This window comes from Chenopodium album, chromosome 13, assembly GCF_948465745.1.
Source record: "Chenopodium album chromosome 13, dcCheAlbu1.1, whole genome shotgun sequence".
NCBI lineage: Eukaryota > Viridiplantae > Streptophyta > Magnoliopsida > Caryophyllales > Amaranthaceae > Chenopodium > Chenopodium album.
This window is the reverse complement of record NC_137846.1, coordinates 54,835,198-54,907,286: the sequence shown is the minus strand read 5'-3', so window position 1 is coordinate 54,907,286 and position 72,089 is coordinate 54,835,198. Positions and strand designations below refer to the sequence as shown.

The 72,089-nt window shown below is 32.3% G+C and overlaps 1 protein-coding gene across 1 annotated transcript; it reads left to right on the top strand.

Moving 5' to 3' along the window:
• Window positions 1–42,082: 42,082 nt before the first annotated feature.
• Window positions 42,083–54,760, top strand: LOC145575817 (subtilisin-like protease SBT5.4). Its single transcript, XM_081633615.1, has 12 exons — window positions 42,083–42,610; window positions 42,898–43,004; window positions 43,394–43,654; window positions 43,747–43,770; window positions 44,143–44,257; window positions 44,587–44,773; window positions 45,051–45,594; window positions 51,381–51,479; window positions 52,830–53,073; window positions 53,379–53,485; window positions 53,873–54,133; window positions 54,640–54,760. The coding sequence occupies exons 1-12, from the start codon at window positions 42,083–42,085 to the stop codon at window positions 54,758–54,760; spliced, it is 2,598 nt and encodes an 865-aa protein (XP_081489741.1).
• Window positions 54,761–72,089: the final 17,329 nt, after the last annotated feature.

Here is a 72,089-nt window from a genome sequence, read left to right as displayed (position 1 = left end):
CCCCCAAATAGTCAAGAATTCAAATCCTAATACACCCTAACAAGTGTATAGTCTTAGGCTTTTAAAGGGTCATGGGCAGCATAAAGAAGAAGGATCCCTTATGATGGGCACACCCTCCTTACAGTGGCGACTCCACTGGGGACTTAGAAGTTACAAGATTAGTTCTTAGTTATGGTTCAAGGTTTCCAACACTAGGTTACCTATGGGTTGTAACGAGAACTAACTTGGATAATCTCTAGTTAGAGAGCGAGACTTGAACGCATAATATCTTCCTTTTCCACAAAAGTAAAAGACAAATAAGCAACAATGTATCATGCATAATCATAGCACATTTTAACCATTGGGGATTGGCTCATTGACTAGGGGTTGCCAACACTAGGCTTCAATCCCAAAATCAATAACAATTATCCCACCCATATCGCCAACAAAATGTTGGGAGGGTTATGTCATGGGTCAACACGTTGAGTGATTGATTCGTGCATCGTCCCTTAAGATATGGTACTTTTGGACACCCAAGCCTTGACCTTAGAATAGCATTGTATGCTTCGACAGTTCCTTTTATGTGCTTATGTGAAGAGGTGAAACAAACTCGGTTCAAAACCGAACCGAACCAAACACCTAACCGAATAACAAATGTGGTTCGGTTTTTTTTCGAAAGTGGTTCGATTTCGGTTTGTAAAATCAAGAAATCGAAATTATATGGTTTGGTTTCGGAAATTAAAAAACCGAAAAACCAAAATCGAACCAAAATTTCGGCCCAACCCCAAAAAACCCTAGTATATAAAGAAAAAAAAACCCTAATGTTTCTTCAGCCACTTTCTGCCCTTTCTCTCTCCTTTCCTTCTCTTCTTTGCTCTTTCTCTCTCTTCTTCGATCTCCTCTTCTCTCTATTCTTTGATCTCCTCTTTTTTTTTTCTTGTCTTTCTCCTCGCCTCTACTCCTCTTTGGCTATCAACATTAGCTCAACGTCACAAATTTCATTTGATTTCTCCATAACGAAGGTTTTCATATCAAAGCAAAGATTTTCATGGTCAAAACGAAGGTTTTCGTAACAAAATTCGCGAAATTTGGCCAAAACAAAGGTTTTAATGGTCAAATTCGATCATGAAAACTCTAGATCTAGAGTTTTCGTTGTCGAATTTGACCGTTTTAAACCAAATTTGAGATGAAAATCAAGGCCATTTTTGGTTTAAAAGGTATGTTTTCTTGTTTTTAATTTTCTTTCTTTTTTTTTTTTGAATTTTTAATATATCCATTAATATGATATGATTTCTGGTAATTTTTGTGCTTGTTTTGGTAAAAATCTGGTGGTGGTGGACTGGTGGTTTCGGTTTGATGTGGGTGGGGTTTTGTTAGGTTGGTGTCGGTTGTGGGTTGAGGTTATCGTTGGGGGTGGAATGTTGATTCATTGTAGGTTTGGTTTTGTTTGGTTCGGTTTTGATTGGTGTGGTTTGGTTCGGTTTTTTTGCAAAATATGATGTTTAGATGCTTGATAGAAAAATTCGGTGCGGTTTGGTTTTTTTTATGAAACCCAAAATTTAGGTGGTTTGGTTTGGTTCGGTTTCAAAGCTAAAGTGGTGCGGTGTGGTTTGCAAAATCAAGAAACCGAAATATGGTGGTTCGGTTTCGGTTTAGGCAAAAAACTAAACCGAAAACCAAACTTTCACACCCCTGCTTATGTAACTACATGAATATGTGCTTATTATGTGCTTCGTGTCTAATCTAATTAATTCCAACTTGTTACCTAGAGATATTAAAACAAAATTTACAAAAAAAAATGTGGTTAAAAAAAAAAAAATCGAACCTACCCGATGGTCCAGGAGTTGCGCGCGGCCCTTCCGCGCAACTTTGTGTCTTGCGCGCGCCCACTGTTCAACGTTAACTTTGACTCATTACGAGCAATGTTATATGAAGAAAATGAAATAGTAAAAACTAAGACATTATTGCCACCGTGAAAACGGTTAAGGCAACTATTAAAGACAAACTGCGGAAAACTACTTTTAAAACCTTCAAAACGACTCAACTTAAAAAGACAACCAACGAAAGTAAAGTCAAACCAATGTAAAACAAAGTCAACCTACAACTTGGAACCATTGTAGGTCCTTATCAAAACCGAACCAATTCAAAACCTTTGCGTTATTCTCACAAACATAATATAATAAAATAATGAAAGCAATAAACACATCATAGACTTATGGAAACTAGTATGATTCGCTCTTCACTCATGCCCATCATGAATATGCTTCATCACATGAAAAGCTTCTCTCTACTTGTTTCCACTACTCTCCATTAAAAATGGGTCATCATAGGGCCAAGGTAAAGACAAGGCCAAGTACAAACACACAAACACACAATCAGCAAAGCTGAGTACATAAACACGCTAACATGCTTTCACCTATCAACACACAACTTACCTCATTGCACCTGTTTACAAGCACACAACATACAACAAGACTTCTCAACTAAGTAACTAAATAATTTATTTAGTATTAATTACGCATCGAACGGGTTTCCCCCCTAACCTGCCCCAATAAAGGGGTACTAACACGGGAGTTAACCGTGCCAGTATAAAATAACCACTCGTAAGTGGCGGAATTCTTGCGCATAATAATAAAGGAAAATACAGTGTCCTGTACTCCCAGTAGAAGTTATGGTTAAATATAAAATCCCATAACTCCCCCCATATGTTCATACTCAAGGTGTATACGTTCTAAGAGTTTTGGTGTGTAATCTCTTTCATTTTACGTTATTTACATATTATTAAACTTGATGATGGCTCTCAAACCATGAAATAATCAAACATTATAATTATCCAAGACATTCCAATTTAATTCTTGAGTAATTAGTGACCACGTAATATTTAATGTTGAACCCTTTTTAAATCTACCTCAGTGTCAAAGACATCTTAAACGCATAATGCGCCAAAATTCCTATCCCTCGGTGTTAGAAACACCTTAAGTGCACTAAGGCACCAACATATAATTTATTCCTCGTGTACATAGACACTTACGTAGCTCCTTTCTCATGCTTATAGCATTAATAAAAATTATATGAACCATAATAAAATTCCTTTTTAATATTCCAAACCAAATTAAACAATTAGTTTAATTAAACATGCTCTCTATCATGCCAATAATAAAAGTGTGGTTCATATATAACATGCCCAAAATAATTATTTCCATTCAATAATCCATCACAAATAAATTATGCTTCATAATTCAATCACCAATATCAACCAATTCACAATTTCCAATCATAATCTAGCATGATACTACCTAGGATTAAATAATTAAGCCTAGCATGTTACTAAATCATCAAAAATATGCTAAGTACGTTAATGTACCTCGTATACGATCTTAAAATCGCCACAACTAATAGAAATCGCTTAGTTCAAAGTCTCCTACAAACCAAAATCATAATATGGCATTAAAATCTACTCCACACAAATTTCCAGCAATATATACTTTTATTAAATCACTCATAATTTAATTAAAACAAGCTGAAAATCAATTTAAAACCTCATACTTTAATCCCAATAATGGGTAGTCAAAATTCCTTCAAGAAACTTAATTTTTAGCTTACTAACAAAAATTCCAGCAATATTAATTCATGAAAACTTGTTGTAATTAAAGGTTTAAGCTACCCTAAATCATATTCCTTCAATAATCAATTATTGATAAATCTAGGGTTTTAAATTTAGGGCTTTTTAATTAAAATTAAGATCTGAAAATTAATTTGCACCATACTTAAAATTCAATCATCATAGAATCATCACAAAACTCATAATTTATAATTAGATTTAGGATTAAACAAAAGAAAAATAAATAAATAAATAAATAATTTTTTTTTTCGAAAGAGGGTGGCCAAACAGCAGCCACGGCACCACAGCCGGCTGCTAGTGGCGCCGCCGCTGTTGCTGGTGGTGGCTGGCGGTGGTGAGTGACGAAAAAAAGGGGAAGGGGAAAATAAAGAAAAAGAAAAAGAAATAGAGGAGAAGGGGGAGAAAGTTTACCTTGGGTATTCTCCACTCTAGGCAAAGTTTAATTTGCCCAAGTGTTGAATATTTAGACCCCTTTCTCTAGAAACCCTTATTATCTAAACTTTCCTTTTCTTAATCTTTCCTAATACCTTTCCTAATAAAACTTTACTAAAATAAAACTTTCCTAAATTAAATCCCAACTTAATAAAATAATTAATTAAATAAAACTTTCCTTTTATACATTATTTCCAAACTTATTTAAAATAAATAATTAAAATGCCATAAATAATTTATTTCAAATTATTTAAATACCTCACAAAATACTTATTTAAAATAAAATACGTATAAAAATACGGGATATTACAGACATGTTCATTTTTTTTTAATTTTGCTATTATCCAATTAAAAGATGACAAGTGTCACTTACAAAGCAAAATATGATTAGGAGAGAGAGTGGTGAGTAACCTTACCATTGTAGATTAAAAATAAGGTGACTCATAATAGTAATTTTAAGATAGTGAAAAGTGAGGTGGGAGATGATTTGGAAGAGAGAGAAATAAATAATATGACTTGTAATGATTGTGTTTTACCCACTATTGCTCATACTCTAAATTCTTTTGACATATTAAAAGGACGGCATGATTCACATGCTTTCAACAATATTGGGAAATATTGGATATGCTTGCGCATGGCATGGCGTGGCTTGTTAAGTTGCAGTGACAATCGTCATGTATGTATTATCTTGGCCGGGTTTACTTGTAATTTGCATAATATTACATTGTATAGACGTACGGTATACCTCATTTCATGTCCTTCAGATTTCTTTCCTTTATAACGTCCAATGCAAATCATTGGCCTTATATATACAGAATCTTTTTTTTTTTTTATCAACTGATCACAAACTAGTTTATATATACCACATATAGAATGTTGAGGAGAAAAATGTGGATAAAAATTGCAAATTTAGTTGAAAATATCTTTATAATATAATTTGTCAATATAATCACCCACTTGTAATAATTTGGAATAGCTAAGAATTTCTCCACCCATTCATTGCTAATTTCCATGCAATGTAATTAAGGTAGAATTAGTAAGCTATCTATAAATTAATATGCTCCTTACTATCTAAACAAAACTTTAAAGAGAAATTTAATTTAAACGAGGTACAAATATTAATAATCCTCATTTGTTTTAGATCGATTGAAAAAGAAAGGGAAAGAAGAGAAACAAGGATTTTGTTCAACAATGCAAATTCCAATGCTTTTACAACATTGTCTCTTATTATCGTCACTTCTTTTTTCATTACAACAATTACCTACCTATGCTGCCCCTAAGGTAAGTCATCAATTTGCCTTGATCAATCATCTTCATCTTCGATCTTTGACTAAGCATATCGATTAAATTCAAACTGAGACATGCGTAAAAGAAAAGTGTGACGATTAAAGAAAAATGTAAATTTAATTTTGATCATTATTATATTCTTTTTTCCATGTAGCACTATATAGTCTACTTGGGCTCTCACCACGCAGAACCTCGTTTATCAGCCAGTCCCGAGACTATTACAAAGTCCCATCATGACTTGATTTCTTCTGTATTAAGGAGGTATAATTTAAATGTGTCATATTTATTAGTTGTATCTTGCCTTAGATCTTTTATTTACTTGAAAAAATTGTTGAACTTCAATTAATTATCCTTTGGTTGATTATGTTTGCGTACATGGAACAGTGATTCTGAATCATCTTCAGAAAGGATAATTTATTCTTATAATAAGATATATAATGGCTTTGCTACAACATTACACGAAGAAGAGGCCAATGAACTCGCAAGTAAGGCATAGATGAATCTAAATGCATACAACATCCGTTTGTTTTTTTTTTTTTTTTAAAAAAATTTAATTTTTTTTTAATCATCCTACTTTTGCTTTAAATCTAATAGTTCTCTCTTTTCTCCTCACGCCTTACCCCCCTCGTTTCTATTGGTATATTAAAGCCCCATTTGGTTTGATGTAAAATATTTTCCTATTTTTTTCCATTTTCTTTTGTTTGGTTTGTGAAGGGGTGGAAAACAATTTTTTCAATGGTGAAAAATTGTATTCTTAATGATGGAAAATATTTTCCTTTACAAAACAAGGGAAGCCAGATTTTCCTCCCTTATCCCTCCTCTTTTTTATTTCCCTCTCATCTATCCTAAAATTCCTACTCCTATTTTTTTTTTCCTTGAACTTTTCTTGTATGCAACTAAATAAAGGAAATCTAATTTACAATTGTTTTTTTTCCTTAAAAATGTGTTTTCCATGAAAATTAATTTATCATTGAAAATGTTTTACATCAAATCAAACAGAACCTAGATAGTAAAATTAAAAAAAATGAAGAAATTATTTAATTTAAGCTCATTCTTAAAATATTTTTCATCTAATTTATTAATGCATGGTTTAACTTTCATGTAGAGCATCCAAGTGTTGTGTCAATATTTGAAAGTCGAATTCTTGAATCGACAACGACTCGATCAGCGGATTTCTTAGGATTACATTATCCACCTTCCAACCTTGAAGATTCGATATGGCATAAGGCAAACTTAGGAGATGATATCATTTTAGCAAACATAGATTCCGGTATGTTTTGTGTTGATCCAAAATATTTTTGTTTTGTTTTGAGAGCATATGAAAAAAAAGTTTCTAAAGACATAATTGATTGATATTACATGATTCGTTTTGTAATCATCGATTTTGGAAGTGCAACACAGTACAACTTTGTAAAATATGTAAATACAAGTCAAAAAAAAAAAAAAAAAAAACTGATAGCAATAATATTAGCGTAAAGTAAATACCATAACTATGTTGCATAATTAAATACAAGTATAAAGTAATAAATACCATAACTATTTTTGCAATAATAAATAAAATCATAGGCAAAATCTAATGAATGCACAAGGGCGTTAGATAAGATTACTAAAAGTAGAAATATTAACGTACGTGAATAAACATTAATTACAGCGATTGACGAGTGATTTTAATATATATTATTTTAAAATTAATACCATTTTAATTAGTAGGAAGTATATTAGAATGTTATTTAATGTCTTGAGAGCGCTTGTTAAGGATCATTTACCAAAATGGCTAATTTAACAAAAGTGTTCCCAAAACGGCTAATTATAGATTTTAATTCCAAAACTAGCTAAATTATTTACTTGGTAGGAAATTATCTATTTCTTATTTTCCTTTAACCAAAAAGGTTCAATTTTTTGGGGTTTTTTTTTTAAATTTTTTTTTTTGGATTTATTTTAAATTTGCTCTTTTTTTAGTTGGAAAATTTAAGGGCCAGTAATTTTGTACGTTACGTAGTATATGGGATCTTTAAATTCCGATTTGCCAACATTTCCCGTTTTTTGGATTTTAAAAAAAAAATTATTTTGATTTTTTTTGGGAAATTTAAAGTCATAGTTTAAAATATCCATTAATTTGGAAAATAACATAAACATAAAATATTTGCAACAATTCTCAATTTTTTTTTTAAAGTTACACAAAATAAAAAAAAAATGCCTCATAAAATAAATAAATCACTCGAAAAATTATTCCAAACTTCCAATTAAAAAAAATTAGCCGACATTAACAGAGGGCATACAATTAGCAAATACGAAAAAGATGAACAATACCTTAAAATCCCTTATTGTCGTATAAATTTGCAGTTGTGTTGATAGAACAATAGTATTTTAAATTTCCATTTTTTGTGATACAATCACGTCGGTCAAGACAAAAAATTGGTTTTTTAGTGATCTTGAAACTAGGGTTCCTATGACCAACTTTACTTATATATGTATATAGCTTTAAAATTTCAAACCTAAAAAACCCAAAAAAAAAAAAAATTAAAAAATACCCAAAAAAAAAAAAAAAAAAAAAGGTGAACCAAATTGGTTCAAAGGAAAATAAGAAATAAATAATTTTCCTCCATGTCAACATTTTAGCTAGTTTTGGAATTAAAATTTACAATTATCTGTTTTGGTAAATACTTTTGTAAAATTAGCCATTTTGGTAAAAGTTCCGCTTGTTAACAATATACATGACACTTTATTTTTACTTCTAGTAATTATGTACTATGTATTGAAATTTGAGATAGGTGTGTGGCCGGAAAGTCAAAGCTTTTCTGATGATGAAAGCTATGGCCCGATTCCCAAAAAGTTCAAAGGAGCCTGCGAAAATAAATATGATCCGACATTCAAGTGCAATAGGTTATTATATCATCAACTTCACTTTGTACTCCTTTCGTTTTTTAAATAATGTCTCATTTTGAATTTATATTTTTTAAAAAAATTTCATGTAAATCCAGGAAGCTTATAGGGGCTAGATATTTTTACAAAGCCATGGAGAAGAATAGTAATTTACAAGAAAATTGTACCTTCAATGAAAAGTTGAGCCCTAGAGATGACACAAATGGGCATGGTACCCACACCCTATCAACGGCGGGAGGGAGTATCGTCCCATTCGCAAGCTGGGGAGGACTCGCGAATGGGACAGCTAAAGGAATGGCACCAAAAGCTCGATTGGTGGCCTACAAAACGATGTGGAACGTTCAATGCCCTACATTTAAAACCACGGGAAGCAATGACATAGATATAATGGCTGCTTTCGAAGCTGCTATTGATGATGGCGTTGATGTTATTAGTTTTTCTCAAGCATCAAATAATAGTGCTTATCTTGATGATGGTACTGGAATTGCTACCTTCCATGCCATGAAGAATGGCATCCTCACTATTGCTGCTGTAGGAAATAGGGGGCCGAATGCCGGGACTGCTGTAAATAATTATCCATGGGTGCTATCTGTTGGTGCGTCTACTGTTGATCGTGTTTTTTCTGCTCACGTTCTACTCGGCAACCATAAAAAGATCAAGGTATGTATGTATATGCACATATATGTATATGCTATATATTGATTGATGTGATGGTTAAACTTGTCCATTGGAAAACATGATAAAAAAAAAACGTGTCAATTGAAAAAAAAAAAAAAGAAAAAAAAAAAAGAGAAATTATTACTTAAAAAGAAATTTTAAGCCACTTATTACCTAACTTGCTTTGACAATCATAGAATCATAGTATCAAGTGGTTAATATAATTATTCTAAACTCCTTTTCCCAAAATTTAGTATGGACTAATAAATTAATATTAAACTATTTACTGCAGGGTACACGGTTTTATGATTTTGTAGCAAAAGTCGACGATCCTAGTAAACTGCACCCACTAATTACTGGTGTAGATGCTCGCATATCTAGTGCTAATGTTAGCGATGCGTAAGTTTAATTAATCTTCTTATTTGTTTCTATAATTTTGAATAATTATGTTAAAACCACATCAAAAAGGAGGAAAAAAAAATTAAGTTGTTGGTTGAGTCCCTAACATACCAATTGCTTAACATTTCATTTTGAAAGGAGGTGGTGGATGAGATTCGAGTTTGTAACCTTCTTGTGACATTATTTTTGACACTTTGTTAAAGGATAATCTCAACCAAAAACTTAATCTGATGGTTGAGGCCTAGCATGTAATGGATTTTATACTGTATCACATTGTATAATTAATGGATTATTGTTAAGCTAGATTACAACTTATTAAAATTGCTAATACAAAGCATATGTTATTTCTTTTTATGATCGATATGATATTCATGCGACGTTGGATGTAGATCATTATGTCAAGAAGGAAGTATCGATGTTGCGAAGGTGACGGGAAAGATTTTAGTATGTCGCAACGCTGGAAGAACGGTTGGAAAAGATGAAACATTGGCTAGTGTTGTAGCTAAAGATGCTGGGGCTGTTGGGATGATCTTTGTATATGAAGAGAAGAGAGGAGATGGAGATGTCTTTCACCAATTTCATGCAGTCAACACTATAGTTCTTAGCTATAAAGACGGCGAAACTCTTTTTTTTTATATTAACTCTACAAAGTAAGATCAATTTATAACGCCTACCTCATTTCCTGTTTTTGTGCAAAGATATGGTGTTACAACTTAAGCTATATATGTTTATTTCACTTTAGATTTACATCAAATCGATCCATGAGGTAAGTTAGCTCTTGGATATGTATGTAATTGATGCTAGTACGGTGGAAGATCATGATATTTACTTCCACTGTTTTATTTTACCTTATTGTAAGACACTTTTAGGAGATGACTAATGAAGGTAAACAAATGATTTTAATCAAAATAATCATTTTAATAGGGAGAATAGAGAAGGGTTAGGTACCTTGTGTAAAAATTATATTGATTTAATTTGTTTGTTTACATTGTATAATTTTGGCCTAAAAATGCATGCAACAAGGCTATATTGCAAGTAAATAAAAATAAAGAATTAATAATTAAGAAGATGACGATTATATTTAGTTTTGTAAATATCATAAGAATATCTTAGAAATAAAGATTGCAATTTGTAATAGGACTCCAACCGCGTTAATCAGTGGCGTAACAAATACATTAGGAGTAAAGCCATCTCCAATCATGGGCTTTTTCTCATCGAGGGGTCCAAACCAGAATAACCTTGGTATTTTAAAGGTATGCATAGTCATTATTTTTTTTTTATCTAATTAATAGTTCTTTATCCTTATTTGTTTGTCTCTTCGAAATGTATTTTATTAAGGATTGAACCAAAATATAGGAAGTAGGTAAGAGTATCTTTGTCTTTTATACTTTTATTAATGTATACAAGTGGGGTTATTGGTGGAAACAGAGAAATCTTTAAAGGCCATCTTAGAAAGGAATACGGGGAAAACAAGTAGAGACAAAAGGATTCAATAATAAATTCAGTCATAAAATGGATTCCTTACCACGCACAATATAGTTAATTAAAGCAATTTTACTTTGTACTTATTCATCTATTATAGCCTGATGTTACAGCTCCTGGGGTAGATATTCTCGCTGCATGTCCCCCAAATATCTATAGAAATCCGTTTTGCATGTTGACCGGAACATCAATGGCAACTCCTCATGTTACTGGTATTGCGGCTCTTATTAAGAAGCTACATCCTGATTGGAGTACTGCAGCTATTAAATCCGCAATCATGACTACAGGTATGTTGTGTACACGAACCACATAGATATAAATATAAAATATATTTATAAGGTAGCAATTATGCTTTATGAATCTGGTTCGACAACGTCAGAACTGGTTTAAAGTTAAATCATGTTAAATCACTAGGTCAAAATTTGAATCCATAATATTTTAGTAGATCATGTTGAATTGGATTAAGTCGGGTAGGGTGATTTTTTGACACCTGGCCTTATACTTCGTATATTGTATGTGTAAGCAACCTAACATTCTATTGTGTACCATGTACTAATAATGCAGCAAGTCCACTTGATAATGAAGGGATGCCTATACGTGACAGTGACAAGATAAGTGACGCTACCCCATTTGCATACGGGTCGGGCCACGTTAAACCCAATGCAGCAATGGATCCTGGGTTGGTTTATGACATGAACCAATATGATTACCTAAATTTCCTATGTGCATATCCTCAAGATAGTACAACTCTTAAAGAATTTAGCCAACAACATTCTTACAAATGCCCGCGCTCCTTCAACATCTTGGATTTCAATTATCCTTCCATATCTATCGTGAATTTTACCGGCAATGCAATAGTTACTCGAAAGTTGAAGAATGTTGGACAACCAGGAACCTACGTTCCACGCATTGAGCCGCCGCCCGGAGTTTCAATTGTGGTGGAGCCTAAAACTTTGGTGTTCTCCCAAAAAGATCAAACCATTATGTTTAAACTTATCTTTACAGCGGATATCAATCATCTCTCCACCGATTACATTTTTGGAAGCTTGGTATGGTCCGATGCTAAACATGTTGTTAGAAGTCCTATTACGGTTAAGGCCAAAAAAAGGTAGATAGTTGTGTTTAGTAATTTTCATTTACACTGTTTACTAGTACCTGAACCAGAGCTAGTGCGCAAGAAATACTAGAACTAACTATACGCATGAAATTAATTTTATATACATTGTAGTATTAGTGTCAATTCAAAAATAAAGGAATAATGCACGAAAACAATAAGAACACACAAGTATGTAAAGATGAAGCCCTTGTATTAACCATTACACTTGTAGATTTTAGTTACAATAAAAGGGTATTATATATTTACGAGACATAAAAATTTCTTTGTAGCATCGCAACCTAAATGTTACACAGAGATAGTATATAATCACTTGTATGTTGTATTGTGTGTTGTCTATTGTCTAACCATCATAAATAAATACGAAGCTCCCTTTTATACTAGAGTGAAGATTCATATCATAGCATGTAAAGAGTAGAGTTTTACTTATATTTATAGGATATGTTTGACTCATGCATGGAGTAACATCATATCAAAGTATGTAGTTAATTAAAAATAGTACACATTAATGATTTGGAATATGATCCCTTCATTTAATGATTTGGACTAATAGACTTGTCAAAAAAACATTGCTCGTTGATAGAAGACTAATTTTTGAAAGAGGCCAACGAACATACATGTTGATGCGTCAATCAACACCATAAAAAATTTGAATGGTTCACATGAATGCGCGGAAGGTGTTTGAGATCCTCTAACTTTTGTTATAAATGGTCTAGTACTTAGTTTCCAATCTAACAAGTGGTACAAACAAGGTCATGGACTTAATAATAAAATTTGCAAATGTCCATATGTATGAATTAACAATAATGATCCTAAACATCACTTGGTGACCAAGTGTATCACGTCACAAAGAATATTTACCATCATTGTTTGATGATATCAGATTAGTGATATCATACTATGAGACTGAACAAATTCGCCATATCTTACAAACTTGCTAATAAGATATAAGATAAATTGTAAGGTATATTTGATTAAATTTTCATTCGCGATTTCATTCAATTTAACAACTGATTTTTTTTATTATTATTTTTTTAATTCCTATCTTATAAAAAGTACAAGATTACTCTTATAAGTAATGTGCTACCAATTATACCCTTCAAAATGCACATTTACATGTTTACTCTATGTAATATGTATAATTTTTTATTTTGGCTTCATTAATGTTAGTTGTCTTTTTCGATTTTATCCTTGGTTAATGTTAATTGCCTTTTTTTTTTAATTTTTTTAATTTTATTTTTATTTAGAATAGTACGTGGACATTTATACCCATAAAAATATATGTTTACATATTTTCCATCATTAATGTAAATAACAACGAATCGAAAAAGCTCCTTAAACATGGCTAGCTATTGTATAGATGTACGATATACCTCATTTCATGTCTTTCAAATTTCTCAGCATTGGCCTTATATATACAGAGTATTTTTAATCAATTGATCATCAAGGGCCATAAACTAGTTTATTCAAATAATTACACCAACCACATATATAATTTTGAGGAGTAAAATGTGGATAAAAAATTGCAAATTTAGTTGAAAATGTCTCTATAATTTAAATTGTCAATATAATTATCCACTTGTAATAATTGATCATCAAGGGCCATAAACTAGTTTACTTGTATTTTTTTTTCAGGGGTTACTTGTATGGATTACTTATTCAGGGGTTACTTGTATTTTTTTTTTCAAGAGTTACTTATATTTTTTTTTCAGGGGTTACTAGTATATTTTTTTTTTCAAGATTTACTTGTATTTTTTTTTCAGGGGTTACTTGTATTTTTTTTTAGGGGTTACTTGTATGGGTTAATTCAAGGGTTACTTGTATGAGTTACTTATTCAAGGGTTACTTGTATGAGTTACTTATTCAAGGGTTACTTATATGAGTTACTTCAAAGGTTACTTGTATGAATTACTTATTCAAGGGTTACTTGTTACTTATTCAAGGGTTGCTTGTAAGCCCCATACCAAACCAGTAACACCCTACAAGTAACCCTTGAGCAAAACTAGTAACACCCTACAAGTGATCCCTAACCAAACCAGTAACACCCTACAAGTAACCCTTGAGCAAAACTAGTAACACCCTACAAGTAACCCCTAACCAAACCAGTAACACCCTACAATTAACTCTTGACCAAAACCAGTAACACCCTACAAGTAATCCCTGACCAAACCAGTAACACCCTCACCAAACCAGTAACACCCTACATGTAACCCCTGACCAAACCAGTAACACCCTACAAGTACCCCGACCAAACTAGTAACACCCTACAATTTTTGACGTAGAATGTTCGATCTAAGATTCCACGAAGAAAACGAGCTCACATTTCTTTGGTTCTCATCGATTTCACTACTTCAAATGTTGTTGATGATCTTAAAGATAATTAATCACAATTTTTCACATCAATTTAACACCCAATTTCTACAATTTCGGGCTTTAATTGCATCAATTTGGCAAAGAGGAGAGAGAAAATGGGTAGAGTAGAGATATGGTTGTTGGTGATCTGTGGTTTGGCTTAAATAAAAAGCTAACAAAAGAGGAGAGAGAAAATGGGTGGAGTAGAGATATGGTTGTTGGTGATGTGTGGTTTGGCTTGGAGAAGAAGATAAGAACAGAAGAGAGAGAAGAGTTGTGGTATTTTTTAAAAAAAAAATAATAAAAATTGTGGCTGGCCACACCGTGTGGTCAGCCACATACAAAAATTTGTGTTTAAGAACATGCACTATGTAAGGTAAAATTAATTAGCAATAAATTAATCATGGTCCTTACTATCTAAACAAAACTTAAAGGAGAAATTTAAATTTAATGAGATCGATGGTTCTAGCATAGTCGTCGACTACGGACGACTATGGTCGACTACAGTAGGAGACTAAATCTGAACCCTCGATATTGTTTATTGCTTAATCTTAGCCTTCGAATATTACATTTTTAAAAAATTAAAAAATCTAAGTTACACATCATTTAAGTCATGACAAGTCAGCGACCAGTCAACAAAGTGTTGTTTGGTTCATTACTTTTAGAGGGTAATTTTTTTTCCAAGTTATAGTATTATAATTTATAAACAACCATTCAAGTATTCAATGTTATAAAATTGAAGTGAGTCTTCCAAAATAAATTAAAAAAAAAAACATTTGTACAAATTCATCCCCATTTTAAAAGCTTCATCCCCATTTTGATAACTTCATCCATTTTCAATGGCAGACTTCATCTTTAACCTATTTTAATGGGGCGATTCATCTTCAACCTTCATTATTCATCCAAAATATAACCATAAATCACCAAAGTACATATGAAATAAATGATAATGTATAATAATCGCATATGCTTCAATATTTTTTTTACTTGTATAAATTTATAGTTTGTAATCAATTTAATCTGTATAAAATAATCGTGAGTACGGATTTTATTTTAAAATTTCGAGATTAATTGTTAGAAGTGGTATGATTCATTTTGTGTTTTAATTTTTATTAGTCATATAAATTCGTGAGTGTCCGCCATCATTGAATGTTGAAGTTATGTGCATAATTTTAAGTTGCCAATGGATAAAGAAAATAAAATTTTCATCAATTTTTTTTTTTTAAGAAAATTAAAAACTGAAAGAGGATGTGGCCTGTGGGGCATTACAGATGGTGTGATTTTAGGTAATCTACTTTCTTTTTAAAAAAAAAAAAAAATTCTATTGAGCGTTATTTTGGGGATATTTTAACAAAAAATATCCTTAATTATCTCAACTATAAAAAAAAAAAAAAAAAAAACTAATTGGTTAATTTAAAATATACAATTATCTACCTGAAAAAAAATTAAAAATAAAGAACCGTAATTTTTTTTTTTTGGAAAGAAAAGAATCGTAGCAATAATTAAGCTTAGTTTTCCTTGAATCAAGGTGAATTTTTTACTAAGTCTATCTTTGATCATCTATTCATCTTTGCCAAAAAAATATATTAAAATATGAAAATGTTGCTAGAATTGCATTAAGTGTTGACTCTTACTCCTGACAAACCGTAGAATCTATATATATTAAAATATTAGAACCCGTGCAATTGCACAGTTTTATAACTTGAAAAAGGAATTGTAGGCACACACTAATTGCCAATACCTTATTGTTTGCAGATACAATTGGATTAATTTTGGACTATGCAGGATTTTGGATATACTGTTGCTCCTCTGTAAGTTCAACTTTATAACTAAAGTTAAGCTATACATAGGAGCAGTACTAGGAATACTAATAAGTAAACTAATAACCTATACAAGCATATTGACTATATTCTACAATATACAATAAAATAATATCCCTTAATTTAGGTGATTGATTTTGACTAATTTATATCTTCTACAATAATAACTCATAGACAGTGGCCATTACAGAGTAAACTAACTCAGAAGCACGTACCAATAAAGTGTTAACTAAAGGTAGGAGTTTGAATCTTACTAAGTGAGCTGAAGGTGTTTGGGGTCGGGTAGGGTGATCAACTCTTATCCTCCCCTTTACTCCCAACTCTTAAGCGCCTAATTTGCAAATACTGGACCAGTGGCGGATTCAGGATTTTCAATCAGGGGTAGCGCAATACGGAGTAACGCATAGTTATTTAAAACATTTAAAATTAAAATTAAAACTGAACTTTATTTTAGGGATTTTATATTGAAAAATCCTCCAAAAACAATTAGCAAAATAATAAACCAATTGATTTTTTTGATTCCATGCAATGTGTTAGCACATTGTTATGCTTCATATTAATTAAAAATCTGATTTTGAATAAGCATACATTTGACTGAGAACTTGTTCATAAAACAATTTATAAGATAGAAGTTAGGGTTCGAACCTTGGCCTTGCCACACATCCCAAACTTTAACTTCTTTTATTACCGTTGTAGCAAACGTTGGCAATATATATATGAATATGCAGTTTTTAAAATTTTATCCCATAATTTTGGGGGTAGCATGTGCTACCCCTTGTTATTATGTAGATCCGCCAATAAACTAGACCAAAAATAAAGGTTGGGGTCAGGTCAAGATAGCTCTTTCTTATCGTAAAATTAAAAGAAGAATAGTAGACATGTGATGACTTATTATATTAACTCAAGTTTTATGGTCAATAGATTTGATAATATATTAAAAAGGTTGATGATCCGTACTCGATTTTTTTTTTTTTTGTTTTTTTTTTTTTTTTTTGACAATATGATCCATACTCGATGCAGTAGCTTAAAAGAGTAAATTTAAGAATTTATATATAGCACCGTTTGAATAACATTGACACATTTTGTATACCTAAAGTTTATTATATATGCATCATTTATAATGCAAATTTAAAGACGTTGAGGCTTGATTTTTGCAAATTTAAGAATTTAACTTGTAACTTCATCGGATGAGAAGACACCCTTTTTAAATCTTTGTGGTAGGAATACCGAAGAAAGCAATCAATCAAGCAGTGGCTATGCAGAGGTGATTATATACTTCGTACTTTCTTCGTTCTTTTTTTTTATTTTTTTTTATTTTTTTTTAATTTGGACTCATCATATAACAAGATGATGAGAACCTTTTCTTTTTTTGAACTTCAAGTGGTGTTTTTTGCACTCGTTGAAGGTCTAATTGATGATAAACTCATTTCTGACAGTGAGCAACTGAAGAAGTTTTTAAAAGATCTTAGCGAAAAAAATGGTAGGAATTCAGATATCGAAAACACAAATTTTTTTAGCAAGTAGTGTTTTTGAGTAATAATTTATCAATGTATGAATTGAAGTGTTCTCACCCTCATTAATACTCGATTATACCATTTTTGTAGGGAATTTGGTCAAAGGTGCATGCTATATGTTCAAGTGTTGCCGAGAATTAACTTTGTTCTCATTAGGCAGTGTTATGCACAGCTTGAAGGTGGCTCGACGTACGTACATATGCAATAATCATATAAGATTAATTAGCAGATGATGTTAAAGGACCAGCTCAACTTAGCGTAACATAAAAGTTACGGGCTCAAATCTTATCTACTGCTCCTTTCAAATAGAATATTGAAACATGCATGGGGTATAGGGGGACCGAAACTTGATTTGTATAATTAATACTACGTATAAGAATATTTTTGAAACTACAAATTACTCATCATATATATATATACTCGATTGGTTAGCTACTAAAAGTAGTGCAACTTTTTATTTTTATTTTTTATTATTCTTGATTTTATTACCCAATTTCAAAGTTTAAAATATAATTGGACTAACTTTTACAAAAATATAAATATGATATACTCCCCAGTGCCATTAATTGCCTCAATAATTGATAATAGTGACAAAAGATATTAGTTGCGCTCGGTGCGGTTTGTCTTATACGAAAACGCGTCTTTAAAACTTCCATAACTTTTGATTGCAAAGTCGGATTAAGGCGTGTGAGATATCACTGGAAAGATCTGAATTTCTACTCTCTAATTCTGTTTTAATTAGGTTAAAATATATTATGGATCAAAAGATATGGTTGTTGGAGTGCAAGGGTATCGGTTTTAGGGCTCGGTTTAGTGTTTTGATCATAACTTCTTCGTTAAAGCTCTTTGAAAGGGCTATCCATCTGTATAGGTCTTTAATAGAAATTTGATGGTTGTTTTATCTGATTGGCTTGATTTTTAACAATGTAAGATCTATTGGATCCAATCATCGCATTTGACGCATCTGGGTCCGTTATTAATCAAGTTCAAACATGTATGAGCACGTTTTAGGCCTAATTAGTAATCGGAAAAGGATCTAAGATAACTTGATCTCAAATATAGGTTTTAACTTACTTTATAATGCATTTCGTAGTCCATAAACACATCAACTTTGATCTAGCATGAAGAACGAGTTTTTGTAACATCATCGCAATTCCTGTCGGGATAGGAGGCCAAAAGTAGGTGTCTATAGTTCCCGGATTGCATTTTCTCAAAATACTGCATCATTGCCTTTGCATCACCTCCAACCATCATCAATCTCTGTTCCTTGTAGACCTCGTGTCTTAAATCTTTGACAGTGAACGGCATGTTATCCATTCCATTTCAATCAGTCGCCATGCACCCATGTATTTGAGATATGGTTACCCCCTGCTCATAGTAATTCATCAACTTCTTCTTAATTTTATCGGTCATGTGCTTTATGCGGTACTCCTTGACAAGCTTGGATTGACTCTGGTCTATTAAATGATTATGCACTAAGTGCACGGTCTTCAACTCCCAAGCACCATCTTTATTGAGACTAGCATAAATCCGTGCTAGACATTCACAATTTTTGGAAGTCCTCTTCCCTCGGCTTAACTCATCCTCACATACAACACCATCAAATAATAGTGCTTATCTTGATGATGGTACTGGAATTGCTACCTTCCATGCCATGAAGAATGGCATCCTCACTATTGCTGCTGTAGGAAATAGTGGGCCGAATGCCGGGACTGCTGTAAATAATTATCCATGGGTGCTATCTGTTGGTGCGTCTACTGTTGATCGTGTTTTTTCTGCTCACGTTCAACTCGGCAACCATCAAAAGTCAAGGTATGTATATGCACATATATGTATATGCTATATATTGATTGATGTGATGGTTAAACTTGTCCATTGGAAAACATGATAAAAAAAAAACGTGTCAATTGAAAAAAAAAAAAAGAGAGAGAAATTATTACTTAAAAAGAAATTCTAAGCCTCTTATTACCTAACTTGCTTTGACAATCATAGAATCATAGTATCAAGTGGTTAATATAATTATTCTAAACTCCTTTTCCCAATATTTAATATGGAGTAATAAATTAAAATTAAATATTTACTACAGGGTACACGGTTTTATGATTTTGTAGCAAAAGTTGACGTTCCCAGTGAATTGTACCCACTAATCACTGGTGCAGATGCTCGCATATCTGGTGCTAATGTTAGCGATGCGTAAGTTTAATTAATCTTCTTCTTCTTAATTTTTTTTTTAATTTATAATTTTGAATAATTATATTAAAAACCACCTTTACAAAAAATTTAAGCTGTTGGTTGAGTCCCTAACATACCCATCGCTTAACATTTCATTTTGAAAGGAGGTGGTGGATGAGAGTCGAGCTCGTAACCTTCTTGTTACATTATCTTTGATACTCTGTTAAAGGATAGTCTCAACCAAAAACTTAATCCGATGGTTGAGGCCTAGTAATAGATTTTATACTGTATCACATTGTATAATTATTGGATTATTAAGCTAGATTACAACTTATTAATATTGCTAATACAAAGCATATGTTATTTCTTTTTATGATCGATATGATATGCATGTGACGTTGGATGTAGATCATTATGTCAAGAAGGAAGTATCGATGTTGCGAAGGTGACGGGAAAGATTTTGGTATGTCGCAACGCTGGAAGAATGGTTGGAAAAGATGAAACATTGGCTAGTGTTGTAGCTAAAGATGCTGGGGCTGTTGGGATGATCTTTGTATATGAAGAGAAGAGAGGAGATGGAGATGTCTTTCACCAATTTCATGTAGTCAACACTATAGTTCTTAGCTATAAAGACGGCGAAACTCTTTTTTCTTATATTAACTCTACAAGGTAAGATCAATTTATAACGCCTACCTCATTTCCTGTTTTTGTGCATAGATATGGTGTTACAACTTAAGCTATATATGTTTATTTCACTTCAGATTTACAAATCAAATCGAGCCATGGGGTAGGTTATTTCTTTGTATTTATCTAAGTTAGCTCTTGGATATGTATGTAATTGATGCTAGTACGGTGGAAGATCATGGTATATACTTCCACTGTTTTCTTTTACTTGCAACACAATTTATGGTCAGACACTTTTAGGAGGTGACTAATGAAGGTAAACAAACGATTTTAATCAAAATAATCATTTTAACAGCGAGAATAGAGAATGGTTAGGTACAATGTGTAAAAATTATATTGATTTAATTTGTTTGTTTACATTGTATAATTTTGGCCTCAAAATGCATGCAACAAGGTTATATTGCAAGTAAATAAAAATAAAAAATTAGATATATTTAGTTTTGTAAATAATATATGAATATCTAAGAAATAAAGATTGCAATTTGTAACAGGACTCCAACCGCGTCAATCAGTGGCGTAACCAATACATTGGGAGTAGAGCCATCTCCAATCATGGGCTTCTTCTCATCGAGGGGTCCAAACCAAAATAACCCTGGTATTTTAAAGGTATAGGTACTCATTATTTTTTTAAAACTAATTATTACTTCTTTCATTCCTATTTGTTTGTCTCGTCGAAATGTATTTTATTAAGGATTGAACCAAAATATAGGAAGTAGGTAAGAGTATCTTTGTCTTTTATACTTTTGTTAATGTATACATGTGGGGTTAATGGTGGAAACAAAGAAATCTTTTATACTTTTGTTAATGTATACATGTGCTTTATGCGGTACTCCTTGACAAGCTTGGATTGACTCTGGTCTATTAAGTGATTATGCACTAAGTGCACGGTCTTCAATTCCCAAGCACCATCTTTATTGAGACTAGCATAAATCCGTGCTAGACATTCACACTTTTTGGAAGTCCTCTTCCCTCGGCTTAACTCATCCTCACATACAACACCATCAAATAATCCACCCGAACCTCCAACACCCATTGCCTTTGCCCTTTTCTTCACTTCCCTCCTAGCTCTCATGTCGGGTTTTCCCCAACACTCACAATTCCATGTTGTTGAAATTCTCTTATTCTTGTCCTTCTTAGAATTGACACCCGAATAACGATTCCTCCCTTAAAGGAACTTTAATTTAGTACCCTCGCTCCCGAACTCATTTCTGGTACACGTAGACCAATTTGGGCCATGGGGTAAACTTATGATCCATGCTAAATATCCCTTGAACCCTACTTGGGAGAAAGGCATGAGCGAGGTTTATGAGTTTTCCTAAAACTCATTGGCGACTCCTTACTAGTTTCTTACAAAAAAGCATAATGATAGGATCAATTCTAATTCAAGTCCCCCAAACAGTCAGGAATTCAAATCCTAGTACACCCTAACAAGTGTAAAGTCTTAGGCTTTTAAAGGGTCATGGGCATAAAGGAGAATGATCCCCTACGATGGGCACCCCCTCCTTACAGTGGGGAGTCCACTGGGGACTTAGAGGTTACAAGATTAGTTCTTAGTTATGGTTAAAGGTTTCCAACACTAGGTTACCTATGGGTTGTAACGAGAACTAACTTGGATAATCTCTAGTTAGAAAGCGAGACTTGAACGCATAATATCTTCCTTTTTCACAAAAGTAAAGCCAAACAAGCAACAATGCATCATGCATAATCATAGCACACTTTAACCATTAGGGATTGGCTCATTGACTAGGGGTTGCCAACACTAGGCTTCTATCCCGAAATCAATAACAATCATCCCACCCATATCACCAACAAAATGTTGGGAGGGCTATGTCATGGGACAACACGTTGAGTGATTGATACGTGCATCGTCCCTTAAGATATGGTACCTTTGGACACCCAAGCCTTGACCTTAGAATAGCATTGTATGCTTCGACGGTTCCTTTTATGTGCTTATGTGTAGGGGTGAAACAAACTCGGTTTAAAACCGAACCGAACCGAACACCGAACCGAATAACCAATATGGTTCGTTTTTTTTTCTTTTAAGAACCCAAAATACAAATCAGGCTTTTTTTTTTCTTTTAAGAACCCAAAATCGGGAAATCAGAATTCGAAAAATGGGTTAAAAAAACCAAAATTGCAAAGTAGGAAACAAAATCAATCAAATAGAGGAGTGAAAGAGCAGATTCTAAACCTCAAAATTTCAATTAAATTATGTTAACAAACAAAAGAACAAACCCTGGAGTTCTTTATAGTTATTTTCATCAAATAATCGCTAATAATTATATAAAAATACATAAATTGGGTGGAGATCGAGAGCACACCATGACGATATTCTTGATGAATGAGTTTTGGAGAAGCTTTAGAGGAGTTTTGGAGGAGCTTTAGAGCAGATTTAGAGGAGAGAGAAACGTTGAGGCTGGGTTCATGTGAAAAAATGGGGAAAAAGAATAATAGTGAAGCAAAAGGAACTAACAACTAAGGAACCGCAGAAATACGAGAGCGAGCATTTTGAGTCGTATGTGCTACTGGGCTACATTAGTAACTAACCTTAATAAAGCCGGTTATAATTAATAATGTCAATAAAATTTGAATTATAATTTGCAACCGACCTTTTTTATTCCCATTACTAATAGTTCGTTGTTCAGTCTATCATTGACCTACTATTTATAACTTACCTTGGTTATGCCAGTTACTAATACTAATTTATTTGTAACCCGCATAATCTATGCCAGTTACTAATAGGGCATTACAAATAGCATTTTTTCTACTAGTGCTTCATGCATATTGTGATGCCGATTGGGCAGGTGATCGAGACTCTTACATTTCAACAACTGGCTATGTTGTTTACCTTGGTCGAAACCCGCTCTCGTGGAGCTCTAATAAGCAAAAGAGCTTAGCACGCTCCTCCACATAAGCTGAGTTTAGAGCAGTAGCTTCCACCACTGCTGAGCTACTATAGCTAATTAAGATCTATCCCTCCTTCAAGAATTAAAAGTTGTCATCCGCAATGTCCCAAGTATATATTGTGACAACTTAGGTGCCACACACTACTCTGCAAACCCGGTCTTCCATTCTCGAAAGAAACACTTGGCTTTATCTTTACATTTTGTTAGAGAAGAAGTACAACGAGGGACACTCCGTGTGCAACACATTTCAGGCAATGATCAGCTTGCGGATGCTCTTACTAAGCCACTTGAAAGAACAGGCTTCACTGACTTGTTCTTGTTCACCAGGATTGGTCTTGCTCAAAGGCCGTCCAACTTGCGGGGGCGTATAGAAGGATAATATTGAAATATTATCTATGTTGTTGTTAATAGCAGAATATGTTAGTCTTCCTTATCATTAGCTATATGATTATTATTCCGTGTATTTATCTTAGCTTTCTGTTGTGATAGAGTTAGCCTTAAATATTTGTTATTATCTTTCCTAGTGTATAGACCTACGTACTAGGCTTTTTAACTACTCTTGATTCCTATTTAAAGGAACTCAAAGTTAATAGAAGTTAATCAATTATCTACATCACGATCATGGTTATTAGTCAATTAAAAGTCATCGAATACTGATTATTTTATGCATTATTACTAGCTTTATAAGCTATTAGTAGGTGCCCCAAGTAATGTCCCGTTTCAATACTTGAATTATTGTGTATCTTGTCCTGGGTTATAGATGAATTGATTAATTATATGTCTTAATTAAGTCTTTTAATATTTCACCATGTGGCATGTAATGTGTGATCGACCTATACTACTACTATCAAAATTTCTCTCGCTAAACAATTCTCAAGTACATGAGCAAAATATATACATGCATGCCAATCTATTATCATAAGATCCAATACATTTTGTGTAGTAGTCCTTGTTAGCTTTCCCTTTAAGTGAATAACTAGTCATTGACCAAAGGCACCAAAATATATACTTGAAGTCGCATGCAAAAATATATAAAGTACACATCAATTAGAAATGATTGTTCCGTTGTTAAATTAATTATGCACACCCTTCTCACTAATAATTTTAACCATTTCTCTAACTAGTAAGCCATCCACTATTTTATTACTATAGGGTTTGGGGATCAAATTAAAAGATGCTTGAAAATTTTTTAATTTAGATAATATAAAGTGTTGATTTGGTAACACTTATCTTAAGAATTAAATTAATTTATAAATAAAAACAAAAAAAACAAAAACCATTGTTGATGACAATGAGTTGAGGAATGAGGTGAGGGAAAATGTTGATGGAAGCTAATTAGACGCCATTGTTGAGTGTTTTTTACTTCTCTGGGTTTTGGGAAATGGAGGTCTCGGCCGGCGGCAGAGGTAAGTCGCTGGGAGGGCGGGGTTTAAGGCGGCACGGCTCAGTCGAGGGAGGGGGGCTGCAGCCAGGGGAGGGGGAAAGGGAGATGGTGGCTGGCTGGTGGTGGAGGTTGAGGTTTTTCCTTTTTTTTTTTTTATGGATTAATTTAATTATGATATGGTTAAGTGAGAGTTAGAGGGTAATTAGAAGAAATTAGTGTTTAATTAAGTGAATTAGAGGCACTGACCGTTGTCTTGAACAAAAAAATTTTATTTCAGGTTTTCTTTTACGATAAATCTTTTAAGAGATTAATTTTTTTCGCAAAATGGGGCAATTATAAAGTTTTTTTTTTGGACAAATTTTCCTTGAATATACTACACTCCCTGACGTTATAAAGGTACTAAAACACTTGAAGTTGGATGCAAATTGAGTAGTTTTTATCCTTACTTCTTACATCCCTATATAAAGTACACATTAATTAGAAATGGTGGTTTCGAAAAAATAAATAAAAAATAAAAGCTAATAACCCATTATTAAATATACTACACTCCCTAGCCTTCTCATCAATTTATTGAACCATTTCTCTAGCTACTAGCTAGTAACCCATTATTAAATATACTACACTCCCTAGCCTTCTTATCAATTTATTGAACCATTTCTCTAGCTACTAGCTAGTAACCCATCCACTTATATGTTTACGGTTGATTGGTTGAATGTACGTACGGTTTCATTTAATAATGAAACGTAGCTAGCAAATTAAAATAACTGAAGTTGCAGCTTTGTTTATTCTCTTTCAAAGTTCTGTAACACCTTCAGTTTCCTCATGGCTTTCATTATGAAATTAATGTAGCCATTGCTGCAAAAAAGAACCAAACTTCACAACAAATCATATAAATGGGATAAAATTTGCCAAACTATTTTCACACAGAAATATTTTTTCTTTGGAAAAAAAAAAAGTTTCGCATGGCAAATACTCATTCTTCAACAGTCAAGTTCACTATTATCTTCATTCTCATAATATTTGCTTTTCTGGCAAATGGAGCAACCTCTCAAACTTCAATGGAGCAACCTCTCAAACCAGACAAGCGCCATTATCAACTTCCATTAGAGAATAAGCGAGTTTCATTCGGTGCGTTTGTGGGTGCTGGTAACCTATTCTTAGGGGTGGGGCAATTGATTGGGAGTATTATTGATAAAGATAAGCCAAAAAAGTAATAAGCCATTTGTATTAAGGTAAAGGATCATGATGCTTTTTATATTTATAAGGTTGTTTATGTACTATTAATGACTTAATGTCATCATACTTATACTTTTTTTTTTCTTTTTTTGAGCTAATATCATGATATTTATACTAAAAAATCATGAATATAATTTATCTAGTTTTATTTTTAATTAATATATATATGGTAATATTAATCTCATTTGTTTTTATTACTTTATTTGTGTACTTGTATTCATATGTAACAAATTTAGTTTTAATTGTCCCCCAAAAGAAATTTTCTCAATATCCGTCAATAGTCATATATAATCATGACAAGTTATAAATAACAAAAAAATGCATTGTTCGTATTTTATATACTCCATTTTTTTTTTTTTTGGAAAATCGTATTTTATGCTCCTTTATCTTTATTGGCTTGCTACAGCTATCTCTTTAAAAATGACAAAATGAAACCTAAACAACAGAGTACAGTGGCGGATCCAGGAATATGATAATGGGGGTACGAAATCCGATTTGTTAAAAAATGCGAAACTTGACAAACTAAAATACAAGTATGATTTATAATTAGTTATTGTTTCATTCCACCCTCTTATTAGTTATTGAATGTATTCCTTATTCCTAAAATATTGTCCATAATTGAACCAAACAATTAAAACTAATATAATTAAAGGTAATACAATTACACTTTTATAAAACTCATAGGCAAATTTTTATTTTAAGTCAACGATCGTATAATAAATAAAATAAAATTATATTTGTATCATCTTAAAGTATAACTAATTGCACTTATTATATTTCCTTGTCACAATTTAATATACAAGTACGTACTCGAATTGAGGCATATCAATAGTAATCATGTGGAAGTTTATTCAAAGGAAGGGAAAAAAAAAAAGCATATTGTTGAACATACTACGTTTAGAACTCATAATGCGCAAACTCATATTTTATACAATGAGAGATAATTAGACAATTATAGAAATTAATAATATATCTGAAGTAAGATAATATAAAAACTAATTGAAACCTTCGTACTTTTGTTTTTTTTGTTGGAATTGAAACCATTTTCATCATACTTCATAGCACAAGGCAAGGAAAATTACTACTCCGTTTGATTAATAGTATAAAATTTGAAAAAAAAAAAAGTGTACTCGATGACAAAAAATAATCTGTCAAAATAAATAACAAAAAATAAAAAAGCAAAGGAAAAAAAATAGTACCGCAAAGCAACAACTTCGTATTACTGATCTTGGTAAAGCAATAGAAAAAAGAGAACAGTTGCCTTAGGCCCTGTTCTTTTGACCTTCTGGGCGGGGAAAAGCAGGGGTCAGCAGAGCAGAGCAGATTAAATTTTAGCAGAGCAGAGTCAAGCCGAGCACAGCAGATTTCAACATTATTATTAATACTATTATTAATTTTATTATTGTTGTTGTTATTATTATTATTATTACTACTACTATTATTACTATTATTATTAATACAATTATTAATGTTATTATTATTCATGTTGTTGTTGTTGTTGTTGTTGTTATTATTATTATTATTATTACTATTATTATTATTACTATTATTATTATTATTATTATTACCATTACTATTACTAGTGTTATTATTATTATTATTAATGCAATTATTAATGTTATTATTATTAATGTTATTATTATTATTATTATTATTATTACTACTACTACTATTACTATTACTATTACTATTACTAAGTGCATATACCATTGATTTAGGTGAGTGAAAACATAAATATATGTATACCATATTTAACATATGTCAATAATAGAAAGATAAAAAACAACGATTTACTTATATTTATTTCACAAAAATTTTAAAATAAAATGATTTAATGAGTAATAATGATTTTACTTATAAATTTGTCTTAATCATATATTTTATACCCTTTATAATAATGATATACAAATTACTACTTGAAAATAACCTTTTTTTTTTTTTAATTCTTAAATTGTATGGAAAGATTTGAAAAATAATTCAACTCAATGAAATAACAATCAATACCCACATACATATAATGTTTCTACACATTGTGATTCTAATATCAAATGTTTATAAAAGAAATTGTTATTGTTATTATTTATTTATTTGAAAAAATTGTTATAATTATTAGAAATTATTAATTAATAATATTATTAAATATTAATTCTTAATAATTTGAATTATTAAATATTAATAATGATAACTATTATTATTAATTATTATTATGATTAATAAATATTAATTATCATTAATATTAATAATTATTACAATTATTTTATTAATAATTAATATAATTATTCAAAATAACAAATTATTATCATCAATACAATATTAATTATTATTATTATTGAATATTAATTATTGTTATTATTAATTATTATTTGAAAATAGAGTAGAGCAGAGCATATTTCTTTTGAGCAGAGCATAACAGAGCAGATTTCTTTTGAGCAGAGCAGATTTGATTTGAGCAGAGCTGAGCAGAGCAAAGAAGAGCAGAGCAGCTCTAAAGAACGGGGCCTTAGTAGAAAAGTAGGTGATCTTTTATCAGAAAGCAACACGTCAGTTTTTTGTATGTTTGGCAAAACCTAAGAGACCACCTATTACATATAACGGGTCTCTTTGGTAAACAGTTTTTTTTTTTTTTTTTTTTGTTTTTTGAGAATGGGGGTGCAGCTGTAACTCTATGTACCCCCTGGATCCGCCATTGGCAGAGTGACAGACTAATAAATCATTGATAAATACTCTGTATGACCGTATATAATATGTAGTATAAATAAGGTGATTAACTTTTGCAACTCTAGTCATAGTATATAATTGGTACTTAATTAATTAATTAATTATTGTTAACCTTTTAATAAAAAAAAAAAAAAAAAAAAACCAATTAGTTATTGTTTACTTTTTTTTTTGACAAAAATCAGCTTAGTTTTCATTTATGTTTTAATAGAATCTTTTTTTGTTTTTTTTTTTTTTTTTTTTTTTTTTTTTTTTGGAAATATGTTTTACTAGTTAATAGAGTTATAGATTTATACGAAATAATATAGAGTACTTACTAATTATATTTATGACTTGTTTTGGTTAGACAACTTGCTATAAACAGTTGTGAATTAGTTAATATGCTTATGTGAGGAGGGTTCCTATAGGATCTCCCACTTGATGCTTGGGCCCTTTAAAAGCTCGAGACTTATTATATTAGTTAGGATTCGAATTTCTAACTGTTTATTTGCGAGACATAAAAAAGAAATAAAACAAGCTATCTATTTTTTTATTGTACTAGTAACTAGGGAGTCGCTAATGAATTTTAGGAAAACTTATAAGTCTCGTCCATGTCTCCCCCCAAGCAGTGTGCAAGGAGGATTTAACACGAAGCAAAGGTTTTTGCAATCAAGGTCTGTGATAACCAGAGGTCTAATTATGGTTCGGAAGTGAGGGTACTAAGGTGTCGTTCTTCCGAAGCGATCATCCTAGCCCTAGTATGGCCTCTACTAGCTAGCTCTTCTTGTTCACAATTTCACTATTAGGCAAAAATATACAACGTATTATCCTTGTTACTAAAAAGTTAGCTCATTTTATTTACAAACAACGTCCACAAACATCTATATTACAATGGATTTCTTTGTTTGTGTAAATTAGTTCGTGAAAAGAACAATAAAATAAATAAGATTCGCTTGATATCTTAAGCTAAGTGATAAAACAATTAATTAATTCTAAACTTTAGTCTTAATTAACGAAAGATTAATTAGATACACTAATTAAACCAATTAATAATTAGTCCTTAACAAACACTAATCAATTGATTAATTACTTATTTAAACATATAAATAGTTTATCTAAGTTCTCAGGAACCTAATCGTTTTTTCTTTTTTAGACCTCCGTTTTTTTGTTTATAGACCTCCTGTTGTTCCGTAAGCTCCAACGCCTTCAAAGGATTAAAGGTGCGTTCTATTCACCTGATTTTTATTTATCTAAACTTATCTTAACTTATTAGCCCTTATTAGAACTTATTTTAGTTATAAATTGAAATTCGGTAGCCCTGATTAACCCTTATCATAACTTATCTGAACTTATTTTTCCTGAACTTATCTTGTCTCAACTTATCTAAACTTATTAACCTTATCTGAACTTATTTTTTCAAACATAAATGGAAATAAGTAGAGCAAAATAGGTTCTAATTAGGGCTATAAATTGTTTGGAAAAAGAGGGGAAATGTAGTATTCAAATATGAGAGATTAGTGTATTTTACTTAGAGGTTAATGGTTAGTTTTTTTTATTTTTCATTGTGATTTTAGGTTCAACCGAGACCCTTGTTTATAGGTGCAGGGATCTAGGGTTAGATTTTAAAAGCTACCGTGTCAGGTGACAAGTGCAACGGTCAAAGTCATGCTGGCTTCGCCAACAAAATCCCTTATATGGGGATTGGTACCTCAACCTAACAAAGACTTTTTTGTTAGGATTTATGCCCTGTACCAAAGCAAATCGTTATGAGCTAGACCCAATAAAGACGACAATATCTACTAGTGGACTCATCGATCTTGACTTGAGGTGTTACAGATCATATCAAAGCAGGATCAAAATAGGTGAAATAAAATTAACTCATCTTTATTGCATTTATTTAGGTGAGCATAAAAGAGAAATGGGGCAGTATCATTTTTCTTGACAGTGATATTAGTTAAATATACAAAAATCTATAGTAGAGCCCATAATCTACCAAAAAATAGTATATTTGACTGTGTCAAAACATTGTGGTACATTGATAAAGAAAGAGTGATTTCCTTACCTTAGTAAGCTCTCCACCGGTTATGCCAACATGTCTCTCAAGCATATTTATCTTGAAGCGGTTGTCAGTTAAAACCAATTTTTTTCACCAAACCAAGACAATGTAACATATCTGGTAAAAGAATCACATAGCATTAGCGAGGAACAACTATTGAACTTTGGACTTGACAAATTTTGGACTCCTTACCTTTTCAAATAAACAAAATGCACAATAAACCTAGTAGTGTAGCGAGTATGTCCTGCGCAGCTACGCCTGAGCCAGTTGTAGTCGAGTAATTTATTGATTGGTCCCATAGCAAAGAGAGCCCCAGTTATTCTTAATGAGACACGTTTTCTGTTTCTCATAATGGCATTTTTGAAATTAAATTGAAGTATTTAACTTGCTGTGCTGGTGACTGGGAAAAAGTGGGGGACATATTATCTGTGTTAATTTTTCAAAATTTTGTGCATCATATAGTTCAATTGTATTATGTTAATATGTATGTGATTGTGTGTTGATTAATTTGTTTCATATTTAGTATGTCGAATTGGAATTGTTTGGGAAGGAGGAAGGAGATGATGGATACTGATATTCTGGACATAGAAATGGAAACCGATATAAGGGGCAGTGAGATTATTGTGTTTAATTGGGGTAGCGCAGTTAAGAAAAGGAGTAATGTTGAAATGGAGGTTGATGGCATAGAAGAGACAGTAGTCTAAGAGACTGAAGTTGAAGATAGTTGTGGCATAGAAGAGACTGTAGTTGAAGATAGTTATGTATATGGTGATGGCATAGAAGAGATTGTACCTGTAACAGAGCCTAAGGTTAGGATGGTATTTATATCTTGCCAAGAACTTGAAGCATACTATATGGAGTATGTTGAGCAAACTGGGTTTGGAGTGACAAGGGTTCAGGGCCATTCTATTCCTAGTGCGGCCTCTACTAGCTCTTCCTTTTTCACAATTTCATCACCAAACAATATATGCAACGTGACACCTAAAACTATGTTAGTTGATTTTATTTACAAGCATTGATCACATAAGGATTACATTGCAACGAATGTCGTTACTCTTATTTAATTCAAATTCGTGAAAAGAACAAAATAAACAATATTCGCCTTGTCTTAAGTGATCAAACAACAATTAATTATTCAATTCTATTCTTTAATTAACGCAATAATACTATGTGAAATTAAATAATTAAAAGTTTGTTTAAAGTGATCAAACAACGCTAATTAATCAATTAAAGTTATTTAAACAATAAGAGAAAAATGATTTATCTAAGTGCTCCGTAAACTAACCGTTCTTCTTTGTATGCTTAGATCTCTGTCTTAGATGTTTATGGACCTTCTTTCATCTTTGTACCTCCAAGGGCTTCAATGGATCGATTAGGATTGAAGAGTATTTAGGAAGAAAGGAGAAAAGTAGTATGATAGTAAGAGAAATTGAGAGATTAGGGACTCAAGAATGCTAGGGTTTAGAATTCTGATTTTTTCTGTCCTCTTTAGGGTTGAACGAAGACTCCTATTTATAGGCTTAGGAATCTAGGTTTAGGGTTTTAGAGCCGTGACATCAGGTGGCGCATGCAACACTAGGAGTCGCGCTGGGTGTCGCGTGCATCTCAATGACTTGAGCGAGCCAGGCGTGCATAACTCACTGAGTTGCGCTCGATGCGGTTTGTCTTATACGAAAATGCGTTTTTAAAACTTCATTAACTTTTGATTGCAAAGTCGGATTAAGGCATACGAGATATCATTAGAAAGCTATGAATTTCTACTTTATAATGCTATTGGAATTAGGTTAAAATATATTATTTATCAAAAGATATGGTCGTTTGAGTGCAAGGGTGTCGGTTTTAGGGCACGGTTTAGTGTTTTGATCATAACTTCTTCGTTTTTACTCGAAATTAGGCTTATAATATACCGTTGGAAATCTCTTTGAAAGGGCTATCCATCTGTATAGTCCTTGAATAGAAATTTGATGGATGTTTTATCTAATTGTCTCTGATTTAACAATGTAAGATCTATTGGATCCAATCATTGCATTTGACGCATTTGGGTCCGTTATTAATCACGTTTAAACATGCATGTATGAGCACGTTTTAGGCCTAATTAGTAAGCGGAAAATTATCTAAGATAACTTGATCTCAAATATAGGTTTTAACTTACTTTATAATGCATTTTGTAGTCCATAAACACATCAACTTTGATCTAGCATGAAGAACGAGTTTTTGTAACATCATCGGACTTCCTGTCGAGATAGGAGGCCAAAAGTAGGTGTCTACAGTTCCCGGATTGCATTTTCTCAAAATACTGCATCATTGCCGCTGCGTCACATCCAACCATCATCAATATATGTTCCTTATAGGCCTCGTGTTGTAAATCTTTGACAGTAAATGACATGTTATCCATTCCATTTTGATCAATTTCCATGCACCCATTTATCTGAGACATGGTTACACCCTGCTCATAGTAATTCATCAACTTCTTCTTAATTTTATCGATCATGTGCTTTATGCGATACTCGTTGACAAGCTTGGATTGACTCGAGTCTATTAAGTGATTATGTACTAAGTGCACAGTCTTCAACTCCTAAGCACCATCTTTATTGAGACTAGCATAAATCCATGCCAGACATTCATACTTTTTGGAAGTCCTCTTCCCTCAGCTTAACTCATCCTCACATGCAACACCATCAACTAATCCACCTAAACCTCCAACACCCATTGCCTTTGCCCTTTTCTTCACTTCCCTCCTAGCCCTCATGTCGCGTTTTCCCCAACACTCACACTTCCACGTTGTTGAAATTCTCTTATAATCCTTGTCCTTCTTAGAATTAACACACGATTCCTCCCTAAAAGGAACGTTATTTTAGTACCCTCGCTCCCGAACTCATATCTGGAACACGTAGACCAATTTGGGCATGGGGTAAACTTATGATTCATGCTAAATATCCCTTTAACCCTACTTGGGAGAAAGGCATGAACGAGGTTTATGAGTTTTCCTAAGACTCATTGGCGACTCCTTACTAGTTTCTTACAAAAAAGCATAATGATAGGATCAACTCTAATTCAAGTCCCCCAAATAGTCAAGAATTCAAATCCTAATACACCCTAACAAGTGTATAGTCTTAGGCTTTTAAAGGGTCATGGGCAGCATAAAGAAGAAGGATCCCTTATGATGGGCACACCCTCCTTACAGTGGCGACTCCACTGGGGACTTAGAAGTTACAAGATTAGTTCTTAGTTATGGTTCAAGGTTTCCAACACTAGGTTACCTATGGGTTGTAACGAGAACTAACTTGGATAATCTCTAGTTAGAGAGCGAGACTTGAACGCATAATATCTTCCTTTTCCACAAAAGTAAAAGACAAATAAGCAACAATGTATCATGCATAATCATAGCACATTTTAACCATTGGGGATTGGCTCATTGACTAGGGGTTGCCAACACTAGGCTTCAATCCCAAAATCAATAACAATTATCCCACCCATATCGCCAACAAAATGTTGGGAGGGTTATGTCATGGGTCAACACGTTGAGTGATTGATTCGTGCATCGTCCCTTAAGATATGGTACTTTTGGACACCCAAGCCTTGACTTTAGAATAGCATTGTATGCTTCGACAGTTCCTTTTATGTGCTTATGTGAAGAGGTGAAACAAACTCGGTTCAAAACCGAACCGAACCAAACACCTAACCGAATAACAAATGTGGTTCGGTTTTTTTTCGAAAGTGGTTCGATTTCGGTTTGTAAAATCAAGAAATCGAAATTATATGGTTTGGTTTCGGAAATTAAAAAACCGAAAAACCAAAAAACCAAAATCGAACCAAAATTTCGGCCCAACCCCAAAAAACCCTAGTATATAAAGAAAAAAAAAACCCTAATGTTTCTTCAGCCACTTTCTGCCCTTTCTCTCTCCTTTCCTTCTCTTCTTTGCTCTTTCTCTCTCTTCTTCGATCTCCTCTTCTCTCTATTCTTTGATCTCCTCTTTTTTTTTTCTTGTCTTTCTCCTCGCCTCTACTCCTCTTTGGCTATCAACATTAGCTCAACGTCACAAATTTCATTTGATTTCTCCATAACGAAGGTTTTCATATCAAAGAAAAGATTTTCATGGTCAAAACGAAGGTTTTCGTAACAAAATTCGCGAAATTTGGCCAAAACAAAGGTTTTAATGGTCAAATTCGATCATGAAAACTCTAGATCTAGAGTTTTCGTTGTCGAATTTGACCGTTTTAAACCAAATTTGAGATGAAATTCAAGGCCATTTTTGGTTTAAAAGGTATGTTTTCTTGTTTTTAATTTTCTTTCTTTTTTTTTTTTTGAATTTTTAATATATCCATTAATATGATATGATTTCTGGTAATTTTTGTGCTTGTTTTGGTAAAAATCTGGTGGTGGTGGACTGGTGGTTTCGGTTTGATGTGGGTGGGGTTTTGTTAGGTTGGTGTCGGTTGTGGGTTGAGGTTATCGTTGGGGGTGGAATGTTGATTCATTGTAGGTTTGGTTTTGTTTGGTTCGGTTTTGATTGGTGTGGTTTGGTTCGGTTTTTTTGCAAAATATGATGTTTAGATGCTTGATAGAAAAATTCGGTGCGGTTTGGTTTTTTTTATGAAACCCAAAATTTAGGTGGTTTGGTTTGGTTCGGTTTCAAAGCTAAAGTGGTGCGGTGTGGTTTGCAAAATCAAGAAACCGAAATATGGTGGTTCGGTTTCGGTTTAGGCAAAAAACTAAACCGAAAACCAAACTTTCACACCCCTGCTTATGTAACTACATGAATATGTGCTTATTATGTGCTTCGTGTCTAATCTAATTAATTCCAACTTGTTACCTAGAGATATTAAAACAAAATTTACAAAAAAAAAATGTGGTTAAAAAAAAAAAAATCGAACCTACCCGATGGTCCAGGAGTTGCGCGCGGCCCTTCCGCGCAACTTTGTGTCTTGCGCGCGCCCACTGTTCAACGTTAACTTTGACTCATTACGAGCAATGTTATATGAAGAAAATGAAATAGTAAAAACTAAGACATTATTGCCACCGTGAAAACGGTTAAGGCAACTATTAAAGACAAACTGCGGAAAACTACTTTTAAAACCTTCAAAACGACTCAACTTAAAAAGTCAACCAACGAAAGTAAAGTCAAACCAATGTAAAACAAAGTCAACCTACAACTTGGAACCATTGTAGGTCCTTATCAAAACCGAACCAATTCAAAACCTTTGCGTTATTCTCACAAACATAATATAATAAAATAATGAAAGCAATAAACACATCATAGACTTATGGAAACTAGTATGATTCGCTCTTCACTCATGCCCATCATGAATATGCTTCATCACATGAAAAGCTTCTCTCTACTTGTTTCCACTACTCTCCATTAAAAATGGGTCATCATAGGGCCAAGGTAAAGACAAGGCCAAGTACAAACACACAAACACACAATCAGCAAAGCTGAGTACATAAACACGCTAACATGCTTTCACCTATCAACACACAACTTACCTCATTGCACCTGTTTACAAGCACACAACATACAACAAGACTTCTCAACTAAGTAACTAAATAATTTATTTAGTATTAATTACGCATCGAACGGGTTTCCCCCCTAACCTGCCCCAATAAAGGGGTACTAACACGGGAGTTAACCGTGCCAGTATAAAATAACCACTCGTAAGTGGCGGAATTCTTGCGCATAATAATAAAGGAAAATACAGTGTCCTGTACTCCCAGTAGAAGTTATGGTTAAATATAAAATCCCATAACTCCCCCCATATGTTCATACTCAAGGTGTATACGTTCTAAGAGTTTTGGTGTGTAATCTCTTTCATTTTACGTTATTTACATATTATTAAACTTGATGATGGCTCTCAAACCATGAAATAATCAAACATTATAATTATCCAAGACATTCCAATTTAATTCTTGAGTAATTAGTGACCACGTAATATTTAATGTTGAACCCTTTTTAAATCTACCTCAGTGTCAAAGACATCTTAAACGCATAATGCGCCAAAATTCCTATCCCTCGGTGTTAGAAACACCTTAAGTGCACTAAGGCACCAACATATAATTTATTCCTCGTGTACATAGACACTTACGTAGCTCCTTTCTCATGCTTATAGCATTAATAAAAATTATATGAACCATAATAAAATTCCTTTTTAATATTCCAAACCAAATTAAACAATTAGTTTAATTAAACATGCTCTCTATCATGCCAATAATAAAAGTGTGGTTCATATATAACATGCCCAAAATAATTATTTCCATTCAATAATCCATCACAAATAAATTATGCTTCATAATTCAATCACCAATATCAACCAATTCACAATTTCCAATCATAATCTAGCATGATACTACCTAGGATTAAATAATTAAGCCTAGCATGTTACTAAATCATCAAAAATATGCTAAGTACGTTAATGTACCTCGTATACGATCTTAAAATCGCCACAACTAATAGAAATCGCTTAGTTCAAAGTCTCCTACAAACCAAAATCATAATATGGCATTAAAATCTACTCCACACAAATTTCCAGCAATATATACTTTTATTAAATCACTCATAATTTAATTAAAACAAGCTGAAAATCAATTTAAAACCTCATACTTTAATCCCAATAATGGGTAGTCAAAATTCCTTCAAGAAACTTAATTTTTAGCTTACTAACAAAAATTCCAGCAATATTAATTCATGAAAACTTGTTGTAATTAAAGGTTTAAGCTACCCTAAATCATATTCCTTCAATAATCAATTATTGATAAATCTAGGGTTTTAAATTTAGGGCTTTTTAATTAAAATTAAGATCTGAAAATTAATTTGCACCATACTTAAAATTCAATCATCATAGAATCATCACAAAACTCATAATTTATAATTAGATTTAGGATTAAACAAAAGAAAAATAAATAAATAAATAAATAATTTTTTTTTTCGAAAGAGGGTGGCCAAACAGCAGCCACGGCACCACAGCCGGCTGCTAGTGGCGCCGCCGCTGTTGCTGGTGGTGGCTGGCGGTGGTGAGTGACGAAAAAAAGGGGAAGGGGAAAATAAAGAAAAAGAAAAAGAAATAGAGGAGAAGGGGGAGAAAGTTTACCTTGGGTATTCTCCACTCTAGGCAAAGTTTAATTTGCCCAAGTGTTGAATATTTAGACCCCTTTCTCTAGAAACCCTTATTATCTAAACTTTCCTTTTCTTAATCTTTCCTAATACCTTTCCTAATAAAACTTTACTAAAATAAAACTTTCCTAAATTAAATCCCAACTTAATAAAATAATTAATTAAATAAAACTTTCCTTTTATACATTATTTCCAAACTTATTTAAAATAAATAATTAAAATGCCATAAATAATTTATTTCAAATTATTTAAATACCTCACAAAATACTTATTTAAAATAAAATACGTATAAAAATACGGGATATTACAGACATGTTCATTTTTTTTTAATTTTGCTATTATCCAATTAAAAGATGACAAGTGTCACTTACAAAGCAAAATATGATTAGGAGAGAGAGTGGTGAGTAACCTTACCATTGTAGATTAAAAATAAGGTGACTCATAATAGTAATTTTAAGATAGTGAAAAGTGAGGTGGGAGATGATTTGGAAGAGAGAGAAATAAATAATATGACTTGTAATGATTGTGTTTTACCCACTATTGCTCATACTCTAAATTCTTTTGACATATTAAAAGGACGGCATGATTCACATGCTTTCAACAATATTGGGAAATATTGGATATGCTTGCGCATGGCATGGCGTGGCTTGTTAAGTTGCAGTGACAATCGTCATGTATGTATTATCTTGGCCGGGTTTACTTGTAATTTGCATAATATTACATTGTATAGACGTACGGTATACCTCATTTCATGTCCTTCAGATTTCTTTCCTTTATAACGTCCAATGCAAATCATTGGCCTTATATATACAGAATCTTTTTTTTTTTTTATCAACTGATCACAAACTAGTTTATATATACCACATATAGAATGTTGAGGAGAAAAATGTGGATAAAAATTGCAAATTTAGTTGAAAATGTCTTTATAATATAATTTGTCAATATAATCACCCACTTGTAATAATTTGGAATAGCTAAGAATTTCTCCACCCATTCATTGCTAATTTCCATGCAATGTAATTAAGGTAGAATTAGTAAGCTATCTATAAATTAATATGCTCCTTACTATCTAAACAAAACTTTAAAGAGAAATTTAATTTAAACGAGGTACAAATATTAATAATCCTCATTTGTTTTAGATCGATTGAAAAAGAAAGGGAAAGAAGAGAAACAAGGATTTTGTTCAACAATGCAAATTCCAATGCTTTTACAACATTGTCTCTTATTATCGTCACTTCTTTTTTCATTACAACAATTACCTACCTATGCTGCCCCTAAGGTAAGTCATCAATTTGCCTTGATCAATCATCTTCATCTTCGATCTTTGACTAAGCATATCGATTAAATTCAAACTGAGACATGCGTAAAAGAAAAGTGTGACGATTAAAGAAAAATGTAAATTTAATTTTGATCATTATTATATTCTTTTTTCCATGTAGCACTATATAGTCTACTTGGGCTCTCACCACGCAGAACCTCGTTTATCAGCCAGTCCCGAGACTATTACAAAGTCCCATCATGACTTGATTTCTTCTGTATTAAGGAGGTATAATTTAAATGTGTCATATTTATTAGTTGTATCTTGCCTTAGATCTTTTATTTACTTGAAAAAATTGTTGAACTTCAATTAATTATCCTTTGGTTGATTATGTTTGCGTACATGGAACAGTGATTCTGAATCATCTTCAGAAAGGATAATTTATTCTTATAATAAGATATATAATGGCTTTGCTACAACATTACACGAAGAAGAGGCCAATGAACTCGCAAGTAAGGCATAGATGAATCTAAATGCATACAACATCCGTTTGTTTTTTTTTTTTTTTTTAAAAAAATTTAATTTTTTTTTAATCATCCTACTTTTGCTTTAAATCTAATAGTTCTCTCTTTTCTCCTCACGCCTTACCCCCCTCGTTTCTATTGGTATATTAAAGCCCCATTTGGTTTGATGTAAAATATTTTCCTATTTTTTTTCCATTTTCTTTTGTTTGGTTTGTGAAGGGGTGGAAAACAATTTTTTCAATGGTGAAAAATTGTATTCTTAATGATGGAAAATATTTTCCTTTACAAAACAAGGGAAGCCAGATTTTCCTCCCTTATCCCTCCTCTTTTTTATTTCCCTCTCATCTATCCTAAAATTCCTACTCCTATTTTTTTTTTCCTTGAACTTTTCTTGTATGCAACTAAATAAAGGAAATCTAATTTACAATTGTTTTTTTTCCTTAAAAATGTGTTTTCCATGAAAATTAATTTATCATTGAAAATGTTTTACATCAAATCAAACAGAACCTAGATAGTAAAATTAAAAAAAATGAAGAAATTATTTAATTTAAGCTCATTCTTAAAATATTTTTCATCTAATTTATTAATGCATGGTTTAACTTTCATGTAGAGCATCCAAGTGTTGTGTCAATATTTGAAAGTCGAATTCTTGAATCGACAACGACTCGATCAGCGGATTTCTTAGGATTACATTATCCACCTTCCAACCTTGAAGATTCGATATGGCATAAGGCAAACTTAGGAGATGATATCATTTTAGCAAACATAGATTCCGGTATGTTTTGTGTTGATCCAAAATATTTTTGTTTTGTTTTGAGAGCATATGAAAAAAAAGTTTCTAAAGACATAATTGATTGATATTACATGATTCGTTTTGTAATCATCGATTTTGGAAGTGCAACACAGTACAACTTTGTAAAATATGTAAATACAAGTCAAAAAAAAAAAAAAAAAAAAAACTGATAGCAATAATATTAGCGTAAAGTAAATACCATAACTATGTTGCATAATTAAATACAAGTATAAAGTAATAAATACCATAACTATTTTTGCAATAATAAATAAAATCATAGGCAAAATCTAATGAATGCACAAGGGCGTTAGATAAGATTACTAAAAGTAGAAATATTAACGTACGTGAATAAACATTAATTACAGCGATTGACGAGTGATTTTAATATATATTATTTTAAAATTAATACCATTTTAATTAGTAGGAAGTATATTAGAATGTTATTTAATGTCTTGAGAGCGCTTGTTAAGGATCATTTACCAAAATGGCTAATTTAACAAAAGTGTTCCCAAAACGGCTAATTATAGATTTTAATTCCAAAACTAGCTAAATTATTTACTTGGTAGGAAATTATCTATTTCTTATTTTCCTTTAACCAAAAAGGTTCAATTTTTTGGGGTTTTTTTTTTAAATTTTTTTTTTTGGATTTATTTTAAATTTGCTCTTTTTTTAGTTGGAAAATTTAAGGGCCAGTAATTTTGTACGTTACGTAGTATATGGGATCTTTAAATTCCGATTTGCCAACATTTCCCGTTTTTTGGATTTTAAAAAAAAAATTATTTTGATTTTTTTTGGGAAATTTAAAGTCATAGTTTAAAATATCCATTAATTTGGAAAATAACATAAACATAAAATATTTGCAACAATTCTCAATTTTTTTTTTAAAGTTACACAAAATAAAAAAAAAATGCCTCATAAAATAAATAAATCACTCGAAAAATTATTCCAAACTTCCAATTAAAAAAAATTAGCCGACATTAACAGAGGGCATACAATTAGCAAATACGAAAAAGATGAACAATACCTTAAAATCCCTTATTGTCGTATAAATTTGCAGTTGTGTTGATAGAACAATAGTATTTTAAATTTCCATTTTTTGTGATACAATCACGTCGGTCAAGACAAAAAATTGGTTTTTTAGTGATCTTGAAACTAGGGTTCCTATGACCAACTTTACTTATATATGTATATAGCTTTAAAATTTCAAACCTAAAAAACCCAAAAAAAAAAAAATTAAAAAATACCCAAAAAAAAAAAAAAAAAAAAAGGTGAACCAAATTGGTTCAAAGGAAAATAAGAAATAAATAATTTTCCTCCATGTCAACATTTTAGCTAGTTTTGGAATTAAAATTTACAATTATCTGTTTTGGTAAATACTTTTGTAAAATTAGCCATTTTGGTAAAAGTTCCGCTTGTTAACAATATACATGACACTTTATTTTTACTTCTAGTAATTATGTACTATGTATTGAAATTTGAGATAGGTGTGTGGCCGGAAAGTCAAAGCTTTTCTGATGATGAAAGCTATGGCCCGATTCCCAAAAAGTTCAAAGGAGCCTGCGAAAATAAATATGATCCGACATTCAAGTGCAATAGGTTATTATATCATCAACTTCACTTTGTACTCCTTTCGTTTTTTAAATAATGTCTCATTTTGAATTTATATTTTTTAAAAAAATTTCATGTAAATCCAGGAAGCTTATAGGGGCTAGATATTTTTACAAAGCCATGGAGAAGAATAGTAATTTACAAGAAAATTGTACCTTCAATGAAAAGTTGAGCCCTAGAGATGACACAAATGGGCATGGTACCCACACCCTATCAACGGCGGGAGGGAGTATCGTCCCATTCGCAAGCTGGGGAGGACTCGCGAATGGGACAGCTAAAGGAATGGCACCAAAAGCTCGATTGGTGGCCTACAAAACGATGTGGAACGTTCAATGCCCTACATTTAAAACCACGGGAAGCAATGACATAGATATAATGGCTGCTTTCGAAGCTGCTATTGATGATGGCGTTGATGTTATTAGTTTTTCTCAAGCATCAAATAATAGTGCTTATCTTGATGATGGTACTGGAATTGCTACCTTCCATGCCATGAAGAATGGCATCCTCACTATTGCTGCTGTAGGAAATAGGGGGCCGAATGCCGGGACTGCTGTAAATAATTATCCATGGGTGCTATCTGTTGGTGCGTCTACTGTTGATCGTGTTTTTTCTGCTCACGTTCTACTCGGCAACCATAAAAAGATCAAGGTATGTATGTATATGCACATATATGTATATGCTATATATTGATTGATGTGATGGTTAAACTTGTCCATTGGAAAACATGATAAAAAAAAAACGTGTCAATTGAAAAAAAAAAAAAGAAAAAAAAAAAGAGAAATTATTACTTAAAAAGAAATTTTAAGCCACTTATTACCTAACTTGCTTTGACAATCATAGAATCATAGTATCAAGTGGTTAATATAATTATTCTAAACTCCTTTTCCCAAAATTTAGTATGGACTAATAAATTAATATTAAACTATTTACTGCAGGGTACACGGTTTTATGATTTTGTAGCAAAAGTCGACGATCCTAGTAAACTGCACCCACTAATTACTGGTGTAGATGCTCGCATATCTAGTGCTAATGTTAGCGATGCGTAAGTTTAATTAATCTTCTTATTTGTTTCTATAATTTTGAATAATTATGTTAAAACCACATCAAAAAGGAGGAAAAAAAAATTAAGTTGTTGGTTGAGTCCCTAACATACCAATTGCTTAACATTTCATTTTGAAAGGAGGTGGTGGATGAGATTCGAGTTTGTAACCTTCTTGTGACATTATTTTTGACACTTTGTTAAAGGATAATCTCAACCAAAAACTTAATCTGATGGTTGAGGCCTAGCATGTAATGGATTTTATACTGTATCACATTGTATAATTAATGGATTATTGTTAAGCTAGATTACAACTTATTAAAATTGCTAATACAAAGCATATGTTATTTCTTTTTATGATCGATATGATATTCATGTGACGTTGGATGTAGATCATTATGTCAAGAAGGAAGTATCGATGTTGCGAAGGTGACGGGAAAGATTTTAGTATGTCGCAACGCTGGAAGAACGGTTGGAAAAGATGAAACATTGGCTAGTGTTGTAGCTAAAGATGCTGGGGCTGTTGGGATGATCTTTGTATATGAAGAGAAGAGAGGAGATGGAGATGTCTTTCACCAATTTCATGCAGTCAACACTATAGTTCTTAGCTATAAAGACGGCGAAACTCTTTTTTCTTATATTAACTCTACAAAGTAAGATCAATTTATAACGCCTACCTCATTTCCTGTTTTTGTGCAAAGATATGGTGTTACAACTTAAGCTATATATGTTTATTTCACTTTAGATTTACATCAAATCGAGCCATGAGGTAAGTTAGCTCTTGGATATGTATGTAATTGATGCTAGTACGGTGGAAGATCATGATATTTACTTCCACTGTTTTATTTTACCTTATTGTAAGACACTTTTAGGAGATGACTAATGAAGGTAAACAAATGATTTTAATCAAAATAATCATTTTAATAGGGAGAATAGAGAAGGGTTAGGTACCTTGTGTAAAAATTATATTGATTTAATTTGTTTGTTTACATTGTATAATTTTGGCCTAAAAATGCATGCAACAAGGCTATATTGCAAGTAAATAAAAATAAAGAATTAATAATTAAGAAGATGACGATTATATTTAGTTTTGTAAATATCATAAGAATATCTTAGAAATAAAGATTGCAATTTGTAATAGGACTCCAACCGCGTTAATCAGTGGCGTAACAAATACATTAGGAGTAAAGCCATCTCCAATCATGGGCTTTTTCTCATCGAGGGGTCCAAACCAGAATAACCTTGGTATTTTAAAGGTATGCATAGTCATTATTTTTTTTTTATCTAATTAATAGTTCTTTATCCTTATTTGTTTGTCTCTTCGAAATGTATTTTATTAAGGATTGAACCAAAATATAGGAAGTAGGTAAGAGTATCTTTGTCTTTTATACTTTTATTAATGTATACAAGTGGGGTTATTGGTGGAAACAGAGAAATCTTTAAAGGCCATCTTAGAAAGGAATACGGGGAAAACAAGTAGAGACAAAAGGATTCAATAATAAATTCAGTCATAAAATGGATTCCTTACCACGCACAATATAGTTAATTAAAGCAATTTTACTTTGTACTTATTCATCTATTATAGCCTGATGTTACAGCTCCTGGGGTAGATATTCTCGCTGCATGTCCCCCAAATATCTATAGAAATCCGTTTTGCATGTTGACCGGAACATCAATGGCAACTCCTCATGTTACTGGTATTGCGGCTCTTATTAAGAAGCTACATCCTGATTGGAGTACTGCAGCTATTAAATCCGCAATCATGACTACAGGTATGTTGTGTACACGAACCACATAGATATAAATATAAAATATATTTATAAGGTAGCAATTATGCTTTATGAATCTGGTTCGACAACGTCAGAACTGGTTTAAAGTTAAATCATGTTAAATCACTAGGTCAAAATTTGAATCCATAATATTTTAGTAGATCATGTTGAATTGGATTAAGTCGGGTAGGGTGATTTTTTGACACCTGGCCTTATACTTCGTATATTGTATGTGTAAGCAACCTAACATTCTATTGTGTACCATGTACTAATAATGCAGCAAGTCCACTTGATAATGAAGGGATGCCTATACGTGACAGTGACAAGATAAGTGACGCTACCCCATTTGCATACGGGTCGGGCCACGTTAAACCCAATGCAGCAATGGATCCTGGGTTGGTTTATGACATGAACCAATATGATTACCTAAATTTCCTATGTGCATATCCTCAAGATAGTACAACTCTTAAAGAATTTAGCCAACAACATTCTTACAAATGCCCGCGCTCCTTCAACATCTTGGATTTCAATTATCCTTCCATATCTATCGTGAATTTTACCGGCAATGCAATAGTTACTCGAAAGTTGAAGAATGTTGGACAACCAGGAACCTACGTTCCACGCATTGAGCCGCCGCCCGGAGTTTCAATTGTGGTGGAGCCTAAAACTTTGGTGTTCTCCCAAAAAGATCAAACCATTATGTTTAAACTTATCTTTACAGCGGATATCAATCATCTCTCCACCGATTACATTTTTGGAAGCTTGGTATGGTCCGATGCTAAACATGTTGTTAGAAGTCCTATTACGGTTAAGGCCAAAAAAAGGTAGATAGTTGTGTTTAGTAATTTTCATTTACACTGTTTACTAGTACCTGAACCAGAGCTAGTGCGCAAGAAATACTAGAACTAACTATACGCATGAAATTAATTTTATATACATTGTAGTATTAGTGTCAATTCAAAAATAAAGGAATAATGCACGAAAACAATAAGAACACACAAGTATGTAAAGATGAAGCCCTTGTATTAACCATTACACTTGTAGATTTTAGTTACAATAAAAGGGTATTATATATTTACGAGACATAAAAATTTCTTTGTAGCATCGCAACCTAAATGTTACACAGAGATAGTATATAATCACTTGTATGTTGTATTGTGTGTTGTCTATTGTCTAACCATCATAAATAAATACGAAGCTCCCTTTTATACTAGAGTGAAGATTCATATCATAGCATGTAAAGAGTAGAGTTTTACTTATATTTATAGGATATGTTTGACTCATGCATGGAGTAACATCATATCAAAGTATGTAGTTAATTAAAAATAGTACACATTAATGATTTGGAATATGATCCCTTCATTTAATGATTTGGACTAATAGACTTGTCAAAAAAACATTGCTCGTTGATAGAAGACTAATTTTTGAAAGAGGCCAACGAACATACATGTTGATGCGTCAATCAACACCATAAAAAATTTGAATGGTTCACATGAATGCGCGGAAGGTGTTTGAGATCCTCTAACTTTTGTTATAAATGGTCTAGTACTTAGTTTCCAATCTAACAAGTGGTACAAACAAGGTCATGGACTTAATAATAAAATTTGCAAATGTCCATATGTATGAATTAACAATAATGATCCTAAACATCACTTGGTGACCAAGTGTATCACGTCACAAAGAATATTTACCATCATTGTTTGATGATATCAGATTAGTGATATCATACTATGAGACTGAACAAATTCGCCATATCTTACAAACTTGCTAATAAGATATAAGATAAATTGTAAGGTATATTTGATTAAATTTTCATTCGCGATTTCATTCAATTTAACAACTGATTTTTTTTATTATTATTTTTTTAATTCCTATCTTATAAAAAGTACAAGATTACTCTTATAAGTAATGTGCTACCAATTATACCCTTCAAAATGCACATTTACATGTTTACTCTATGTAATATGTATAATTTTTTATTTTGGCTTCATTAATGTTAGTTGTCTTTTTCGATTTTATCCTTGGTTAATGTTAATTGCCTTTTTTTTTTAATTTTTTTAATTTTATTTTTATTTAGAATAGTACGTGGACATTTATACCCATAAAAATATATGTTTACATATTTTCCATCATTAATGTAAATAACAACGAATCGAAAAAGCTCCTTAAACATGGCTAGCTATTGTATAGATGTACGATATACCTCATTTCATGTCTTTCAAATTTCTCAGCATTGGCCTTATATATACAGAGTATTTTTAATCAATTGATCATCAAGGGCCATAAACTAGTTTATTCAAATAATTACACCAACCACATATATAATTTTGAGGAGTAAAATGTGGATAAAAAATTGCAAATTTAGTTGAAAATGTCTCTATAATTTAAATTGTCAATATAATTATCCACTTGTAATAATTGATCATCAAGGGCCATAAACTAGTTTACTTGTATTTTTTTTTCAGGGGTTACTTGTATGGATTACTTATTCAGGGGTTACTTGTATTTTTTTTTTCAAGAGTTACTTATATTTTTTTTTCAGGGGTTACTAGTATATTTTTTTTTTCAAGATTTACTTGTATTTTTTTTTCAGGGGTTACTTGTATTTTTTTTTAGGGGTTACTTGTATGGGTTAATTCAAGGGTTACTTGTATGAGTTACTTATTCAAGGGTTACTTGTATGAGTTACTTATTCAAGGGTTACTTATATGAGTTACTTCAAAGGTTACTTGTATGAATTACTTATTCAAGGGTTACTTGTTACTTATTCAAGGGTTGCTTGTAAGCCCCATACCAAACCAGTAACACCCTACAAGTAACCCTTGAGCAAAACTAGTAACACCCTACAAGTGATCCCTAACCAAACCAGTAACACCCTACAAGTAACCCTTGAGCAAAACTAGTAACACCCTACAAGTAACCCCTAACCAAACCAGTAACACCCTACAATTAACTCTTGACCAAAACCAGTAACACCCTACAAGTAATCCCTGACCAAACCAGTAACACCCTCACCAAACCAGTAACACCCTACATGTAACCCCTGACCAAACCAGTAACACCCTACAAGTACCCCGACCAAACTAGTAACACCCTACAATTTTTGACGTAGAATGTTCGATCTAAGATTCCACGAAGAAAACGAGCTCACATTTCTTTGGTTCTCATCGATTTCACTACTTCAAATGTTGTTGATGATCTTAAAGATAATTAATCACAATTTTTCACATCAATTTAACACCCAATATCTACAATTTCGGGCTTTAATTGCATCAATTTGGCAAAGAGGAGAGAGAAAATGGGTAGAGTAGAGATATGGTTGTTGGTGATCTGTGGTTTGGCTTAAATAAAAAGCTAACAAAAGAGGAGAGAGAAAATGGGTGGAGTAGAGATATGGTTGTTGGTGATGTGTGGTTTGGCTTGGAGAAGAAGATAAGAACAGAAGAGAGAGAAGAGTTGTGGTATTTTTTAAAAAAAAAATAATAAAAATTGTGGCTGGCCACACCGTGTGGTCAGCCACATACAAAAATTTGTGTTTAAGAACATGCACTATGTAAGGTAAAATTAATTAGCAATAAATTAATCATGGTCCTTACTATCTAAACAAAACTTAAAGGAGAAATTTAAATTTAATGAGATCGATGGTTCTAGCATAGTCGTCGACTACGGACGACTATGGTCGACTACAGTAGGAGACTAAATCTGAACCCTCGATATTGTTTATTGCTTAATCTTAGCCTTCGAATATTACATTTTTAAAAAATTAAAAAATCTAAGTTACACATCATTTAAGTCATGACAAGTCAGCGACCAGTCAACAAAGTGTTGTTTGGTTCATTACTTTTAGAGGGTAATTTTTTTTCCAAGTTATAGTATTATAATTTATAAACAACCATTCAAGTATTCAATGTTATAAAATTGAAGTGAGTCTTCCAAAATAAATTAAAAAAAAAACATTTGTACAAATTCATCCCCATTTTAAAAGCTTCATCCCCATTTTGATAACTTCATCCATTTTCAATGGCAGACTTCATCTTTAACCTATTTTAATGGGGCGATTCATCTTCAACCTTCATTATTCATCCAAAATATAACCATAAATCACCAAAGTACATATGAAATCAATGATAATGTATAATAATCGCATATGCTTCAATATTTTTTTTACTTGTATAAATTTATAGTTTGTAATCAATTTAATCTGTATAAAATAATCGTGAGTAAGGATTTTATTTTAAAATTTCGAGATTAATTGTTAGAAGTGGTATGATTCATTTTGTGTTTTAATTTTTATTAGTCATATAAATTCGTGAGTGTCCGCCATCATTGAATGTTGAAGTTATGTGCATAATTTTAAGTTGCCAATGGATAAAGAAAATAAAATTTTCATCAATTTTTTTTTTTTAAGAAAATTAAAAACTGAAAGAGGATGTGGCCTGTGGGGCATTACAGATGGTGTGATTTTAGGTAATCTACTTTCTTTTTTAAAAAAAAAAAAAATTCTATTGAGCGTTATTTTGGGGATATTTTAACAAAAAATATCCTTAATTATCTCAACTATAAAAAAAAAAAAAAAAAAACTAATTGGTTAATTTAAAATATACAATTATCTACCTGAAAAAAAATTAAAAATAAAGAACCGTAATTTTTTTTTTTGGAAAGAAAAGAATCGTAGCAATAATTAAGCTTAGTTTTCCTTGAATCAAGGTGAATTTTTTACTAAGTCTATCTTTGATCATCTATTCATCTTTGCCAAAAAAATATATTAAAATATGAAAATGTTGCTAGAATTGCATTAAGTGTTGACTCTTACTCCTGACAAACCGTAGAATCTATATATATTAAAATATTAGAACCCGTGCAATTGCACAGTTTTATAACTTGAAAAAGGAATTGTAGGCACACACTAATTGCCAATACCTTATTGTTTGCAGATACAATTGGATTAATTTTGGACTATGCAGGATTTTGGATATACTGTTGCTCCTCTGTAAGTTCAACTTTATAACTAAAGTTAAGCTATACATAGGAGCAGTACTAGGAATACTAATAAGTAAACTAATAACCTATACAAGCATATTGACTATATTCTACAATATACAATAAAATAATATCCCTTAATTTAGGTGATTGATTTTGACTAATTTATATCTTCTACAATAATAACTCATAGACAGTGGCCATTACAGAGTAAACTAACTCAGAAGCACGTACCAATAAAGTGTTAACTAAAGGTAGGAGTTTGAATCTTACTAAGTGAGCTGAAGGTGTTTGGGGTCGGGTAGGGTGATCAACTCTTATCCTCCCCTTTACTCCCAACTCTTAAGCGCCTAATTTGCAAATACTGGACCAGTGGCGGATTCAGGATTTTCAATCAGGGGTAGCGCAATACGGAGTAACGCATAGTTATTTAAAACATTTAAAATTAAAATTAAAACTGAACTTTATTTTAGGGATTTTATATTGAAAAATCCTCCAAAAACAATTAGCAAAATAATAAACCAATTGATTTTTTTGATTCCATGCAATGTGTTAGCACATTGTTATGCTTCATATTAATTAAAAATCTGATTTTGAATAAGCATACATTTGACTGAGAACTTGTTCATAAAACAATTTATAAGTTAGAAGTTAGGGTTCGAACCTTGGCCTTGCCACACATCCCAAACTTTAACTTCTTTTATTACCGTTGTAGCAAACGTTGGCAATATATATATGAATATGCAGTTTTTAAAATTTTATCCCATAATTTTGGGGGTAGCATGTGCTACCCCTTGTTATTATGTAGATCCGCCAATAAACTAGACCAAAAATAAAGGTTGGGGTCAGGTCAAGATAGCTCTTTCTTATCGTAAAATTAAAAGAAGAATAGTAGACATGTGATGACTTATTATATTAACTCAAGTTTTATGGTCAATAGATTTGATAATATATTAAAAAGGTTGATGATCCGTACTCGATTTTTTTTTTTTGTTTTTTTTTTTTTTTTGACAATATGATCCATACTCGATGCAGTAGCTTAAAAGAGTAAATTTCAGAATTTATATATAGCACCGTTTGAATAACATTGACACATTTTGTATACCTAAAGTTTATTATATATGCATCATTTATAATGCAAATTTAAAGACGTTGAGGCTTGATTTTTGCAAATTTAAGAATTTAACTTGTAACTTCATCGGATGAGAAGACACCCTTTTTAAATCTTTGTGGTAGGAATACCGAAGAAAGCAATCAATCAAGCAGTGGCTATGCAGAGGTGATTATATACTTCGTACTTTCTTCGTTCTTTTTTTTTCTTTTTTTTTATTTTTTTTTATTTTTTTTTTAATTTGGACTCATCATATAACAAGATGATGAGAACCTTTTCTTTTTTTGAACTTCAAGTGGTGTTTTTTGCACTCGTTGAAGGTCTAATTGATGATAAACTCATTTCTGACAGTGAGCAACTGAAGAAGTTTTTAAAAGATCTTAGCGAAAAAAATGGTAGGAATTCAGATATCGAAAACACAAATTTTTTTAGCAAGTAGTGTTTTTGAGTAATAATTTATCAATGTATGAATTGAAGTGTTCTCACCCTCATTAATACTCGATTATACCATTTTTGTAGGGAATTTGGTCAAAGGTGCATGCTATATGTTCAAGTGTTGCCGAGAATTAACTTTGTTCTCATTAGGCAGTGTTATGCACAGCTTGAAGGTGGCTCGACGTACGTACATATGCAATAATCATATAAGATTAATTAGCAGATGATGTTAAAGGACCAGCTCAACTTAGCGTAACATAAAAGTTACGGGCTCAAATCTTATCTACTGCTCCTTTCAAATAGAATATTGAAACATGCATGGGGTATAGGGGGACCGAAACTTGATTTGTATAATTAATACTACGTATAAGAATATTTTTGAAACTACAAATTACTCATCATATATATATATACTCGATTGGTTAGCTACTAAAAGTAGTGCAACTTTTTATTTTTATTTTTTATTATTCTTGATTTTATTACCCAATTTCAAAGTTTAAAATATAATTGGACTAACTTTTACAAAAATATAAATATGATATACTCCCCAGTGCCATTAATTGCCTCAATAATTGATAATAGTGACAAAAGATATTAGTTGCGCTCGGTGCGGTTTGTCTTATACGAAAACGCGTCTTTAAAACTTCCATAACTTTTGATTGCAAAGTCGGATTAAGGCGTGTGAGATATCACTGGAAAGATCTGAATTTCTACTCTCTAATTCTGTTTTAATTAGGTTAAAATATATTATGGATCAAAAGATATGGTTGTTGGAGTGCAAGGGTATCGGTTTTAGGGCTCGGTTTAGTGTTTTGATCATAACTTCTTCGTTAAAGCTCTTTGAAAGGGCTATCCATCTGTATAGGTCTTTAATAGAAATTTGATGGTTGTTTTATCTGATTGGCTTGATTTTTAACAATGTAAGATCTATTGGATCCAATCATCGCATTTGACGCATCTGGGTCCGTTATTAATCAAGTTCAAACATGTATGAGCACGTTTTAGGCCTAATTAGTAATCGGAGAAGGATCTAAGATAACTTGATCTCAAATATAGGTTTTAACTTACTTTATAATGCATTTCGTAGTCCATAAACACATCAACTTTGATCTAGCATGAAGAACGAGTTTTTGTAACATCATCGCAATTCCTGTCGGGATAGGAGGCCAAAAGTAGGTGTCTATAGTTCCCGGATTGCATTTTCTCAAAATACTGCATCATTGCCTTTGCATCACCTCCAACCATCATCAATCTCTGTTCCTTGTAGACCTCGTGTCTTAAATCTTTGACAGTGAACGGCATGTTATCCATTCCATTTCAATCAGTCGCCATGCACCCATGTATTTGAGATATGGTTACCCCCTGCTCATAGTAATTCATCAACTTCTTCTTAATTTTATCGGTCATGTGCTTTATGCGGTACTCCTTGACAAGCTTGGATTGACTCTGGTCTATTAAGTGATTATGCACTAAGTGCACGGTCTTCAACTCCCAAGCACCATCTTTATTGAGACTAGCATAAATCCGTGCTAGACATTCACAATTTTTGGAAGTCCTCTTCCCTCGGCTTAACTCATCCTCACATACAACACCATCAAATAATAGTGCTTATCTTGATGATGGTACTGGAATTGCTACCTTCCATGCCATGAAGAATGGCATCCTCACTATTGCTGCTGTAGGAAATAGTGGGCCGAATGCCGGGACTGCTGTAAATAATTATCCATGGGTGCTATCTGTTGGTGCGTCTACTGTTGATCGTGTTTTTTCTGCTCACGTTCAACTCGGCAACCATCAAAAGTCAAGGTATGTATATGCACATATATGTATATGCTATATATTGATTGATGTGATGGTTAAACTTGTCCATTGGAAAACATGATAAAAAAAAAAACGTGTCAATTGAAAAAAAAAAAAAAGAGAGAGAAATTATTACTTAAAAAGAAATTCTAAGCCTCTTATTACCTAACTTGCTTTGACAATCATAGAATCATAGTATCAAGTGGTTAATATAATTATTCTAAACTCCTTTTCCCAATATTTAATATGGAGTAATAAATTAAAATTAAATATTTACTACAGGGTACACGGTTTTATGATTTTGTAGCAAAAGTTGACGTTCCTAGTGAATTGTACCCACTAATCACTGGTGCAGATGCTCGCATATCTGGTGCTAATGTTAGCGATGCGTAAGTTTAATTAATCTTCTTCTTCTTAATTTTTTTTTTAATTTATAATTTTGAATAATTATATTAAAAACCACCTTTACAAAAAATTTAAGCTGTTGGTTGAGTCCCTAACATACCCATCGCTTAACATTTCATTTTGAAAGGAGGTGGTGGATGAGAGTCGAGCTCGTAACCTTCTTGTTACATTATCTTTGATACTCTGTTAAAGGATAGTCTCAACCAAAAACTTAATCCGATGGTTGAGGCCTAGTAATAGATTTTATACTGTATCACATTGTATAATTATTGGATTATTAAGCTAGATTACAACTTATTAATATTGCTAATACAAAGCATATGTTATTTCTTTTTATGATCGATATGATATGCATGTGACGTTGGATGTAGATCATTATGTCAAGAAGGAAGTATCGATGTTGCGAAGGTGACGGGAAAGATTTTGGTATGTCGCAACGCTGGAAGAATGGTTGGAAAAGATGAAACATTGGCTAGTGTTGTAGCTAAAGATGCTGGGGCTGTTGGGATGATCTTTGTATATGAAGAGAAGAGAGGAGATGGAGATGTCTTTCACCAATTTCATGTAGTCAACACTATAGTTCTTAGCTATAAAGACGGCGAAACTCTTTTTTCTTATATTAACTCTACAAGGTAAGATCAATTTATAACGCCTACCTCATTTCCTGTTTTTGTGCATAGATATGGTGTTACAACTTAAGCTATATATGTTTATTTCACTTCAGATTTACAAATCAAATCGAGCCATGGGGTAGGTTATTTCTTTGTATTTATCTAAGTTAGCTCTTGGATATGTATGTAATTGATGCTAGTACGGTGGAAGATCATGGTATATACTTCCACTGTTTTCTTTTACTTGCAACACAATTTATGGTCAGACACTTTTAGGAGGTGACTAATGAAGGTAAACAAACGATTTTAATCAAAATAATCATTTTAACAGCGAGAATAGAGAATGGTTAGGTACAATGTGTAAAAATTATATTGATTTAATTTGTTTGTTTACATTGTATAATTTTGGCCTCAAAATGCATGCAACAAGGTTATATTGCAAGTAAATAAAAATAAAAAATTAGATATATTTAGTTTTGTAAATAATATATGAATATCTAAGAAATAAAGATTGCAATTTGTAACAGGACTCCAACCGCGTCAATCAGTGGCGTAACCAATACATTGGGAGTAGAGCCATCTCCAATCATGGGCTTCTTCTCATCGAGGGGTCCAAACCAAAATAACCCTGGTATTTTAAAGGTATAGGTACTCATTATTTTTTTAAAACTAATTATTACTTCTTTCATTCCTATTTGTTTGTCTCGTCGAAATGTATTTTATTAAGGATTGAACCAAAATATAGGAAGTAGGTAAGAGTATCTTTGTCTTTTATACTTTTGTTAATGTATACATGTGGGGTTAATGGTGGAAACAAAGAAATCTTTTATACTTTTGTTAATGTATACATGTGCTTTATGCGGTACTCCTTGACAAGCTTGGATTGACTCTGGTCTATTAAGTGATTATGCACTAAGTGCACGGTCTTCAATTCCCAAGCACCATCTTTATTGAGACTAGCATAAATCCGTGCTAGACATTCACACTTTTTGGAAGTCCTCTTCCCTCGGCTTAACTCATCCTCACATACAACACCATCAAATAATCCACCCGAACCTCCAACACCCATTGCCTTTGCCCTTTTCTTCACTTCCCTCCTAGCTCTCATGTCGGGTTTTCCCCAACACTCACAATTCCACGTTGTTGAAATTCTCTTATTCTTGTCCTTCTTAGAATTGACACCCGAATAACGATTCCTCCCTTAAAGGAACTTTAATTTAGTACCCTCGCTCCCGAACTCATTTCTGGTACACGTAGACCAATTTGGGCCATGGGGTAAACTTATGATCCATGCTAAATATCCCTTGAACCCTACTTGGGAGAAAGGCATGAGCGAGGTTTATGAGTTTTCCTAAAACTCATTGGCGACTCCTTACTAGTTTCTTACAAAAAAGCATAATGATAGGATCAATTCTAATTCAAGTCCCCCAAACAGTCAGGAATTCAAATCCTAGTACACCCTAACAAGTGTAAAGTCTTAGGCTTTTAAAGGGTCATGGGCATAAAGGAGAATGATCCCCTACGATGGGCACCCCCTCCTTACAGTGGGGAGTCCACTGGGGACTTAGAGGTTACAAGATTAGTTCTTAGTTATGGTTAAAGGTTTCCAACACTAGGTTACCTATGGGTTGTAACGAGAACTAACTTGGATAATCTCTAGTTAGAAAGCGAGACTTGAACGCATAATATCTTCCTTTTTCACAAAAGTAAAGCCAAACAAGCAACAATGCATCATGCATAATCATAGCACACTTTAACCATTAGGGATTGGCTCATTGACTAGGGGTTGCCAACACTAGGCTTCTATCCCGAAATCAATAACAATCATCCCACCCATATCACCAACAAAATGTTGGGAGGGCTATGTCATGGGACAACACGTTGAGTGATTGATACGTGCATCGTCCCTTAAGATATGGTACCTTTGGACACCCAAGCCTTGACCTTAGAATAGCATTGTATGCTTCGACGGTTCCTTTTATGTGCTTATGTGTAGGGGTGAAACAAACTCGGTTTAAAACCGAACCGAACCGAACACCGAACCGAATAACCAATATGGTTCGTTTTTTTTTCTTTTAAGAACCCAAAATACAAATCAGGCTTTTTTTTTTCTTTTAAGAACCCAAAATCGGGAAATCAGAATTCGAAAAATGGGTTAAAAAAACCAAAATTGCAAAGTAGGAAACAAAATCAATCAAATAGAGGAGTGAAAGAGCAGATTCTAAACCTCAAAATTTCAATTAAATTATGTTAACAAACAAAAGAACAAACCCTGGAGTTCTTTATAGTTATTTTCATCAAATAATCGCTAATAATTATATAAAAATACATAAATTGGGTGGAGATCGAGAGCACACCATGACGATATTCTTGATGAATGAGTTTTGGAGAAGCTTTAGAGGAGTTTTGGAGGAGCTTTAGAGCAGATTTAGAGGAGAGAGAAACGTTGAGGCTGGGTTCATGTGAAAAAATGGGGAAAAAGAATAATAGTGAAGCAAAAGGAACTAACAACTAAGGAACCGCAGAAATACGAGAGCGAGCATTTTGAGTCGTATGTGCTACTGGGCTACATTAGTAACTAACCTTAATAAAGCCGGTTATAATTAATAATGTCAATAAAATTTGAATTATAATTTGCAACCGACCTTTTTTATTCCCATTACTAATAGTTCGTTGTTCAGTCTATCATTGACCTACTATTTATAACTTACCTTGGTTATGCCAGTTACTAATACTAATTTATTTGTAACCCGCATAATCTATGCCAGTTACTAATAGGGCATTACAAATAGCATTTTTTCTACTAGTGCTTCATGCATATTGTGATGCCGATTGGGCAGGTGATCGAGACTCTTACATTTCAACAACTGGCTATGTTGTTTACCTTGGTCGAAACCCGCTCTCGTGGAGCTCTAATAAGCAAAAGAGCTTAGCACGCTCCTCCACATAAGCTGAGTTTAGAGCAGTAGCTTCCACCACTGCTGAACTACTATAGCTAATTAAGATCTATCCCTCCTTCAAGAATTAAAAGTTGTCATCCGCAATGTCCCAAGTATATATTGTGACAACTTAGGTGCCACACACTACTCTGCAAACCCGGTCTTCCATTCTCGAAAGAAACACTTGGCTTTATCTTTACATTTTGTTAGAGAAGAAGTACAACGAGGGACACTCCGTGTGCAACACATTTCAGGCAATGATCAGCTTGCGGATGCTCTTACTAAGCCACTTGAAAGAACAGGCTTCACTGACTTGTTCTTGTTCACCAGGATTGGTCTTGCTCAAAGGCCGTCCAACTTGCGGGGGCGTATAGAAGGATAATATTGAAATATTATCTATGTTGTTGTTAATAGCAGAATATGTTAGTCTTCCTTATCATTAGCTATATGATTATTATTCCGTGTATTTATCTTAGCTTTCTGTTGTGATAGAGTTAGCCTTAAATATTTGTTATTATCTTTCCTAGTGTATAGACCTACGTACTAGGCTTTTTAACTACTCTTGATTCCTATTTAAAGGAACTCAAAGTTAATAGAAGTTAATCAATTATCTACATCACGATCATGGTTATTAGTCAATTAAAAGTCATCGAATACTGATTATTTTATGCATTATTATTAGCTTTATAAGCTATTAGTAGGTGCCCCAAGTAATGTCCCGTTTCAATACTTGAATTATTGTGTATCTTGTCCTGGGTTATAGATGAATTGATTAATTATATGTCTTAATTAAGTCTTTTAATATTTCACCATGTGGCATGTAATGTGTGATCGACCTATACTACTACTATCAAAATTTCTCTCGCTAAACAATTCTCAAGTACATGAGCAAAATATATACATGCATGCCAATCTATTATCATAAGATCCAATACATTTTGTGTAGTAGTCCTTGTTAGCTTTCCCTTTAAGTGAATAACTAGTCATTGACCAAAGGCACCAAAATATATACTTGAAGTCGCATGCAAAAATATATAAAGTACACATCAATTAGAAATGATTGTTCCGTTGTTAAATTAATTATGCACACCCTTCTCACTAATAATTTTAACCATTTCTCTAACTAGTAAGCCATCCACTATTTTATTACTATAGGGTTTGGGGATCAAATTAAAAGATGCTTGAAAATTTTTTAATTTAGATAATATAAAGTGTTGATTTGGTAACACTTATCTTAAGAATTAAATTAATTTATAAATAAAAACAAAAAAAACAAAAACCATTGTTGATGACAATGAGTTGAGGAATGAGGTGAGGGAAAATGTTGATGGAAGCTAATTAGACGCCATTGTTGAGTGTTTTTTACTTCTCTGGGTTTTGGGAAATGGAGGTCTCGGCCGGCGGCAGAGGTAAGTCGCTGGGAGGGCGGGGTTTAAGGCGGCACGGCTCAGTCGAGGGAGGGGGGCTGCAGCCAGGGGAGGGGGAAAGGGAGATGGTGGCTGGCTGGTGGTGGAGGTTGAGGTTTTTCCTTTTTTTTTTTATGGATTAATTTAATTATGATATGGTTAAGTGAGAGTTAGAGGGTAATTAGAAGAAATTAGTGTTTAATTAAGTGAATTAGAGGCACTGACCGTTGTCTTGAACAAAAAAATTTTATTTCAGGTTTTCTTTTACGATAAATCTTTTAAGAGATTAATTTTTTTCGCAAAATGGGGCAATTATAAAGTTTTTTTTTTGGACAAATTTTCCTTGAATATACTACACTCCCTAACGTTATAAAGGTACTAAAACACTTGAAGTTGGATGCAAATTGAGTAGTTTTTATCCTTACTTCTTACATCCCTATATAAATTACACATTAATTAGAAATGGTGGTTTCGAAAAAATAAATAAAAAATAAAAGCTAATAACCCATTATTAAATATACTACACTCCCTAGCCTTCTCATCAATTTATTGAACCATTTCTCTAGCTACTAGCTAGTAACCCATTATTAAATATACTACACTCCCTAGCCTTCTTATCAATTTATTGAACCATTTCTCTAGCTACTAGCTAGTAACCCATCCACTTATATGTTTACGGTTGATTGGTTGAATGTACGTACGGTTTCATTTAATAATGAAACGTAGCTAGCAAATTAAAATAACTGAAGTTGCAGCTTTGTTTATTCTCTTTCAAAGTTCTGTAACACCTTCAGTTTCCTCATGGCTTTCATTATGAAATTAATGTAGCCATTGCTGCAAAAAAGAACCAAACTTCACAACAAATCATATAAATGGGATAAAATTTGCCAAACTATTTTCACACACAGAAATATTTTTTCTTTGGAAAAAAAAAAAGTTTCGCATGGCAAATACTCATTCTTCAACAGTCAAGTTCACTATTATCTTCATTCTCATAATATTTGCTTTTCTGGCAAATGGAGCAACCTCTCAAACTTCAATGGAGCAACCTCTCAAACCAGACAAGCGCCATTATCAACTTCCATTAGAGAATAAGCGAGTTTCATTCGGTGCGTTTGTGGGTGCTGGTAACCTATTCTTAGGGGTGGGGCAATTGATTGGGAGTATTATTGATAAAGATAAGCCAAAAAAGTAATAAGCCATTTGTATTAAGGTAAAGGATCATGATGCTTTTTATATTTATAAGGTTGTTTATGTACTATTAATGACTTAATGTCATCATACTTATACTTTTTTTTTTTCTTTTTTTGAGCTAATATCATGATATTTATACTAAAAAATCATGAATATCTAGTTTTATTTTTAATTAATATATATATGGTAATATTAATCTCATTTGTTTTTATTACTTTATTTGTGTACTTGTATTCATATGTAACAAATTTAGTTTTAATTGTCCCCCAAAAGAAATTTTCTCAATATCCGTCAATAGTCATATATAATCATGACAAGTTATAAATAACAAAAAAATGCATTGTTCGTATTTTATATACTCCATTTTTTTTTTTTTTGGAAAATCGTATTTTATGCTCCTTTATCTTTATTGGCTTGCTACAGCTATCTCTTTAAAAATGACAAAATGAAACCTAAACAACAGAGTACAGTGGCGGATCCAGGAATATGATAATGGGGGTACGAAATCCGATTTGTTAAAAAATGCGAAACTTGACAAACTAAAATACAAGTATGATTTATAATTAGTTATTGTTTCATTCCACCCTCTTATTAGTTATTGAATGTATTCCTTATTCCTAAAATATTGTCCATAATTGAACCAAACAATTAAAACTAATATAATTAAAGGTAATACAATTACACTTTTATAAAACTCATAGGCAAATTTTTATTTTAAGTCAACGATCGTATAATAAATAAAATAAAATTATATTTGTATCATCTTAAAGTATAACTAATTGCACTTATTATATTTCCTTGTCACAATTTAATATACAAGTACGTACTCGAATTGAGGCATATCAATAGTAATCATGTGGAAGTTTATTCAAAGGAAGGGAAAAAAAAAAGCATATTGTTGAACATACTACGTTTAGAACTCATAATGCGCAAACTCATATTTTATACAATGAGAGATAATTAGACAATTATAGAAATTAATAATATATCTGAAGTAAGATAATATAAAAACTAATTGAAACCTTCGTACTTTTGTTTTTTTTTTGTTGGAATTGAAACCATTTTCATCATACTTCATAGCACAAGGCAAGGAAAATTACTACTCCGTTTGATTAATAGTATAAAATTTGAAAAAAAAAAAAGTGTACTCGATGACAAAAAATAATCTGTCAAAATAAATAACAAAAAATAAAAAAGCAAAGGAAAAAAAATAGTACCGCAAAGCAACAACTTCGTATTACTGATCTTGGTAAAGCAATAGAAAAAAGAGAACAGTTGCCTTAGGCCCTGTTCTTTTGACCTTCTGGCGGGGAAAAGCAGGGGTCAGCAGAGCAGAGCAGATTAAATTTTAGAAGAGCAGAGTCAAGCCGAGCACAGCAGATTTCAACATTATTATTAATACTATTATTAATTTTATTATTGTTGTTGTTATTATTATTATTATTATTATTACTACTACTATTATTACTATTATTATTAATACAATTATTAATGTTATTATTATTCATGTTGTTGTTGTTGTTGTTATTATTATTATTATTATTACTATTATTATTATTACTATTATTATTATTATTACTATTACTATTACTATTGTTATTATTATTATTATTAATGCAATTATTAATGTTATTATTATTAATGTTATTATTATTATTATTATTATTATTATTATTACTACTACTACTATTACTATTACTATTACTATTACTAAGTGCATATACCATTGATTTAGGTGAGTGAAAACATAAATATATGTATACCATATTTAACATATGTCAATAATAGAAAGATAAAAAACAACGATTTACTTATATTTATTTCACAAAAATTTTAAAATAAAATCATTTAATGAGTAATAATGATTTTACTTATAAATTTGTCTTAATCATATATTTTATACCCTTTATAATAATGATATACAAATTACTACTTGAAAATAACCTTTTTTTTTTTTTAATTCTTAAATTGTATGGAAAGATTTGAAAAATAATTCAACTCAATGAAATAACAATCAATACCCACATACATATAATGTTTCTACACATTGTGATTCTAATATCAAATGTTTATAAAAGAAATTGTTATTGTTATTATTTATTTATTTGAAAAAATTGTTATAATTATTAGAAATTATTAATTAATAATATTATTAAATATTAATTCTTAATAATTTGAATTATTAAATATTAATAATGATAACTATTATTATTAATTATTATTATGATTAATAAATATTAATTATCATTAATATTAATAATTATTACAATTATTTTATTAATAATTAATATAATTATTCAAAATAACAAATTATTATCATCAATACAATATTAATTATTATTATTATTGAATATTAATTATTGTTATTATTAATTATTATTTGAAAATAGAGTAGAGCAGAGCATATTTCTTTTGAGCAGAGCATAACAGAGCAGATTTCTTTTGAGCAGAGCAGATTTGATTTGAGCAGAGCTGAGCAGAGCAAAGAAGAGCAGAGCAGCTCTAAAGAACGGGGCCTTAGTAGAAAAGTAGGTGATCTTTTATCAGAAAGCAACACGTCAGTTTTTTGTATGTTTGGCAAAACCTAAGAGACCACCTATTACATATAACGGGTCTCTTTGGTAAACAATTTTTTTTTTTTTTTTTTTTGTTTTTTGAGAATGGGGGTGCAGCTGTAACTCTATGTACCCCCTGGATCCGCCATTGGCAGAGTGACAGACTATTAAATCATTGATAAATACTCCGTATGACCGTATATAATATGTAGTATAAATAAGGTGATTAACTTTTGCAACTCTAGTCATAGTATATAATTGGTACTTAATTAATTAATTAATTATTGTTAACCTTTTAATAAAAAAAAAAAAAAAAAAAAAAAAAAAAAAAAAAAAAAAAAAACCAATTAGTTATTGTTTACTTTTTTTTTTGACAAAAATCAGCTTAGTTTTCATTTATGTTTTAATAGAATCTTTTTTTGTTTTTTTTTTTTTTTTTTTTTTTTTTTTTGGAAATATGTTTTACTAGTTAATAGAGTTATAGATTTATACGAAATAATATAGAGTACTTACTAATTATATTTATGACTTGTTTTGGTTAGACAACTTGCTATAAACAGTTGTGAATTAGTTAATATGCTTATGTGAGGAGGGTTTTTATAGGATCTCCCACTTGATGCTTGGGCCCTTTAAAAGCTCGAGACTTATTATATTAGTTAGGATTCGAATTTCTAACTGTTTATTTGCGAGACATAAAAAAGAAATAAAACAAGCTATCTATTTTTTATTGTACTAGTAACTAGGGAGTCGCTAATGAATTTTAGGAAAACTTATAAGTCTCGTCCATGTCTCCCCCCAAGCAGTGTGCAAGGAGGATTTAACACGAAGCAAAGGTTTTTGCAATCAAGGTCTGTGATAACCAGAGGTCTAATTATGGTTCGGAAGTGAGGGTACTAAGGTGTCGTTCTTCCGAAGCGATCATCCTAGCCCTAGTATGGCCTCTACTAGCTAGCTCTTCTTGTTCACAATTTCACTATTAGGCAAAAATATGCAACGTATTATCCTTGTTACTAAAAAGTTAGCTCATTTTATTTACAAACAACATCCACAAACATCTATATTACAATGAATTTCTTTGTTCGTGTAAATTAGTTCGTGAAAAGAACAATAAAATAAATAAGATTCGCTTGATATCTTAAGCTAAGTGATAAAACAATTAATTAATTCTAAACTTTAGTCTTAATTAACGAAAGATTAATTAGATACACTAATTAAACCAATTAATAATTAGTCCTTAACAAACACTAATCAATTGATTAATTACTTATTTAAACATATAAATAGTTTATCTAAGTTCTCAGGAACCTAATCGTTTTTTCTTTTTTAGACCTCCGTTTTTTTGTTTATAGACCTCCTGTTGTTCTGTAAGCTCCAACGCCTTCAAAGGATTAAAGGTGCGTTCTATTCACCTGATTTTTATTTATCTAAACTTATCTTAACTTATTAGCCCTTATTAGAACTTATTTTAGTTATAAATTGAAATTCGGTAGCCCTGATTAACCCTTATCATAACTTATCTGAACTTATTTTTCCTGAACTTATCTTGTCTCAACTTATCTGAACTTATTTTTTCAAACATAAATGGAAATAAGTAGAGCAAAATAGGTTCTAATTAGGGCTGTAAATTGTTTGGAAAAAGAGGCGAAATGTAGTATTCAAATATGAGAGATTAGTGTATTTTACTTAGAGGTTTATGGTCAGTTTTTTTTATTTTTCATTGTGATTTTAGGTTCAACCGAGACCCTTGTTTATAGGTGCAGGGATCTAGGGTTAGATTTTAAGAGCTACCGTGTCAGGTGACAAGTGCAACGGTCAAAGTCGTGCTGGCTTCGCCAACAAAATCCCTTATATGGGGATTGGTACCTCAACCTAACAAAGACTTTTAGGTTAGGATTTATGCCCTGTACCAAAGCAAATCGTTATGAGCTAGACCTAATAAAGACGACAATATCTACTAGTGGACTCATCGATCTTGACTTGAGGTGTTACAGGTCATATCAAAGCAGGATCAAAATAGGTGAAATAAAATTAACTCATCTTTATTGCATTTATTTAGGTGAGCATAAAAGAGAAATGGGGCAGTATCATTTCTCTTGACAGTGATATTAGTTAAATATACAAAAATCTAGAGTAGAGCCCATAATCTACCAAAAAATAGTATATTTGACTGTGTCAAAACATTGTGGTACATTGATAAAGAAAGAGTGATTTCCTTACCTTAGTAAGCTCTCCACCGGTTATGCCAACATGTCTCTCAAGCATATTTATCTTGAAGCGGTTGTCAGTTAAAACCAATTTTTTTCACCAAACCAAGACAATGTAACATATCTGGTAAAAGAATCACATAGCATTAGCGAGGAACAAATATTGAACTTTGGACTTGACAAATTTTGGAATCCTTACCTTTTCAAATAAACAAAATGCAAATAAATCTAGTAGTGTAGCCAGTATGTCCTGCGCAGCTACGCCTGAGCCAGTTGTAGTTGGGTAATTTGTTGATTGGTCCCATAGCAGAGAGAGCCCCAGTTATTCTTAATGAGAAACGTTTTCTGTTTCTCATAATGGCATTTTTGAAATTAAATTGAAGTACTTAACTTGCTGTGCTGGTGACTGGGAAAAAGTGGGGGACATATTATCTGTGTTAATTTTTCAAAATTTTGTGCATCATATAGTTCAATTGTATTATGTTAATATGTATGTGATTGTGTGTTGATTAATTTGTTTCATATTTAGTATGTCGAATTGGAATTGTTTGGGAAGGAGGAAGGAGATGATGGATACTGATATTCTGGACATAGAAATGGAAACCGATATAAGGGGCAGTGAGATTATTGTGTTTAATTGGGGTAGCGCAGTTAAGAAAAGGAGTAATGTTGAAATGGAGGTTGATGGCATAGAAGAGACAGTAGTCTAAGAGACTGAAGTTGAAGATAGTTGTGGCATAGAAGAGACTGTAGTTGAAGATAGTTATGTATATGGTGATGGCATAGAAGAGATTGTACCTGTAACAGAGCCTAAGGTTAGGATGGTATTTATATCTTGCCAAGAACTTGAAGCATACTATATGGAGTATGTTGAGCAAACTGGGTTTGGAGTGACAAGGGTTCAGGGCCATTCTATTCCTAGTGCGGCCTCTACTAGCTCTTCCTTTTTCACAATTTCATCACCAAACAATATATGCAACGTGACACCTAAAACTATGTTAGTTGATTTTATTTACAAGCATTGATCACATAAGGATTACATTGCAACGAATGTCGTTACTCTTATTTAATTCAAATTCGTGAAAAGAACAAAATAAACAATATTCGCCTTGTCTTAAGTGATCAAACAACAATTAATTATTCAATTCTATTCTTTAATTAACGCAATAATACTATGTGAAATTAAATAATTAAAAGTTTGTTTAAAGTGATCAAACAACGCTAATTAATCAATTAAAGTTATTTAAACAATAAGAGAAAAATGATTTATCTAAGTGCTCCGTAAACTAACCGTTCTTCTTTGTATGCTTAGATCTCTGTCTTAGATGTTTATGGACCTTCTTTCATCTTTGTACCTCCAAGGGCTTCAATGGATCGATTAGGATTGAAGAGTATTTAGGAAGAAAGGAGAAAAGTAGTATGATAGTAAGAGAAATTGAGAGATTAGGGACTCAAGAATGCTAGGGTTTAGAATTCTGATTTTTTCTGTCCTCTTTAGGGTTGAACGAAGACTCCTATTTATAGGCTTAGGAATCTAGGTTTAGGGTTTTAGAGCCGTGACATCAGGTGGCGCATGCAACACTAGGAGTCGCGCTGGGTGTCGCGTGCATCTCAATGACTTGAGCGAGCCAGGCGTGCATAACTCACTGAGTTGCGCTCGATGCGGTTTGTCTTATACGAAAATGCGTTTTTAAAACTTCATTAACTTTTGATTGCAAAGTCGGATTAAGGCATACGAGATATCATTAGAAAGCTATGAATTTCTACTTTATAATGCTATTGGAATTAGGTTAAAATATATTATTTATCAAAAGATATGGTCGTTTGAGTGCAAGGGTGTCGGTTTTAGGGCACGGTTTAGTGTTTTGATCATAACTTCTTCGTTTTTACTCGAAATTAGGCTTATAATATACCGTTGGAAATCTCTTTGAAAGGGCTATCCATCTGTATAGTCCTTGAATAGAAATTTGATGGATGTTTTATCTAATTGTCTCTGATTTAACAATGTAAGATCTATTGGATCCAATCATTGCATTTGACGCATTTGGGTCCGTTATTAATCACGTTTAAACATGCATGTATGAGCACGTTTTAGGCCTAATTAGTAAGCGGAAAATTATCTAAGATAACTTGATCTCAAATATAGGTTTTAACTTACTTTATAATGCATTTTGTAGTCCATAAACACATCAACTTTGATCTAGCATGAAGAACGAGTTTTTGTAACATCATCGGACTTCCTGTCGAGATAGGAGGCCAAAAGTAGGTGTCTACAGTTCCCGGATTGCATTTTCTCAAAATACTGCATCATTGCCGCTGCGTCACATCCAACCATCATCAATATATGTTCCTTATAGGCCTCGTGTTGTAAATCTTTGACAGTAAATGACATGTTATCCATTCCATTTTGATCAATTTCCATGCACCCATTTATCTGAGACATGGTTACACCCTGCTCATAGTAATTCATCAACTTCTTCTTAATTTTATCGATCATGTGCTTTATGCGATACTCGTTGACAAGCTTGGATTGACTCGAGTCTATTAAGTGATTATGTACTAAGTGCACAGTCTTCAACTCCTAAGCACCATCTTTATTGAGACTAGCATAAATCCATGCCAGACATTCATACTTTTTGGAAGTCCTCTTCCCTCAGCTTAACTCATCCTCACATGCAACACCATCAACTAATCCACCTAAACCTCCAACACCCATTGCCTTTGCCCTTTTCTTCACTTCCCTCCTAGCCCTCATGTCGCGTTTTCCCCAACACTCACACTTCCACGTTGTTGAAATTCTCTTATAATCCTTGTCCTTCTTAGAATTAACACACGATTCCTCCCTAAAAGGAACGTTATTTTAGTACCCTCGCTCCCGAACTCATATCTGGAACACGTAGACCAATTTGGGCATGGGGTAAACTTATGATTCATGCTAAATATCCCTTTAACCCTACTTGGGAGAAAGGCATGAACGAGGTTTATGAGTTTTCCTAAGACTCATTGGCGACTCCTTACTAGTTTCTTACAAAAAAGCATAATGATAGGATCAAATCTAATTCAAGTCCCCCAAATAGTCAAGAATTCAAATCCTAATACACCCTAACAAGTGTATAGTCTTAGGCTTTTAAAGGGTCATGGGCAGCATAAAGAAGAAGGATCCCTTATGATGGGCACACCCTCCTTACAGTGGCGACTCCACTGGGGACTTAGAAGTTACAAGATTAGTTCTTAGTTATGGTTCAAGGTTTCCAACACTAGGTTACCTATGGGTTGTAACGAGAACTAACTTGGATAATCTCTAGTTAGAGAGCGAGACTTGAACGCATAATATCTTCCTTTTCCACAAAAGTAAAAGACAAATAAGCAACAATGTATCATGCATAATCATAGCACATTTTAACCATTGGGGATTGGCTCATTGACTAGGGGTTGCCAACACTAGGCTTCAATCCCAAAATCAATAACAATTATCCCACCCATATCGCCAACAAAATGTTGGGAGGGTTATGTCATGGGTCAACACGTTGAGTGATTGATTCGTGCATCGTCCCTTAAGATATGGTACTTTTGGACACCCAAGCCTTGACCTTAGAATAGCATTGTATGCTTCGACAGTTCCTTTTATGTGCTTATGTGAAGAGGTGAAACAAACTCGGTTCAAAACCGAACCGAACCAAACACCTAACCGAATAACAAATGTGGTTCGGTTTTTTTTCGAAAGTGGTTCGATTTCGGTTTGTAAAATCAAGAAATCGAAATTATATGGTTTGGTTTCGGAAATTAAAAAACCGAAAAACCAAAAAACCAAAATCGAACCAAAATTTCGGCCCAACCCCAAAAAACCCTAGTATATAAAGAAAAAAAAAACCCTAATGTTTCTTCAGCCACTTTCTGCCCTTTCTCTCTCCTTTCCTTCTCTTCTTTGCTCTTTCTCTCTCTTCTTCGATCTCCTCTTCTCTCTATTCTTTGATCTCCTCTTTTTTTTTTCTTGTCTTTCTCCTCGCCTCTACTCCTCTTTGGCTATCAACATTAGCTCAACGTCACAAATTTCATTTGATTTCTCCATAACGAAGGTTTTCATATCAAAGCAAAGATTTTCATGGTCAAAACGAAGGTTTTCGTAACAAAATTCGCGAAATTTGGCCAAAACAAAGGTTTTAATGGTCAAATTCGATCATGAAAACTCTAGATCTAGAGTTTTCGTTGTCGAATTTGACCGTTTTAAACCAAATTTGAGATGAAATTCAAGGCCATTTTTGGTTTAAAAGGTATGTTTTCTTGTTTTTAATTTTCTTTCTTTTTTTTTTTTTGAATTTTTAATATATCCATTAATATGATATGATTTCTGGTAATTTTTGTGCTTGTTTTGGTAAAAATCTGGTGGTGGTGGACTGGTGGTTTCGGTTTGATGTGGGTGGGGTTTTGTTAGGTTGGTGTCGGTTGTGGGTTGAGGTTATCGTTGGGGGTGGAATGTTGATTCATTGTAGGTTTGGTTTTGTTTGGTTCGGTTTTGATTGGTGTGGTTTGGTTCGGTTTTTTTGCAAAATATGATGTTTAGATGCTTGATAGAAAAATTCGGTGCGGTTTGGTTTTTTTTATGAAACCCAAAATTTAGGTGGTTTGGTTTGGTTCGGTTTCAAAGCTAAAGTGGTGCGGTGTGGTTTGCAAAATCAAGAAACCGAAATATGGTGGTTCGGTTTCGGTTTAGGCAAAAAACTAAACCGAAAACCAAACTTTCACACCCCTGCTTATGTAACTACATGAATATGTGCTTATTATGTGCTTCGTGTCTAATCTAATTAATTCCAACTTGTTACCTAGAGATATTAAAACAAAATTTACAAAAAAAAAATGTGGTTAAAAAAAAAAAAATCGAACCTACCCGATGGTCCAGGAGTTGCGCGCGGCCCTTCCGCGCAACTTTGTGTCTTGCGCGCGCCCACTGTTCAACGTTAACTTTGACTCATTACGAGCAATGTTATATGAAGAAAATGAAATAGTAAAAACTAAGACATTATTGCCACCGTGAAAACGGTTAAGGCAACTATTAAAGACAAACTGCGGAAAACTACTTTTAAAACCTTCAAAACGACTCAACTTAAAAAGTCAACCAACGAAAGTAAAGTCAAACCAATGTAAAACAAAGTCAACCTACAACTTGGAACCATTGTAGGTCCTTATCAAAACCGAACCAATTCAAAACCTTTGCGTTATTCTCACAAACATAATATAATAAAATAATGAAAGCAATAAACACATCATAGACTTATGGAAACTAGTATGATTCGCTCTTCACTCATGCCCATCATGAATATGCTTCATCACATGAAAAGCTTCTCTCTACTTGTTTCCACTACTCTCCATTAAAAATGGGTCATCATAGGGCCAAGGTAAAGACAAGGCCAAGTACAAACACACAAACACACAATCAGCAAAGCTGAGTACATAAACACGCTAACATGCTTTCACCTATCAACACACAACTTACCTCATTGCACCTGTTTACAAGCACACAACATACAACAAGACTTCTCAACTAAGTAACTAAATAATTTATTTAGTATTAATTACGCATCGAACGGGTTTCCCCCCTAACCTGCCCCAATAAAGGGGTACTAACACGGGAGTTAACCGTGCCAGTATAAAATAACCACTCGTAAGTGGCGGAATTCTTGCGCATAATAATAAAGGAAAATACAGTGTCCTGTACTCCCAGTAGAAGTTATGGTTAAATATAAAATCCCATAACTCCCCCCATATGTTCATACTCAAGGTGTATACGTTCTAAGAGTTTTGGTGTGTAATCTCTTTCATTTTACGTTATTTACATATTATTAAACTTGATGATGGCTCTCAAACCATGAAATAATCAAACATTATAATTATCCAAGACATTCCAATTTAATTCTTGAGTAATTAGTGACCACGTAATATTTAATGTTGAACCCTTTTTAAATCTACCTCAGTGTCAAAGACATCTTAAACGCATAATGCGCCAAAATTCCTATCCCTCGGTGTTAGAAACACCTTAAGTGCACTAAGGCACCAACATATAATTTATTCCTCGTGTACATAGACACTTACGTAGCTCCTTTCTCATGCTTATAGCATTAATAAAAATTATATGAACCATAATAAAATTCCTTTTTAATATTCCAAACCAAATTAAACAATTAGTTTAATTAAACATGCTCTCTATCATGCCAATAATAAAAGTGTGGTTCATATATAACATGCCCAAAATAATTATTTCCATTCAATAATCCATCACAAATAAATTATGCTTCATAATTCAATCACCAATATCAACCAATTCACAATTTCCAATCATAATCTAGCATGATACTACCTAGGATTAAATAATTAAGCCTAGCATGTTACTAAATCATCAAAAATATGCTAAGTACGTTAATGTACCTCGTATACGATCTTAAAATCGCCACAACTAATAGAAATCGCTTAGTTCAAAGTCTCCTACAAACCAAAATCATAATATGGCATTAAAATCTACTCCACACAAATTTCCAGCAATATATACTTTTATTAAATCACTCATAATTTAATTAAAACAAGCTGAAAATCAATTTAAAACCTCATACTTTAATCCCAATAATGGGTAGTCAAAATTCCTTCAAGAAACTTAATTTTTAGCTTACTAACAAAAATTCCAGCAATATTAATTCATGAAAACTTGTTGTAATTAAAGGTTTAAGCTACCCTAAATCATATTCCTTCAATAATCAATTATTGATAAATCTAGGGTTTTAAATTTAGGGCTTTTTAATTAAAATTAAGATCTGAAAATTAATTTGCACCATACTTAAAATTCAATCATCATAGAATCATCACAAAACTCATAATTTATAATTAGATTTAGGATTAAACAAAAGAAAAATAAATAAATAAATAAATAATTTTTTTTTTCGAAAGAGGGTGGCCAAACAGCAGCCACGGCACCACAGCCGGCTGCTAGTGGCGCCGCCGCTGTTGCTGGTGGTGGCTGGCGGTGGTGAGTGACGAAAAAAAGGGGAAGGGGAAAATAAAGAAAAAGAAAAAGAAATAGAGGAGAAGGGGGAGAAAGTTTACCTTGGGTATTCTCCACTCTAGGCAAAGTTTAATTTGCCCAAGTGTTGAATATTTAGACCCCTTTCTCTAGAAACCCTTATTATCTAAACTTTCCTTTTCTTAATCTTTCCTAATACCTTTCCTAATAAAACTTTACTAAAATAAAACTTTCCTAAATTAAATCCCAACTTAATAAAATAATTAATTAAATAAAACTTTCCTTTTATACATTATTTCCAAACTTATTTAAAATAAATAATTAAAATGCCATAAATAATTTATTTCAAATTATTTAAATACCTCACAAAATACTTATTTAAAATAAAATACGTATAAAAATACGGGATATTACAGACATGTTCATTTTTTTTTAATTTTGCTATTATCCAATTAAAAGATGACAAGTGTCACTTACAAAGCAAAATATGATTAGGAGAGAGAGTGGTGAGTAACCTTACCATTGTAGATTAAAAATAAGGTGACTCATAATAGTAATTTTAAGATAGTGAAAAGTGAGGTGGGAGATGATTTGGAAGAGAGAGAAATAAATAATATGACTTGTAATGATTGTGTTTTACCCACTATTGCTCATACTCTAAATTCTTTTGACA

What these genes read in the sequence shown, in the direction of transcription:
- LOC145575817 (XM_081633615.1), top strand. Translation starts at nt 42,083, where the DNA reads ATGGAGAAGAATAGTAATTTACAAGAAAATTGTACCTTCAATGAAAAG. An exon ending in AGTGCTAATGTTAGCGATGC is followed by an intron (nt 43,005 to 43,393) that starts GTAAGTTTAATT and finishes CGTTGGATGTAG; the next exon opens with ATCATTATGTCAAGAAGGAA. An exon ending in CAGCTTGAAGGTGGCTCGAC is followed by an intron (nt 51,480 to 52,829) that starts GTACGTACATAT and finishes AATCCGTGCTAG; the next exon opens with ACATTCACAATTTTTGGAAG.